The sequence below is a fragment of the Bombus flavifrons genome, unplaced genomic scaffold, assembly GCF_040668555.2.
Source record: "Bombus flavifrons isolate JBK064 unplaced genomic scaffold, iyBomFlav1_principal scaffold0053, whole genome shotgun sequence".
NCBI classification, from domain to species: domain Eukaryota; kingdom Metazoa; phylum Arthropoda; class Insecta; order Hymenoptera; family Apidae; genus Bombus; species Bombus flavifrons.
This window is the reverse complement of record NW_027184798.1, coordinates 55223-127311: the sequence shown is the minus strand read 5'-3', so window position 1 is coordinate 127311 and position 72089 is coordinate 55223. Positions and strand designations below refer to the sequence as shown.

Here is a 72089-nt window from a genome sequence, read left to right as displayed (position 1 = left end):
ATCAATAGATCCAAATGATCTCCTTGTCCTCACTCCCGGTCACTTCCTCATCGGAGACTCACCAACAAGTTTTCGAGAACGAGATTTCAGGGATACTCCGTCCAATCGTCTCTCCAACTGGCAACATCTTTAAAAGCTCAAACAACATTTCTGGCGAATCGAGAGTACCTGAACGAGTTGAATATCCGGAACAAATGGAGCAAGGGCAGTCACGGCATATGAGAAGGCACCATCGTCATTCTCAGAGAGGACAACATTCCCCCAATGCAATGGCCATTGGGCAGAATCATCAAGGTCCAAACCGGCGCAGACGGCATCATACGGACGGCTACCGTCCGAACGGCAACGAGCACCCTGGATCGGAGCATCAAGCGGATGGTACCACTACCGAGCAGATCGACGTCAGATGACTCCGAAGCATTCATTAACAGTAAGGAATTCTAGAAGAGACCCACCTCACAGCACCACATCTTATCAATTGATCGGTACCCTCTCAACGGGGGGAGTATGTTACGACACGAGGCATTCCATAGGCCGTATTCTTAACCGTCGCTCGTGGCACGACAGTGTCGCAGACGGATCGTCTCAATCATCCGACAAATATACAATGTATCGGCTAGCAGCAAACAGAGCGAGTTCCAGAACCTTCGATTCGGTCCGTTATTTTAACTACACACATAAGGTGACACGCGTGCTGATGGCGTGATCGGTGGCGTGACCCGAGCATAGTGGGGATCGCCTCCCAAAGAACACAAAGGGACCATCGAAGGTCAATCAGTATCGATTGAGAAACCGAACGGAATGCGCTAAAAGAGTCTAACGAACAAAATCCAAGTCGCATAGTCTACCAACTATATCAATAAATATTGTAAAGCCGAGTCGATTTATTACATCAAAGTAACTGTATAATCGTTCAATAACTTGTGACGTGCTTATTGTATTGTTATATATATTGTAGAATATACCATTTTTTGTTAACCTGTTAATTCAGTGTTAACCTCATTTATCTAACTCTGTTATCTTAACCGAAACAGGGGAAAGACTATTTTGCGCCGACGATTATCAAAATCGTAGCGAGAATTTACGCCTCTCGCTGACGCGCTTTCCTCGCGATCGCGTCTCTCCGCGAACGGTTGTAACAATTATATTTTTACATTACACGATCGAATAATACGAAACCGTTATCGATATATTAGATATAATATAAGTTGCCCGGAAAGTTCGTTCCGATTTTTTAAGGAATTTAATAAAATAATAATTTTTACTCCATAACGAAATTTAAAATGATAACGATAGAGGAATAATATAGGAATTTGATTTTCTACGATTTTCTATAGCAAGGAATTTTTTATTTCGCGAGAGGAAGTTGTCGGAAAGAGTTTAGGACTAATTCATAATCCAGAGAAGATAAAGTACCAAAATAAAAACTTTCGTATTTATACAAGTAAGAAAATTGAACTATATATAAAATTCCATCTATTCGATACGAGAGGTTATGGGAATTTCGTATATATTGAATTTAAAAAGCAGTCTTCCATAAAATACATGAAATACAACGCGTTGTTCACCACACCAATAATTGTCAATCACCAAACTACGAATCGGATATCAGCGAAGAGCCGAGTTTAAACTCCGCAAATCAAATTCGTTCCAACTATTTCTCTTCGCCACTAAAACGAAAACTAGTGACGACCAAAGAGAAACAAAGGAGCAAATAGAAAAAAAGGAGGAGAAACGAAAGAAGAAAAGAAACCCTTCAATCCAACAAGTCGTATCGCGTATCTCTTTGAAGAAAACTTGCAAAGAATCGGTTTACCGTTTCTTAAGGGTATGATGCATACACTTGAACTTTAATAATTTACCTTAATAATGAATAATACAATTGAGTGTTATATATTTTAAAGCAGGGCAAAGCGCATACACCCACGTCATAATTTTCACATTCAAGATGCTAGTGCTTTTCAAATTGTTCGTTTTCTATTTTCCAGCGACATTTTCAGGTTCAAAATTCTAAAATATTGTAAGAATGCGGATCGGAATGTTAAAAAGAGCATCTAATTATGGTATATTTATTTTAACGGAAAACAATAATTGATATCTGACACTTGTGTATCAAAAATATACTATATATTCTGCCTGTATATACTGTCAAAATTGTTATAAAATATTGCGAGGACAAGAAAAGTGTGAAACAAGACAAACGAAAAAGTGCGTTTAGTTCAAGCGGTGACCGAGTAAGTCTTCAGAGTCGGCGCTGCAGGTATATAAAGGGGGTCCGATTCCCGGCGGAGCCAGAGCATCATCCGTGCTAGACACGTCAACTAGGCAGCTCAGTATAGTCGAACATTAAAATTCGAAATTTTTTCGAAGATTTGTAAAACATGGAGATTTTACAACGCACAAACGATCGGTTCCGAGAAGGAGTTCCTGTCCTGGTAGTTCGAGTCGAATCACTTACCACCATGTGGGTTCGTTTGGTTGGATGTCCGAAGATAACCAAAACACTCAATTTGGAGATGATGGAACATCCCATGGAGTACTTGCCGAAGGCGAAAAGTTTAAGAGCAGGCATGCTAGTCGCCGTGCTAGTAGATTTTAAGGAAGCTAGCGCTTGGGAAAGAGCCATCCTTTTACAACGGACCATGACTGGCTACATCGTGTTTCTAATCGATTGGGGGTTAGAAAGCGAGCAATGTCTCAGTTCAATACGGCTGCTGCCACGGAATTTGGCAAAAATGGCACCGTGGGCTAGAAAAATCGTCCTGCCAGGTGTACGAGAACAACCGATCCAAGCGAAGAGACATCGAGTGGCCCAATTCACCATGTTGCGACGGACAGGGAGCCTAGTCAACATCGATCTTTCTCCGGGAGAAGCAATAACTGCAAGGTTGCTGCTGGACCGAGAGCCGGGAGAAACCGCAAGAGATATGGCAGCATACTGGCTGGAGTTGGGATACCTCGATCCCCAATAATCGATACTCTTGTCACTCTATTTTTCCTATGTATAATAATCACTGTATGTATAGTTTTGTATGAATAGTTTTGTATGTATAGTTTTGTATGTATAGTTTTGTATGTATGGTTTTGTATGTATGGTTTTGTATGTATGGTTTTTTATGTATGGTTTTGTATGTATGATTGTATGTACAGTTTTATGTGGATATTTGTATATTTCTGTATATATTTGTACTGCATTGTATATTCTTAGTCAGGACTCTTAGTGAATAAAAACTACTGAAAGATTAAAAACTTGTTAACTCTCTCTTATCCTTCCTTCCCATTCACACAAGACATACAATATTAAATTCAATGTTCAGCTGGACAAATTGTAAAGTGCAAAATAAAAAAAAAAGAATAAAGAAAGGAAAATAAAATAAAAAAAAGAATAAAAAACAAAAATAAAGCAAAATAGAATAAAAAATAAGTTAAATTTAAGATATACTTTGCAGTAATCATTTTTCAAATCAAGTACTTGTATACTCTTCTGTAGATAAATAAAAACTGCATCGAATCGCGTTTAAAAATGCATCGTACTATTTAAATCTGAAAATCTTGGAATTGAACTAATCCGCGAGCTTTTGATGTTTTTATTTTTGGCAATAAAATTAAAAATACAAAATGAAATAAATAAAGTGCAGAAATCGAACAATACCCTATTGTGTAATTACAGCTTAACATGTACAGCCTTTCCCTGTATCTTATTATTACATTCAATTGCATAATGATACCTAATTAAGAGAATTAGTTTCTTCCCTGTAGTGAATTTTCTAATAAAAATTATTTTAAAAAAAATTGTTTAATCCGTATATTTTATTTTTCACTTTTTTAGTCTTTATAGTTGTCGTCACAGTTGCCACATAAAAAAGTATTTTTTCAAATTTCACCTCTTATAAACCAACAATTATTTCCAATAGAAAATTGTCAAGTTTTTGAATTGTGCAAGCGTTTCAAATTTCTGCTTTTTACAGCTGTACGATAAATGAACGTTATTTAAGCTAAATAAAAACCGTCAAAAATATGACAACGTATTGCTATCTTTATCGACCGTGATAAATTTTAATGCACCGCGTTTTCTTTACAGACAATGAAAAATGTTTCTCTATTATTGGTGATTAACAGAAAGAACAATTTTTCTCTGAGAAGCTATTGTAATTGCGCTAATTTATGTGATTTTATAAATATTCAATGGACGCCGAGTGGCAATTCAATCTTCATTAGTGTGTCGATAATTCTTGCTAAAAATGGTTATGAGATGAAGTAATATCTCTTCGTGGATTACTCACGGAAAATTAATGATTAATGATAATTACACGACTGTACCTACTGTACGAGTAAAATCTAGCGATATTCTGTCGTTTCCCAATGATGCAAATGTACATCAATGTAATATAAATGATAAATATTTTCTCGAAATATGGGGACAAAAATATAGGAAAAAAAACAACATCATGGAACTAGCGAGAATGTGAGACAATTGAGAGATAGAGGTAAGATCAAACGAACCGACTTTCATGGTAGCCCAGTAACGTACGTAGCGGTGGATTTTAACGAAGCGGTGAGATCCGAAAAGAACGAGTTATGGAAAACGGCTATGAATGATGAAATGAAATCGCACCATGAAAATAAGACGTGGATTCTTGTAGGAAAACCAAAAGATCAGAAGGTAGTTAGTAATAGGTTGGTTTTAACCAACCAACCTTAAGGAAGGTAAAGATAAATTCGGACAACTCGGAACGATAGAAAACGCGACTTTTAATAAAAGGGTGTTCACAGAAAGAAGGCATAGATTATAAGAAAACCTTTAGTCCCGTTGCTCGGTTTAACGCAATTAGATTAATGCTGAGTATTGCAGCCAAAAATAAGCATTTAAAGCACTTAGCACCTTTTTCTTTCCCCGGACACTTAGCATTTAAATGATCCGCACTGCCACAACTGAAACGTCTTCTATAATCACTAATTGTTTGCCTCGACTGATTCCGCACTTCTGATCGTGTTCGATCACTCGCGGAGAGACGCGATCGCGAGGAAGCACGCCAACGGGAGTCGTAAATTGCCGTTACGATTAGATAATCGACGCCACGAAATGATCGATCCCCTATTTCGATTAGGATAATATAGGTGGTTTAATTGAATATGACACTGATATAATTAGTTATAAATCGCAGTTTATTCCAGCAACTTTGTAAAGAAGATAGTTGCGCTGGTGCGTATGTATAAGATAAGTAAGTGCCTGATCTACGGGTGTAAACCCGGTCAAAGGGTGTTGACTGCATGAATGATGGAAGATCAGTGAAGTTCGGTGATGATGCTGTGGCGGTGGATAGCTAAGGATGGGTGTGTCTAGCGCACGGGACCATCGGATTTGTCGGTGACGATTTTGGCTAAGAGAGTGAGGGAAATAGGCTTCGTTGTTAATTGGTTATTTGCTATGGTGGTGGGTGAGGAAGGATGCTAACCGCCCTCGAGATAAAGTCGCAAGTGGGAGGCCTCATACGTGAGAAAAATCAACTTTCCCTTGTCAAGCCGTAGTAGACAATAGTCGTTAAGAAGCGATAAAAAAAAGGACATTGGTTCGGTCTGAAGGACCTTAGCTAGCAAATTCGTGGGATTTATGACGGGTTCTTAAGACTATTGAGGGTACGCAGTACGGGTGAGCGGACATCTGGATTCCGTCTGGCCCGCGGTGTATGGCCTGGTCTAGCTAGAGGGTCGCCCGACGTAAGAGTTAAAATCCACCGGTAATTTTTCCGCTACGTACGTTACTGGGCTCCCATAAAGGTCGGTTCGTTTGATCTTACCTCTATCTCTCAATTGTCTCACATTCTCGCTAGTTCCATGAGGTTGTCTTTTCTGTCCTATATTTTTGTCCCGATATTTCGAGAAAATATTTATCATTTATATTACATTGATGTACATTTGTATCACTTGAGAAACGACAGAACATCGCTAGATTTTACTCGTACGGTAGATACAGTCGTGTAATTGTCATTAATCGTTAATTTACCGTGATTAATTCTCGAAGAGATATTACTTCATCTCATAACCATTTTTATCAAGAATTATCGACATAATAATGAAGATTGAATTGCCACTCGACGTCCATTGAATAATTATAAAAGCACATAAATTAGCGCCATTGCAACAGCTTCTCAGAGAAAAATTGTTTTTTCTGTCAATCACCAATAATAGAGAATCATTTTTCATTGTCTGTAAAGAAAACGCGCAGCATTAAAATTTATCGCGGTCGATGAAGATAGCAATACGTTGTCATATTTTTGACGGTTCTTATTTAGCTTATTTTTCTGTTTGCCTGCGCAATACTATTGAAGTTAAATAACGTTCATTTATCGTACAGCTGTAAAAAGCTGAAATTTTAAACGCATGCTCATTTCAAAAACTTGGCAATTTTCTATTGGAGATAATTGTTGGTTTATCCGAGGTGAAATTTGAAAAAATACTTTTTTATGTGGCAACTGTGACGACAACTATAAAGACTAAAAAAGTAAAAAATAAAACATACCGATTAAACAAATTTTTTTAAAAATAATTTTTATTAGAGAATTCACTACAGGGAAGAAACTAATTCTCTTAATCAGGTGTCATTATGCAATTGAATGTAATAATAAGATACAGGGAAAAGCTGTACATGTTAAGCTGTAATTACACAATAGGGTATTGTTCGATTGCTGCATTTTATTTATTTCATTTTGTATTTTTTATTTTATTGCCAAAAATAAAAACATCACAAGCTCACGGATTAGTTCAATTCCATGATTTTCAGATGTAAATGGTACGATGCATTTTTTAGACGCGATTCGATGCAGTTTTTAATTCTCTATAGATGGGTATACAAGTACTTGATTTGAAAAATGATTAGTTTAAAAGATATCTTAAATTTAACTTTTTTTCTATTTTGTTTTGTTTTATTTTTGTTCTTTTATTCTTTTTTTTTTATTTTATTTTTGTTAAGGAAATCAGAGGATTTGGAAATACAATTAACTGACTTTATTTCACACACAACAGCTATACATCTATATTACACTCTGAAGAACGTCTTGCACGCACGCTTGTCGCCAACCGACTCTTCCAGATGCTTCTTAACGACGACTGTGTTGTCTCAACTCAGACCTGGACGCCCTCTGACCCTTACACACACACTCTCATGTATAGTGTAAATGTATCATCTTCCTAACAGTTGAATTGAATACTGAAGCCTAAATATGTAAAACTGCAACTGCAAAGGATTTGGGAGTGACCAGGGTTGACATAGCAAAAACCGACTGATGCGCGCTGTCTTTGGCAGCGAGTAAGGAGCATAACGTGCATCGAATTGTCGAGATATCACCAATAGCAGTTTAGAAACGTTCAATGGAATATTGGATCCTGAATATGCAGTACTGAATTATAATTGGATTTGACCCCGACCCGAGTTGACATAATGTAAACAGGTGCAGGTGCGCTGTATTTGGCAGCAACTGTGGAGCATAACGCGCATGGATCTGTCGACATGTCTCCAATAGAAACGCATGTGCGTTCAATTGAATATATAAGGTAAAGTCTGTAAAATTCCAATTGCGCTGGATTTGGCAGGGCACAGAGATGGCATAGCAGAGACAGGCCTACGGGCACCGTATTTGGCAGCAAATGTGGAGTCTAACGCGCTTCGAATTATGGAGATATCACCATTAGCAGTGTAGAAACGTTCAATGGAATATTGGATCCTGAATATGCAGTACTGCAATAACATTGGATTTGTCCTCGACCCCAGTTGACGTAATGTAAACAGGAGCACGTGCGCTGTATTGGGCAGAAAATGTGGGGTTTAACGCGCATCGAATTGTCGACATATCTCCAATATAACCGGAGATACGTTCAATTTAATATTTAAGTTAGAATCTGCAAAATTGGAAATGCGTTGGATTTGACAGGACACAGAGTTGACATAGCACAAACCGACTGAGGGGCACTGTATTTGGTAGCAAATGTGATGTATAACGCCCATCGAATTGTCGAGATATCTGGAATAGAATCTGAGATACATTCAATTGAATATTTCAGGCAGAATCTCCAAAAGGGTAATATCGCTGTCCTTGACAGGGCCCAGAGTTGACATTGTGCAAAGTGAACGATGTGCGCTGTATTCGACAGCGAATGAGGAGTGTAACGCGCTTCGAATTGTCGACATATCACCAAAAGCATCGGAAATACGTCCAAATGGATTTTGAAGCCTGAGTATGCAGTACTGCAATAACAATGGATGTGACCTCGACCCGAATTGACATAATGTAAATAGGGGTACGTGCGCTGTATTTGGTAGCAATTGTGGGGTATACCGCGCTTCGAATTGTCGACACACCTCCAATGGAAACGGAGATACGTTCAATTGAATATTTCCGGCAGAATCTCCAAAACGACAATTTCGCTGGATTTGACAGGACGCAGATTTGATACTGCGCAAACCGTTTGATATGCGCTGTATTTAGCAGCAAATGTTGAGTAAAACGCGCATCGAATTATCGACATATCACGAATAGCAGCGGAGATACGTTTAATTAAATACTTAAGCCTACACATGCTAAACTGCAATTACATTGGATTTGACAGGACACAGAGTTAACATTGAGCAAACCGGTTTCTATACGCTGTATTTTTCAGCAAATGTGGAGTACAACGCGCTCCGAATTGTCGACATATCTCTAATGGAAATGAAGTAACGCTCAATTGAATAGGGAAGCATGAATATGCAGTACTGCAATAGCATTGGATTTGCCCTCGAACCCAGATGACATAATGTAAACAGGAGCAGGTGCAAATGTGGAATCTAGCGCGAATCGAATTGTCGACATACCACCAACAGCAGCGGAGATACGGTTAATCGAATACTGAAGTCAAAATATGCAAAACTGCAATTATTGAGATTGAGAATATAAGAATTGCAAGCATTGTTGGATGAGGATGACGCTCAAACGCAACAACAACTCGCTGATCAACTAAACGTGACACGAGAAGCCGTCTCCATACGTTTGAAAGCCATGCGAAAGATCCAGAAGGTAGGAAGCTGGGTTCCACATAAATTGAATGAAAGAAAACCGAAAAACTACTTGCGAAATGCTGCTCGCCAGATACAAAAGAAAGTCATTTCACCACCGAATTGTGACTGGCGACGAAAAGTGGATATATTTTGAGAATCCTAAGCGTAAATGTTGAGGTTATTCGATGTGTAATCAGAGAAAACTCGTGGATAAAGTGTAAGGCAGAAAATATATTTAAATATAAGTGTAATTATAAGTAAGAATACAATTTGAGCTGGTCCAGATCCGCACGCTAGCTGTGTTACCCAATAACTGAAAACCCCGAAGCCAACGTGGCCTGTCTACTGTTTATGGTCTGACTTCGTCACAGTCTTTTGTCTACGCGCTGTCGATGGCTTCAGTGCTTGAGAAACTAAAAAGACCAGATGTAGAGTTTTCTTATAAGTGGTGACCACTTCAACAATAATGTAAACTGGTGTGGGTGCGCTGTACTTGGCAGCAAATGTGGAGTATAACGCGCATCGAATTGTCGAGATATCTGGAACAGAAACTGAGATACTTTCAATAGAATATTGAATCCTGAATATGCAGAACTGGAATAACATTTTACTTGCCTCGACCCGAGTTGACATAATGTAAACAGGAGCAGGTCCGCTGTATTGGGCAGCAAATGAGGAGTATAATGCGCATCGAATTGTTGACATGCCACCAATATCAGCGGAGATACGTTTAATTGAATACTGAAGACTAAATATGCAAAACTGCAATTACAAATGTTTTGGCAGGGTCCAGGGTTGACATTGCAAAAACCGGCTGATTAGCGCTGTATTTTGCAGCGAATGAGGAGTACAGCGCGCATCGAATTTACGACATACCACCAATATCAGAGGAGATACGATTAATTGCATACTGAAGCCTAAATATCGCAAACACCCAAATACATATGTATCCCAAGTACAGAGTTGACATTGCGCAACCCGGTTGATGTGCGCTGTCTTTGGCAGCAAATGTGGAGTGTAACACACATGGCGTTGCCGAGATAGCACCAATGGCAGTGTAGAAACGTTCAATGGAATTTTCAATCCTGAACATGCAGTACTGCAATAACATTGGATTTGAACTCGACCCGAGTTGACATAATGTAAACTGGTGCAGGTCCGCTGTATTTGACAGCAAATGTGGAGTATAATGCGCATCGAATTGTCGTGATACCACCAGTAGCAGCGGAGATACGTTTAATAGAATATTTAATGCTTAATTTGCAAATCTGCAGTTGGGATGGAATTGACGGGGCCCAGAGTTGACATAGCAAAAACTGGCCGATTTGTGCCGTATTTGGCAGAAATTGTGGATTATAACGCGAGTCGAATTGTAGATATATCACCAATAGCATGCGTAGATACGTCCAAATGGAAATTGAAGCCGGAGTATGCAGAACTGCAATTATAATGTATTCGACAGGGCCCAGAGTTGACATAGTGCGAACCGGCTGATTTGCGCTGTATCTGGCAGCAAATGGGAAGTACATCTCACGTCTAATCAGCGTCCAATCTCCAATAGCAGCGGTGATACGTTGAAATGAATATTCAAGAATGTTCCTGTTACGATACATGTAGTATTCCACTTTAACGGAACGAATGTGTTGAAAGTTCTGGATCTTTGGAGCCGAGATAATGTTATAGGAACACTAAATTTACACTAACGATTCATATTAAAATAGTAATATATTTATTCCATGGACGATTCCTAATACATTCATCGATTCATACTTTCTTCCATACCCGACTCTTAACCGACTCTGAACCGACTGACTAGTTTCCAGTCATCTGTTTTTCGGGACGCAGCACACACACATACCTCCAAACATCGACACTCACATACAAGTATCTCTACTACGCATTTAACCAAGTCCAGCACAGCAATTTACACATATCTCAACAGAATGTAACGCATTACACTACACAGCGTCAATGTAAGATACATTGTCGACATTTCGTCAGAATATTGGCGCATCTGAAACAAATTGCCGTTTCAATGGAACCATTTTATTTCAAGATTTACGCTGCAGTTCTGAATCGTTTTCGCCGGACAAGACCGTTTCACGTTCTCGCAAGAGCAAGCAGTCAAATTAAGGTACATACTATCAATTAGAATCTAATACATTTTTGTGATCCAACATCGATGGGACGATTTTGCTTGGAAATTTTCGGAGGACCACGTATCCTTCCAACGGCGACCGCCGTACGAGCAGCGGATAAGCTTACTTCGCGTCTTAGGTTCCATTCACCACGTACTCTACTTCTTGATTCTTGGTTGGCAGCTTTCGTGGCTGCTGGTCCGAGAAACTCTTTCCTGACTCGCTTTCTCGTATGTCGCATGTGACGTCTTGCTCTCCGCCGTAGACACTTGTCCGATCTCCATACGTTCAACCATTTGCGCGAGACAAGCGCGGCGCTCAGCAGGGTCTGGGGATCCAATTTTCGAAGTATCAAGTGCGAAAACTCCAGTGGTAGTTCGGAAATGATATCTACCTTGCTTGGCACGAACAGACCAACGACGCGTAATAGAGATCTAGAAATCTCCATGTTGCTTCTACTGTTCTGCGAGCACGACTGACGGCTTGACTGAGAATCGAGGCATATATATGTGCTGCTCGTCACGGTGGACTGCGAGTTCCGCTTCCGGGTGAGAGAGCTGGTCAGTTCGCCCGCGTGTGCATGTATTTTCATACATATATGTCGGGTTTCCATTAGAATTAGGGTTAGGGGCGTGATACGAATCTTCGTTTGGATTACACATTGTCGATATACAATAGAGAAGACATTGACTAGTGCAAATGCGACTATTATAGAATTGGACAAGTAACCGTGGTAATTCGATACTCGAGAAACTAATGACCATGATCCTAGGTTCGATAACGAATCCGCGGTCAAAGGGATTATGGATAAACATGCTCACAAAATCTAAGTCGGACTCTTTGTTAAAACGTGGAATATCCACCGAGCGTGCAGACGCTAAGTAATTCGCTAATACGACCTCACGAGAGAATAACTTTCCGTCGCGATGATGCTGCACAGGAAAACTATGATGGGGTGTGTCTAAGGACACGAGATCCTTGGATTCGTCGAGGATAGCCTTCGTTTAGAAGGTGCGGGAAAATGGCGTTGCTGCTAATTGGTCAAACTCCATATCGGTGGTTAGAAAAAGATGCTAGCCGCTCTCGAGGGAAAGTTGATAGTGGGAGACGCCATTCGTTGAAAAATAGGTCTCTCCTATCTTCCCGTAGCTGGGACAAAGATTGTTTGTCTGTCAGGAGGTCTTTAGCCAACTAAATCTTAAGATTCATAACGGGCCCTCAGGATAGCTGAATATGTACTGCGGAGACGCATCGACATCTGGCAATCGTCTTACTCGAAGAATAGTGTCTGCGTGTGACACTATAACGCGTATGGTACTGTTGACATGTCTTCAATGGAAACGGAGATACGTTCAATTGAATATTGAAGCCTGGATATGTAGTACTGCAATAATATTGGATTTGCCTCGACCCGAGTTGACATAATGACAGGTGCAGGTGCCCTGTATTTGGCAGCAAATGTGGAGTGCACTGCGCATCGAATTGTTGTCATACCAGCAATAGCAGCGGTGATACGGTGAATTGAATACTTGAGACTAAAAATGCTAAACTACATCTACAAAGGGTTTGACAGGACACAAAGTTGACATTGCGCAAACCGGCCGACGTGGGCTGTATTTGGCAGCAAATGTGGAGTATATCGCGCATCGAATGGTCGAGATATCTGTAAGAGAGACTGTGATACGTTCAATTGAATATTTAAGACTGAATCTGCTAAACTGCAATAATGCTGCATTTGACAGGGCCTAGAGTTGACATAGAGTAAACCAAGAAAAGTACGCTGTATTTAGCAATATATTTGGAGTATAACACGCATCGTATTGTAGACATATGACCAATAGCAGTGGAACTGATAATTGAAGCATGAATATGCAAACCTGCAATAACATTGGATTTGACCCCGACCCCTGTTGACATAATGTAAACAGGAGCACGTGTGCTGTATCTGGCAGCAAATGTGGAGCATGACGCGCACCGAACTCTCGACATATCTCCAAGGGAAACGGAGGTACGTCCAATTGAATATTTCCGGCAGAATCTCCAAAACGGCAATTATGGTAGATTTGACAGGGCACAGAGTTGACATAGCACAAACAGGCTGAAGTGCGCTGTATTTGGAGCATACGTGGAGTAAAACGCGCATCGAATTGTGGACAACAATTGTGGATGACGTTACTGTGAAATAAGTTAAGCTATTAAATAATCAGACAGATAAAATTCATATTAAGCGTTATATTATATTATCGATATTCGTTCACTTACTCGTGCTAATTAAAAAATAAAATGTTCTTTTTTCTTGAGTAACACCTACATCACTGTTTGCGATATTTAAGATTCTTATTTAATGCTTATTTAGAAGTCAGGTACCTTTTTAATTCTTCTCAAGTTAAACGATTAAATTTACTCGTTATAGTTGTACCATAAAATGGCTTTATTTCTTCAATACCGCCTGCATCGCTGTACGTGATACAGTTATTAATTATGTAGCAAATAATATGATCTAATTGGCTGTAATCGCGGTTACGTATTTCTTCGTTAAATCTATCGATGTATTGGGCTATTAGCGGGAGACTTACTGATTCCTCGAGGAATGGTTTGATTCTTATAAACTAATGTTTTAAATGTTGCCAATTAATGTTTCAATTGTTATAAATTAATAGTTTAATCGTTGTTAATTATTTGCTTAAATGTTATAAATTAATAGCTTAAGTGTTATAAATTAATAGTTTGAGTGTTAGGAATTAATGGTATAAATGTAAAAATTAATAGCTTAAATGTTATGAATTTGTGACTTAGATGTTGTAAATTCATGACGTAAATGTTATAAATTAATGGCTTAAATGTTATAAATTAATAGTGCAGTCCAGTGTAGATCATCCAAAATGATCTTAGAGGCTTTTGGTGATCCAAACTGGACTGTTGCGTAGTTCTTGGCTTGGTATCGTTTTCCAAAGATTAATCGACTGATTAATTTTTGGAAAACGATGCCAATTACCAGGTCTCACCACGAGGAGGTGACTACGCACGAGACCCGCCCATGGGTTATTTAACACTACTCATCGATCTCGACATTCAACCTATTGGCAGAATGTCCAGTTTTTACACTACTTGACCATGGGCCTGCGTAAAGAAATAGTTGTTTCGTAGTCTAACTGCGAAACACATATCTCCAACGCAGCGCTAACATGAATCTTTACAAACGTAGAACAAGGCATACGTAACGCAACATCTATCTCCCACACAACGATTACATCGATCAGTACAAATATACAATAATTCGCATCCCTACTGGCAGCATTCGGTATCAAAAACACATTTATCTAACTTGGAACGAAAGGAAGAATGTGAAGCTACTGACACTGTATATACCATTTCGTGTCTTGCAGAAGGGACGTACGAGTCGCTGTACTAAACTGTTTAACGTTCTACTTTTGCGACGCTATAAGATATTGAAGATATTGAAAAGTTATATAACGTGATTGCAATAAGTTTCCCTTAAAAATGGGAAAGCAGGGAGATGCCTGATGAATCAGACGATGAAAGAAAAACCGAGGCGCGCCCGGAACAAACGAAGTCATGATCTCTCGAAAGAACTAACCAACCTACGCGAGTTACTCAGGTGCACCAGATAACTCTAAGGCTCGGCGGAAATCCTATGCATTGACCTTCGCTCGATACCTGTCATGTCGTCTGGATCTTATCACGGTCGATGGCAAAGACCGATGATACTAGTGACCCAACAAACAGGCCTGCAATTTAACACACTCCAACTGAAACAAGTGAGTACCCGGGGAGGGACCGCTGAACAGGATTACGAAGGCAAGAGGCCTCAACTGCAGAGTGGGGTCCACTCACGAGGATGGAACGCTGAACAGGATTACGATGGCATTACCCCAACTGAACAGTGGGGTCCCCCCGCCCGCGAGTTTTTCACTTAAACAGGATTACGGAGGACGTGAAATGCAGGTCTCTGCCCGAGTACCGAAGTACCAATCGGACAGTATTCCGGATCGCAGGTATCACCAGTGCGATGAAAACTCCCGTGATTCGAGGCAAACGACGGGCAGTTTTCGAGCAGTTACTAACCACAGAGGTGTGCTTGGGGCGACTTACGAATCCAAAGATTTGTCCAGTGCACGTTGACCCGCACGTACCCGGAATACGCGCGAACGAGTACGTCACGCTACGGTTTGAAAGAACTGAGCGACCGCGAACCGATATATCGTGGGAACAATTTTTTCAGTGTGGTAAGCGAGGGGATCAAGAGAGATGAAATCTTTATTTTTCGCTCCAAGATAGATAAGTATCTTTGTACAGAATGAGCTTACAATGCATTTAACAGAGGTATCTACCTTACAATTAATTAAGACTAAAACGTACGCATCCTACGATATCCCACGGTGTCCCACGGTGTCCAACGATGTCCCACGGTGTCCAACGTTGTCCCACGGTGTCCAACGATGTCCAACGGTGTTCAACGGTGTCCAACGGTGTCCAACGGTGTCCAACGGTGTCCAACGGCGTCCCACGTTGCAGTCCAGTTTAGATTATCCAAAATTCTCTTCGTGGCTTTTCGTAATCCAAACTGGACTGTATTAGCGTGGTTCTTAGCTTGGTATCGAATTATTGTGCAATGTTTTTACTTATCGATGTAGTAGTTTTCCAAGAATTAATCAACTGATTAATTTGCGAAAACGATTACATCGATCAGTACAAGCATTGTACAATAATTCGCAACCGTACTGGCAACATTCGGTATCAAAGATACATTTGTCTAACTTGGAACGAAAGAATGGAAATGAAACTATTGACACTGCATATACAATTTAGAGTCTTGCAAAAGAGACATACGACTCGTTGTACTAAACTTATAAAGATATCGGGAAGTTATATACTCCAAAGTGATCGCAATATGCTTCTTTTAAAAATGGGGAAACGGGAAGGAGCCTGAACAATCAGACAATGAAAGAAAAATCATTTGAGTATCTAGTATACATATTTAATATGCTATAAAATGTTCGTATATGTAACTGAAATGTAATTTCTGTATATTGATAAATCTGGAACAAACTCATTTTCTGGTTTCTATATGAAAGAAACAGGCATCTTTAAAACGAGAACAATTTAAAAAATGAAAAATAAACTACCAATAATGGTTAATTATAGATCAAATTACTATTGATTAAATTTTAGCAAATATAGAGGATCATTTGTATCTTTTTAATCGAAACTAGGATTACGTTGAAAACAAGAATTTTAAGTAATTGAATTTAAGCTGAATTAAAAATTGAAAAGTTCATTTGGAATAACTAAGATGAGAGAAACCCCGATTATTATAAAATCACCTGCTTTGTCTTTTAACTTTTAACTTTTAAGAATATGTCTTATAGCAGTATTTTCAGTAATAAACGTAGTAATAAGGGGCGCATTAATAAGGGGCGCTGAAAAAGAAACAAAGCAGTAGCCAGAAGGGCTACTAAAATTCAATCGTCTTCCACTCTATTGGTAAATCCGATCAACTCGCCGAGAGTGGAACTGAATATTCTTCTTTCGCAATGCTACTTTACTACTAATATTTATGAAGCAGAAAATTCTCAAAATCAAACGCGATGAGTGCTTTGTTATATCTGCAATATCAATTAATCTACCATTAAAAAAAAAAAAGAAAAGTCTGAAAATTCCCGATATTTGATACGCAACGCTAATAAGTATAAATCTACACACTCGTGTTTAAGCAATACGCAACACTAATAGCGAGAGATCGAAGTGCAACCATTTAAGAGGTTGCTGATGAACGATCACACTTGCACAGCTCTTGCAGCTGTACGTGTGATCCAGGAACAGTGTCCGACAATTGCAGTCGGAGGGTTGGGGTAGTTTGTGAACGCAACTTTACTCAACAAAACGCGATCATTCATTATCGCAACGCTAACAGGAAAAATTAGCAGAACTCGCGATGGAACAATATCGCAACGCTAACTCTTGTAGTGAATTTAATAAAAATTGCTATTTACTATATAAAAAAGCTACTTTAAATATTCTGGTACTGCTAGTTGCAATACTATAAAATTAATTGAATACTAACACTTTTATAATCTAATTTTAAACAATAGAAAACAGGAAAAATTCTAAAGATTGCAAAAGACAATCGCGATATCGTAATTCACAACTCTAAAACAAACGCGATTATCATTTTATCGCAACTCTAAAGCAAACGCGATAATCATTTTCTCGTCACACTAATAAAAAGCCGCAATGTTATTTCGCAACTCTAATACAACCCGTAATTAATTTATCGCAATATTAATAAGAAAAATCGCGAGTGGAGGGCAGACATATCGCAGTGCAACCAAGTAGGAGGTTGCCGATGAACGATCACACTTGTACAGCAGGTTGTTTAAGGGCGGGTGGGAGGGGGGGGGAGGAAAAAGCGAAACGTCGCTTCGACAATTTTCTTCTTTTTCCTATCGAACGTTTATTTAGAAAATACTGCTATTTTTTTACACTTAAAAATTATTATTGAGTTGAAAATTGTGAGATATTTCTCGATAGCGAACAAATGCTTACGAATACCGTGAATGCAATGCAATCGTTTGTAAAAATTATACTGTTCGCAATTAGAATATATACTCTGAATTTTCGTTATTAGAATACGAAATATACATTCCACTAATACATTATAGTCGCGTGTTATAAATATTGGAAAATATTTGCAAGAATTCAAAAGTTCGCCACTTAAATATACTTAAAGAATACTGCACAAACACGCGCGAAACCTTGTTTCGAGGTATTTGAATCTAACTGTTAGTAAGTTGCAAGTTTATGACGTTATAACTCAATTTGAAACAATAAGATAATACGTTAAAAATTCATTTGAAATAAGAGAATAATTTCATACATCGGGATCTTTCAAAAGAATCGATGGACTCACGTGACGCACTCATGTGCACAAAATAACTGCAAGATTCAGTGGAAAAGAAGAATAGATTTTTATATCTCGTTCCAAGTGAGATACGTATCATTGTACAGAATGGGCTCAGAATGGATCCGAAATAGTCAAGACATATCCAACGATGTCCAACGCTGTCCAAAGATGTCCAACGGTGTCCAACGATGTCCAACGGTGTCCAACGATGTCCAACGATCGTCATCGTCGATGTCGTTGCCTTCGGTTAAATTGTACTTGCTTCCTTGATTCCATGAATATGTTGTTGTGTCCTTGGTTTTGAGCAGAAATGGAAAATTACATCTTAAAATTACACTCTGTGTTACCACAGGTTTTATACGAAATAATGAAATTAGAGATTAAATACTGTATTTAAAATTAAAAAAGACCTGATGGATTCCGTTAATAAAATAAAACAAAATAAATCATTAATACACTCACTACGAATTGATGGCATTGATCTAAATCAATGAATGTAGAGTTACAAATTAATGGCTTAAATGTTATAAATCAATAGCTTAAATGTTGTAAATTAATAGGTTAAATGTTATAAATTAATAGTGTAAGTGTTAGAAATTATTTGTTTAAATGTTAGAAATTAATGGCTTAAATGTATAAAATAACAGTTCAATTATTGTAAATTAGTGGCTTAGATGTTGTACATTAACAGCTTAAATGTTATGAAATAATAGCATAAATGTTATAAATTAATAGTTTAGATATTATAAATTAATTGCTTAAGTGTTATAAATTAATAGCTTAAATGTTGTAAATTAATGTGTTAAATGTTATAAATTAATAGTTTAAATGTTAGAAATAAATAGTTTAAATGTTATAAATTAATGGCTTATATGTATAAAATATCAGTTTAAATGTTATAAATTAATAGTTTAAATGTTATAAATTAATAGTTTAGACGTTCTAAATTAATTGCTTAAATGTTATAAATTAATGGCTTAAATGTTATAAATTAATGGCTTAAATGTTATAAATTAATGGCTTAAGTGTTGTAAATTAATGGTTTAGACGTTATAAATTACTAGTTACAATGTTATTATTTGATATTTTTTCTTTATTTACCTTATATTTAAATTCTTCTTCGATGTTCACTCTCCGGAATTTCAGGCATAAAAGAGCTCGCGCGCGACTTCCGTGTTCCTTATATAACTTAACAAGGCGTCGGTTTGTTAATCAAACGGTAACGATTTTTTGACATAGCAGGAGACGGTTTTTCCATTGTAACAAAATCAAATTGAACGATTTCTTAATTTTTATCGTAAATTGGCATCTTTTACGATTTAATACGATATCCATTTTTATCATTTTAATAGTTTCTACAAACTAAGACTACATTTACGCCTCCTTGATACTAGTTTTCGACTATCAATTAGTTTGAACAAAAAGGGAAAAGAGCCTGTATTTTCGGTCTATCGCGGGAAGAAGCGCTTGCGAGAGTGCGCGTCAACGGGAGTCGTAAATTCCCGTTACGATTGCAAGAATCGACACCGCGGATAGATCGATCCCCTTATTTCGGCTAGGATAATAGGGGTGGTTGAATAAGTATAACACTGTGATCAACAGAGCTATAACTTTATGTATTTTCAACACTTTTACACTGATATGCAGTAACGTAGACGATATGCTAAGATATGACGTAGTCAAGGAACGAGTAAGAGAGGCAACCGAAGTAGCCTCGTAATCGACAGGATGAATGTTGTAGAAAAACTGTAGGTCGTTCTCGTAGGATTACAGAAGAAAGCTCGGTGTGGGTGTTCCCTTTTTATGAAGGACGTGGATTCGTTGTTCACACTTTTCGTGAGTAGAGTGAGGGCACGATCTATGATGTCCATTGGTTTAAGTCAATGTTAAAGAATGACTAGAGGGGATGAAGCCTCCTACCAATGTTGCTAGTTGATGTCTTGTTTAACGGAAAACCTGGATTTCCCGGTGATTAAACATTCGTTTTTTACTAAGTCACTACCAGCTTTCTCCGGGTTTCCTAATAGCGTGTAGTAAATCCAAGGGCCTTTCTAAACTGGCTATAAACAAAAAGCATCTCTAGGATATGGAGCTTATTCCGTAAATTGACGACATATGTCAAAACAATAGCATTAAAAGCTGTCGTTTTACGGGTTCCTTGGATTTGTTGAGGGTCGAAGGACGGTGCGTAGACCGTCGGCGGTCAAGCAGCGCCGGATGGCGTGCAGAAGTCTTGCGCGACGTAACAGAGCCTAAGGGCAGTCGATGACGTTACTGTGAAATAAATTAAGCTATTAAATAATCAGACAGATAAAATTCATATTAAGCGTTATATTATATTATCGGTATTTGTTCATTTACTCGTGCTAATTAAAAAATAAAATGTTCTTTTTTCTTGAATAACACCTACATCTCTGTTTGAAATATTTAAAATTCTTGCTGGATGCTTACTTAAAAGTCTGGTTCTTTATTAATTCCTTTCAAGTTCAACGAGTAAATTTACTCGTTATAGTAACAACGTAAAATGGCTTTTTTCTTCAATATCGCCTGCATCGATGTACGTGATACAGTTATTAATTATGTAGCGAATAATATGTACTAATTGGCTGTAATCGCGGTTAGGTACTTCTTCGTTAGATCTATCAAAGGATCTATTAGACTATATGCGAGAGACTTATTGATTCCTCGAAGAAATATCAAATTCTATGAAAATTAACTAAATGATTTTATTCAATTAGTATTCGACAATGTCCGTATTTTCGACCAGTCGCGGGGAGACGCGTTCGCGTGATATCACGTCAACGGGAGTCGTAAATAGCCGTTACGATTATAATAATCGACACCACGAGTTGATCGATCCTCTGATTTCTGTTAAGACAATAGGGGTGATTGTTTTGATATAACACCGCATTAACAGGATGTAAAATATATATGTCGGAGATGAAAGGACATCGGAGCCTTCCTTTTGGAACTTCGGGAAAATCCCTTAACACCGTAATCTAGATTCTATCATAGGCGTAATTAAACAATTGTCGTCCTTCGATCCGATTGTATTTGTTCGAGATTTGTGATAATAAGCTTGGGCTCGAGGCGACAGCCAGTCGTCGAACGTAGCCGCGGTCACGGGATGAACGCTTTGTCTAACAAAGGTATGGAGTAATTCTATAGCTCTCCTTAAAAGAAATATTTGTGGCGGCACGCGACAGTAAACATTCCAATGGTTTCTGTCCCGTGGCTCGCCACACGCAGACCCTATTCTTCGAGTAAGATGATTGCCAGATGTCGATGCGTCTCCGCAGTACATGTTCGGCTAGCCTGAGGGCCTGTCATAAATCTTAAGATTTAGTTAACTAAAGTCCTTCAGACAGACAAACAATCTTTGTCCCAGCTACGGGAAGATAGGAGAGACTTATTATATTTTTCAACGAACGGCGTCGCCCACTAGTAACTTTCCTTCGAGGGCGACTAGCATCTTTTTCTAACCATCGATATGGAGATTGACCAATTAGCAGCAACGCCAATTTCCCTCACCTTCTGAACGAAGGCTATTCACCATGAATCCAATGATCTCGTGTCCTTAGACACACCCCATCATAGTTTACCTTTGCAGCATCATCGCGACGGAAAGTCATTCTCTCGTGAGGTCGTATTAGCGAGTTACTTAGCGTCTGTACGTTCGGTGGATATTCCACGTTAGCAACTAAAACAACTAAAGGCTGCGAGCAACTGGGTAGAAATCTTGCCAATAGTTCTATTAGGCCTACGAACAGCTATTAAAGAGGACCTGAACGTGACGGCAGCCGAAATGGTTTATGGCACCGGCATACAATTGCCGGCAGAATTCTTTTTACCGACTAAGCAACAGGCCAACTCGAAATGCGCAACTCGCCTAAAAGACCGAATAGAAAAGATCAGGCCTCACCCGATTACGCAACACGACGAAAAGAGAACCTTCGTGTTCCGTGATCTCGAAACATCGCCTTACGTATTTTTGCGCCACGACGCCATCGGAGACCCCTTACAACCACCCTACTACGGACTATATAAGGTTATAGAGCGAGGAAAAAAGACCTTTACGATTAAAATAAACAACAAAAACGTAATAGTGTCCATAGACCGATTGAAACCCGCATTTTTACTAGACGATAACATTGAACACCATAGCACCGAAAAGCGTAATGTAACAACATCGCCTGGTGTCCGAAACGAACAAAGCGAAGGGGACTCAAGAGTTCATCACACTACACGCGCAGGCAGGAAAGTTCGCTTTCCCGATCGTTTCCAGGCAGGCCTTAGATAAGCTAACATTTAGATCTACCTGCGACATAGATATAAGGAAAAACGTTATCACTGGTAAGGGGGTACTGTGGCGGCACGGGCCACGGAACTTTCCGACGGCTCCGGATACAAAGCGCTACGCTGTCAAAGCGCGACACCGACGTGCCCAACGTGGGATCGATATCTTCACGCTCTTTTCGCCGAATTCTCGGAAGAGCATACACGTGCCAGCCGCGGCGGCACATTTAATGAACGCAAGCTAGTGGGGGATATCGATGGGCAACGAAGGGAAGAGTCTGTTCGATCCGGAACAAAAGGACAAGCAGTCTGTCTCGAGCCGTTAAATAATAATGTCCTCAGTGCCATTGCGTAGCAAACGCGTCGATTGAACTCTCGGTTTCAATTGTTAGTTGTTAACAGTTAATAGTTATTTGTTGACTCTTCTGTTAAATTGTTTCTTAATAAATTGTTGTTCGTTAAACATCTGAGTATTCCTTATGCACCTATCACGACATACCACCTCATACTTAACGCCATCGCTACAGACTGGCGCTGATGGCAAAACTACGTAACATTATTTACAGCGAATGAAGCAAACCGTGTACACATCTCTGAACTTTTGAACAGTTTCTTCCACTTTCTCCTATGAATGTCTTTATGCGATATCCAGGTTTCATTGAAATCAATCAACGTTATTAAAGTCGTAGATTTGGCGAAGTAAATTAAATATTTTCAATTCTTTTTTAAACTTATATGTCGGGTTTACATTGGAAATAGAGTTAGGGGCGTGAAACGAATCTTCGTTTGGATTACACATTGTCGATAAGCAATAGAGAAGAGATTGACTAGTGCAGATACGATTATCATAGAATTGGACAAGTAACCGTGGTAATTAGATACTCGAGAAACTGGTGACAATGATCCTAGGTTCAATAACGAATCCGCGGTCGACGTGATGATGGATGAACGTGCTCGCAAAATCTAAGTCGGACTCTTTGTTAAAACGTGGAATATCCACCGAGCGTACAGACGCTAAGTAAGTCGCTAATACGATCTCACGAGAGAATGACTTTTCGTCGCGATGATGCTGCAGAGGAAAACTATAATGGGGTGTGTCTAAGGACACGAGGTCATCGGATTCGTCGAGGATAGTCTTCGTTCAGAAAGTAAGGGAAATTGACGTTGCTGCTAATTGGTCAATCTCCAAATTGGTGATTAGAAAAAGATGCTAGCCGCCCTCCAGGGAAAGTTGCAAGTGGGAGACGTCGTTCGTTGAAAAATAGGTCTCCTCTATCTTCTCATAATTGAGACAAAGACTGTTTGTTTGAAGGACTTTAGTTAGCTAAATCTTAAGATTTATAACGGGCCCTCAGGCTAGCTGAAAGTGTACTGCGGAGAAGCATCGACATCTGGCAATCATCTTTTAAGGAGAGCTATAGAATTACTTTATACCTTTGTTAGGCAAAGCGTTCATCCCGTGACCGCGGCTACGTTCCGCGACTAGCTATTGCCTCGAGCCCAAGCTCATTATCACAAATCTTGAACAAATACAATCAGATCGAAAGACGACAATTGTTTAATTACGCCTATGATAGAATCTAGATTACGGTGCTAAGGGATTTTCCCGGGGTTCCAAAGGGAAGGCTCCGATGTCCTTTCATCTCCGACACGGCCATCCTGACTATCACACGTCCTCGTGTGTAACTAAAATACTGCAATTTTTTCTTTTTTTTTTTTAACATTAGACTCGACGTAACTGATATTATTTACCATTCAATTAAATGTTCCAATTAATTCGAGGGTCCATTTCGACAACGAGATTCTGTTCAGAGGTTTGACAAGCAAGGAAATGAAAGAGAACTAAAATTAGTGGCGTTATAATTTGTATCCAAAGTGCTAGTTGCATTCTGTGAGTTATCAGTCAGATCGTAACGACACGACAGATCATTTTCGATTTCGTACACGGGTGAATCTCAGTTTGTTGGATCGTGTTACGTTGGGCGTATTACGAAGGCGCAGAGTGTCCCACTGGACGTATTACGAAGGCGCAGAGTGTCCCACTTTACGTATTACGAAGACGCAGAGTGTCCCACTGGACGGGTGCACGACCACAACGTGGTATTAATGATCCTCTGAGGTCCGTGAACTTGCATCGTTATTATCACCGTCGTTGTCATCATCGTAGACGTCTAACTCAGCAGGAACGCTGCTGTCTGGCATATTCCTCAGTCTGTCATGTCTGTCCTTATATGATCTTTTGCCGTCTAACGTTTCTAAGGTGTACCTATCTCCTTCCAAAATCTCTGCTATCCTGAACGGACCCCTGAATTTCGGATCTAGCTTCGTTTGGTTTCTTTCCTCGTTTTTACGTAATACAAAATCACCAAGGTTAAACCTAACTACTTGAGCCTTATTTTTGTCGAACCTATGCTTATCGTATTTGGCACTTGCTTCTATACTTTTTATCGCCTGTCGTTTTACATGGGAGATATCTACTTCTCTTTCTTCGATGTTGTCGGGTACGGACAAGCCGTAGGGTCTCGCTGTTTTACCGATTAATAGTTCCAATGGGCTCGACTTAGTCACGCGGTTGAGGGTACAATTTAAAGCCAGTTGTGTTTCCCCGATCGCGTCTTGCCAGGACCGTCCGGTCGTTTCTATTGTTGTGAACGTATTTTTTAGCGTACCCATGATACGCTCTACCTGTCCATTGGCCCTGCTAGCACCGGTTGCTATTAAGTGGAGTTTAATATGTTTGTCTCTGCAAAAGTCTTGAAATTCTTTGCCCGTAAAACATCTTCCCTATTATCCGACAGGGGCTGCCGAATAAGAATATAGCGGACATGAGTGCTTTAATGGTATTAAGGGAGTCTATCTTACGGGTGTGGTGCAAGTATACAAACTTGCTGAAGGCGTCGACCAACACAATGACATATTCCTTCGCGTCGTTTTTACCGCTTAGTTTGCCCGTGATATCCATGTGAACCCTGTGCCAAGGTATGCTGGTCTTAGGTATGGGGTGTAGTTCGGCTTGCATTTTGCCTGAACTAGATTTAGAAACTCGACAAGCATGACAGTTCTCAACGAATTTGCGAATGTATTTCGCCATTCCTTCGAACCAGTAATACTCGTACAGTTTCTCGAGCGTTTTATCCCATCCTAAGAGCATGATTGACTGGTGTACATGGCTGATCACTGACCACCTAAAGCCTCTTGGGACAATGGGCAAGCAGAGAGTTCTGCCTCTTCTTTGTATTTTAAGGTACAGGGTGCCGGATCGTAGTTCGTAGGTGTTCGCGATGTCGTCCGCAAGCTCGTCGTTCCGCAACTTATCAACGATTTCGGAGATTTGGGGGTCGCGACGTTGCTCCGCTAAGAGATAATCGTCGGAGATTTCGGCCAGATTGATTTCCTTTTCGGCGATTTTGTCGATCGTACGGTGATCCGAGTCTACGGGGTTCCACGAAAAGAAATCGGCGTGAGCCATTCGTCTGCCTTCCCGATACATAATGTCGAAGGTGAAAGTTTGCAGGTAGGCCCACCACCTGTAAACCCTGTCGCTTAAATGTACCTTATTACTGGATGCCTTCAGGGAATTGCAATCAGTGACAACGATGAATTCTCGACCGTGTAGGTAATGGCGGAAAAGTTTGACGGCGTTTACAACCGCCAACGTCTCCAGTTCATAGGAATGGTATCTAGATTCCGCGGGGCTAGTCTTTTTACTGTAATATTCTACTACTCTATTTTGACCTTCGACCTTATGCATCAAAATAGCCCCATATCCTTCAGAACTAGCGTCGGTATGTAGTTCTATCGGGTAGTTGGGGTCGAATATCATTAACACCGGTGCTTCGGTCAGGACAGAAATTACCTTTTGCCTTATTTTTTCATGTTTATCCGTCCAAGCTATGCTTTTGTTACCGGAAGTAAGCGCGTAAAAGGGTTTCATTATCTGTGAGAATTTAGGGACGAATTTTCGGATGTAAGAGGCTAGATCTATGAATTGTCTGAGCTGTGTGACGGTCGTTGGCGCAGGTAAAGAGCTCAGGGCGTGTATTTTACCCGGGTTGGGGCGAACTTCTCCGTCACGGATTACATACCCCAAATAAAGTACCGAGGTCGTTAGAAAAGAACATTTTGAAAAGTTGAAAGAGAATCCTGCTTTTGCGAGGGTATCCAATACGGTGTTCAATCTTTCTAGGGCTTGATCTATCGAGTCGGCAATAATTAGAACGTCATCCAAGTAAACAACAACATATGAATACGCAAGGTCGCCTAAGGCATTGAGAATGGCCCTCTGAAAAACGGAAGGTGCGTTTTTCAATCCGAACGGCATGGTTAGGTACTCGTATTGTCCGTCTTGGCTTACTATCTCGCGACCAATCATAATATCGTACTTTAAATGACTATCGTCAAGGACGTGAAAAGCTATCTCCAATGTAAAATCGTTAATACGTACGACGGACAAAATCTGGGACGTACTTTTAACGCAGGTATTCCCGATTCCTTGCATTACTATTACATCAGTCATTCTCTTAGCGGAAAATTTCGAGGCTACGGATTCTTTAATTAATGAGCACTCGGCTCCGGAATCGAAGTAAAACGGAAACGACTCACCCAGATGACTCAAACTACCAATTGGCGGCTTCATCCCACAGAAGTCGACTCGGGGTTTGTTCTTGGGGCTGGATTTTCTGTCTTGTTGTTGCGGACAATCTGGTGCGATATGGCCCTCCGCCTTACACTTGAAGCAAACCAGCCCCAAGAACAAACCCCGAGTCGACTTCTGTGGGATGAAGCCGCCAGTTGGTAGTTTGAGTCATCTGGGTGAGTCGTTTCCGTTTTACTTCGATTCCGGAGCCGAGTGCTCATTAATTATTGTTATTATTGTTATTATTGTTATTATTGTTATTATTGTTATTGTTGTTGTTGTTGTTGTTGTATCGTTATAATCGTCTATATCATTGCTGTTGTTGGTCCTTTTGGTTTAATCATCATCGTGGCACGTTTCAAAGTATAATCCCAACCTCTCCAACGGAACCATGCGATACCTTCTATTAAATAACAGAAAGGAAGAATTGTCTTTTGTCATTAAACGGATAATACGAAACATGAATGGCTGGTTGTACGTGACGACATTATTTTGTAAGCAATCATACCTTGTCGAGCGGTTAAATCCTGAGGATCGTTCAAATAAAGACCGTTTAATCCTCGTCCGCACGATTTCCACCACCATCCGCCTTTTAGCATGGAAGCGCAGTTCAACGATGACCTATCGTTGTCCCTGCGTGAAATGAAATATCGTCTCGAACGAATAGTTGACTCTTATTGCGATTAATCTATCCGATATTATCCGTTCTTTAATGCTTTTTGCTCTATGCTTTCACATAACCGAAATTGTCATTTCATGCATTCTATCAAATGAAGAAATAACGTGTTACCTGTTGTACGTGGAAAACGGACTATTGTTCGAACCGTACCATGGATCGTTTAATGAGTCACCGGCATTTCCGTCGTAACCGTCAATCTCCAATTTATAATATTCTCCTTCTGAATAGATTTTGAAGTGAGAGTACTGTGCGTACCTAAACGAAAGTACATACATATATAATTTTTGTATGCGCACGGATATACGGATGTTCCGAAACGTTCTATATCTTAAATGTACAGAGAAAATCGTCTTTGAAATCCTCTCCGATCTATTCTACACAGACATTAAAACGTCCGAACTTCGCATCCAAAATCAGTTGCAATTGTAATTTTGATATTTCTTACCTTTTGTTACCTTCGAAATCTTCGAGTTCCACCCGAAGCATGTAATCTTCGTTGTTAGTTAACATGTATATGTTTTCGTTGCCAAGCCAAAACTCTCGAGCAGGATCACCAAAACCTTTTTTATAATCAGCCCAATCACGATTGAAATTTTCTCTTGGCTCGCCGAAATCGTCTCTTCTTTAAATAACCTAGGAAAAAGTGGAAATTCTTTTTCGAATTATGAGATAAAAGAAGTAGGAAGATTAAATATCTTTTACCAACGAACGCGGCTGTTTATTGTACGCACAGTTATTCTTTTTCTGTAACGACCTAAGAGTATAAGCTATCGATTCTACATTGATTCTACATTGATTCTACATTGCGAAATATACTTTTTTGGGAAAAAAACCCGTTCTATCACACTAGTTTTATCTCGATGCATGATGCACACGCGTATATACATATTATAGTATTTGGACGAATCTCTGTTTTACCGTCCAACCTCCTTCGGCGATATCCTGCTCGCAATAAACCTTGAGAAACCAATAGGTTGTTCCACGAATTTGAAGATAATAGACACCGCTATCTCTCATGCCAGCATTTAACAAATCAACACATGAATAGTCCTGTAACGTTAAACAATATGTACATGTATTATCGTGTTTGTAAGCATTGATAATATGGAATAACGCTTTCTTTTTCTTGCGTAGATTTTTCACTCTGTTACATATTACGTACATAGATTAGTAGTTTTCTCTCTTTCTACAATATTGTTATACATATTTAATGTTTCAATTATACAATCGTATTGTAAAAACTACTTTTCTCTTTCTTTCTTTTTATTTCTTCTAGAAATATGGTATAGGTTTTCAAAATTCCCATAAAGGAAGGATTAATAAAAATTTCACCGACAGGGACTTTTTACGAGCCATATTCGAACGTTTCAAAGTTGATGGTTGTACGTGATGCACATGTGTACATTATAGTGACTTTGTGTGTTATTTACGGTTTGACGAGACGAGTAATTACGAGCAACTTCAAAATGACCGTTTAAACGAAACATTCAGAATGTTAATCGATGTATTACGTAATAAATTTTTCAAATCTGAACATTTCTTTGTGTTATAGCACATACGATATGTACGTGAACGAAGGTGGGCATATACGTAGGCATGTCGTGTATTCTATAAGTGATTTAACTATACTGTATATGCACGATAAAATGCATATGTTTAAGATTCCTTCTTTCTCTCTCCAACCCCTTCCCCCTTCCCCCTCCCTACACAATCCCTCCTTTTCCGTAGTAATTGGGCCTCCCCTTGTCTACACATTCTTCACATAGAAATACAGCAGCGTTGTTGTTACGTTTACTCTCTCACCTTCTTCCGTTTCATCGCGTTCGTTCGCTTATTCGCTTACAGGGTCTTACAAGGTAACTAAACTATAGAAAAGAGAGAGGAAGAAAGAAAAAAGTATGTTTGCATAAAAGTCATGCAGTATATCGATTATTCCACTTTGGTCGGTTAAAAACCAAAGAAGAAATGAGAAAAATATAAAATACTATATAAAAACTGTTTCTAATTCGTTTGAACGGTGCCGATTACCAGTGACGTTAATTGGTACGGGTTGAGAATGCTTTTGTTGTTTATTACCTTAACATCTTTGTAATTAAGGAATGCATCGGTGGTAAAGGTGGAATTTGCTGTACTTGGTTTGTTTTTGACACTTGGAAATATAACACCACGATTTTTAGACGATGATCGCTGCGAACTCGGTGATAATGGGGGGCCTATTGAAGGATTGGCTGTCGAGTTGGAGAAATTAGTGGAACCAGCTATTTGCTTGAATTAATGAAATTATTGATCGATACGGCGTTCGACGAGGTCGAGGAAGACATGGACATCGACACAGACGAAACAATGGTAGTCGGATTGACCGGTGAAACGGTTGTTTCAACTGCAATGTCATCAGAGAGTTCAACGTATCTGTGAATCGAAAGAAATTCGTTCTACATGAAACATAATAATTAATTACATAGCAATGTAATAATGGTGTTTCGTTAGTTGAACGTAGTATATTGTCGCTACACTTTCTACATATTTATTTATTTATTTATTTACTAATATTCTTTTACATCGTTCTTTCACGCATCATATACCTATGTATAATAATATATTGGAATATTTACTAACAACAGATGCAATCAATTCGAAATACGATTCTTTCACATTACACGAAACGAAAGATTTCTTTTCATCGAACGGAACAAAGCAAACAGATAAAGATAGAAATACGTATGTACATTGTCTGTTATTATTAGAGGGAAAAGATTATTTCTCGAAAAATGGAATGGAACTGACAACGTCGTAAATGCCTTTGGTTTCTATATTATTTCGTAACATGATGTATGATAATAAAAGCAAGCGAATAAAGTATCAAAGAAGGAAAAGTAACCTATTGGAGTCGTATTCGACAAGGCGATCGATCGTGGGATCTAGCAGCAATTCCGCAGGTATTGGACACTGAGCAAGGCTAGCTACATCGTCCTCCTGCTTTCGAAGTCTATTCTCCACTCCTTCTAAATTTTCGATAATCTTATTCGTTTTCGATCTTAAATCCGCATGAATTTCACTGATCGCTCTTTCTTGTCTTTGCGTTTGTGTAAGTAATTCATCGGATTTTGGCAAGAGATCGTCCACGGAACTTTTCGTGCCAACCTGTCGAAAAAAGTATAATACCTATCTATATGGAATGCCGTCAAGTGGACATGTAAAATTGTGCATGCGGTCGTACAACGTGATTAACACGGCAGGTAAACAGTGAAATTAACAATTTAGCCACATCTTCTCAGCTTACCACGACGTTCCAGACTTCATCCATTTTCTCCGATACAGTCAACAATTGGATATATTTGTTCGACGAGTCGATCGATTTTACTCTGCCTTGGTGGTGGCGGCTCGGTAGTTGTCGTTGTTGTTGTTGTAACGTTGAACGCCGGTCGACCGTTCGTACTTCCTCTCACTAATATCGCATCGTGCACGTCACTCGTCATGTTGTAAATAGTTCCCAAACGATCGGAAGCCAAGTTTACGTGAAACTGTAACTTTCTGTCCATATTGTTTGTCGCTTGCCTTAAATTTTTTATCCCGATCGTAATGTGATTTATTACTTCATTACTCATCGCTTTAGTGATTTCGATTACGCTCATACATTGACTGGCTTTTTTTCGCTGGCTTCGGCATTTATGTCGTCATTTTGTAACAAGTTATTATCCAATTGATGTTTCAAATCGATCAATTTATTATCTATATCCGATACCTTTTGATCAAGTGACAATAATTTTTCACCAAGAGTGAAATCGGATGATGATGGATTTTCTCGCTTCTGATGGATTGCTTGTAATTTCGGACCTGTTTTGCCAAATAAATGCCAATTTATACGATAAACTTGAACAGCGAATGGCAACCGTAGAAAGAAAAGAAGAAGAAGCATCAGTAAAAAGATAAAAGTATGGAAAAGAGACAAAGAGAACGAAAAAAGGGGAGGGGGGAAATACAGGGAAAGCAGGCTTGTATACGTTTGTACATATGTAGGTATATACCTATACAATAGGTATATATAGGTAGGTACCTATAAACTACACGTAAATACAATTGTTAAGTAAACGATATAGATAAAAGAAAACCGGCTGTAAATGTAATACAATTCAAACGACAATTTGTAGTTGCGATCCATGTTTGTTCTAACCGAGTCGATCAGTCCAATATTTTTTCTTTTTTCTTTTCTTCTTCTATAGATACGTCTGTTAACGAATTTCTGTTTTTACGTATTAGCATTTTATGTACATACATACATACGTACCGCTTCTGATTTCACTGTCGTTTTTATCATCGCTCCTTTTTATCGAGTATGCAGATTCAGTTGAAGAAAATTCAATTTGATGAGAATTGAAAAGTTTTAGATCTAATGTTCGTAGCTTTGTAATAACTGCATCGGTTTTATCGATATTATCATTCACGCGTGAATCCAAAGCTTCCACTCTTCTCATCAAGTGTTCCACCGCTTTGTCCAAATTTTCAATGCGCTTTAATTTTGATTCCAAAGTCGAAACTATAACCTCGAAAACGTTAAAGAGGTATTGCTCTCTGAAAAAAAAGTACCGAAAAGTATTACGATCAAAGAATGAAATTCGTTTTAATTTCAATTAAGAAATTTTCATTTCACTGGAGTAATGCAAAAGTAAGAATGTTCATCCATTGATTCGTTACATCTTAACTATCTCAACAATTAATAGAAATTTCAAAATATGAACAAATTATCAAATTTGATTAATATTAGTTATTATAAAAAGCTACAAAATTAATTCATCTTCTTTAAATAAATTAAACGATATTGATAATCGATACATCATTGCTATAAATGAGGAAAATGTTGCTCTATCTTATATAAAATAGTATCGGATCTAAGATAAAGCTGAATCTGAAACAACTTGCACAGATGTATCCTTTCTCTCGTTACGATGTAAACTGTAATTTTACGCAATCCATAGGTAGGTCAACAGTCGTACTCTCCATGGTTATTACGGTCCTTTCGAATCTTACAAATCTGTAAACTTTATAGTGTAATGCCTAAATTTGTAGAATTTGTATGTAATTGTATGTAATGTAAAATATAACGGCATTGTTGTCATTACTTTTACCACATGTACACGACTACTGAACGATAATCAACATACTTAAATAATTAACATACATATACATTATTAAGAATTACAACATATTTTCGTAAATTTTATTATTTATTCTCTTTTCGTAACGCACACGCGATATTCGTATTCGTATTCGTGTGTGTATTCTCTGGTTTACTCTGGCTTTATTCGTCGAATAAAAATGTAATTTATAATAATAATTATATATAAATATAGTATGTAACATGCAATGATTATAGAATGTAGAATTATAGTAAAATATATACAGAAAGAAAATGACTCGCAAATATTTGCTCACTCGCTTTTACTAAATATACAGATACGATAAATATACCTTGTAAGGAGAGTAGGAAAATGTCCTAATTATTAATTATTCCAACGAGGAGATCTACGTTTACCAGTTTCAATGATTTTCAAATATATTATTGTCAGGATCATGATTTTGAACAACTTTTTCCTACGTATGTTTGGGGCCCTGCTCGGCTGTAGCTTTCGAGATATGTACATATTCGTAAAAATACCTTTGCTACCTTTTATCTTGGTATCGGTTAGGTTGCTGGCAGCTTTGTGTACCGGGCAAGATGATATTACCTATACGTATGTATGCGAGTTTATGGCTCTCGCATAGATAAAGCCAAACTTGTACTGTTTCGCGTTGCAGGATCGCTGGATAGATGATTCCTCCACAGTGAAAGTGAACAACGAAAAACGGAGAGTATTTACACCAGTTCACTGGTGGATGAATACTCCGGATGGACGCTAACATATTCTTGGCGACTGAAATAGTGAATTGTTTAAATAATATATTAGAATCTGTTACTTTTTCGCTAATATTCTAAATCTTCTAAATATTTTCATGTAAATTACAGTTTACGTTGACGTTGTACACCTGTGCTTAAAATACGGATAAATCGAAATTTTGTTCCTTTTTTTCTTCAAATTGATGAACATCTACAATTATTATTAAAATTACACATTGCACATAAGAGCAATCGGCCGAGACCCTGTAGCCTTGTAATTGAAACGCCCGCTCGTTGCAAGTTTGATAGTCCTACGTGCTATAATGAGATTATTCCTACGTAAAAATGAATTAAAAAAATTAATGACAAGTGATTAATAAGAATTATTAGTAAGGAATACTTTTTAAATCCTATTTAACTGATTTGATATGATGAGACGAAACCTTTCATGATCATAAGAATATATAATAGAATGAATAATAGAATATATAATAGAATATATAATAGAAAAGTTTGTGAAGTTATCTTATGTTTACTTTACCCTTTCCGATAATAAAAATACTTTATGATACTTATCAGCTTCTTTCGGGCAAAGTTATTTTATTTTTACAATATAAAAAGTTGAGTTATCTCTTTTAATTCTTTAGAATTACGATATTACAATCATTAATGCCAGATTCATCGAGGAGCGATAAAACAAAGTATCCTCAAAGGTCACATCCATCAAACCCAGTTGTTAGATAAACTTTATGTAAAATTTTTGATCGAGAGACCTTTACAAACACGACGATACTGCTGCTGCAGTGCGACATGCTCGACGTATCGTCGACTGATTGAAAAATGGTTCACAATTCGATCAACTGTATAGGCAGCTGAGGTTAGTATTGCTTAAATGCGATCGATGATCGACTATGTCTACTGTCGTAGTTACGATTGGCTGAATGAGAAACAAATATTTATACAAGTATGTATTTGGTGCTGACGAGATTTACTTCTGACTGATTTCTTCACATATACTTGAACGATTCTAACTGAAGAATGAAATTTAAAACGTAATTTTATTGTATTAATTTCTACTTCGTTGCAGCTATTGCCGATTCATCTACAAGTATAGTATGTACGTATGATTATACAAATTATAATAATAAACAGGTCTCGTGTTCCTAAGCCAAAAAAAATCGTTCTCTTTACTTTCCTTCTAATTATCAAATTGTCAGATTAATATTTTATACTTTATCTATATGTAAATGAAGTTGTCTATTATAAAATTCTATCATCTCAAACGTATCGCGTAATTTTAATCGCTGATATTTCTGTTGTTTCAATTATTATGCCGACATCGTTATGTAATGTTACCTTAAATAATAATAAGACCTTGTTCTTTCACGAATGCTCCTCTTAAATAAGTCTCAATAAGAATAATTGATATCATAAGCGTAATTATTATAGATATCGGTCCTTCGATTCATAGAAAACAGAAAATGTCGCTATTCTTTCAAATACAATTGTATCATATAAGGTCCATGACGTTGCAAAAAAAAAAAGAGAGAAAGAAAGGTTACAATATAAACATACATGATAGAACGCATGTTTTAATTTAATTTATTAAGCTATAACTGTATAATTGTTTTACTTGATCCACATTTTTAACCAGCTTATAACGAAAATGGGCATGAATATTATCGAAATTACTCTAGTGTAAAAGTACTCCGCAGCGAAACCAACGAATAAAAACTAACAACGACTATTGAAAGGTGGAAGCGGAATTACAACGAGCGCTTACAACGGACGACATTCCACAACTGATATCTTCCGTAAGATTGAAAGAGAAAGGTAACAAATTACGAGACGAATACCATGATGATTCTAGCGGAACGACTAATGGTAGTAGATGTAACACGTGTATACATATATGTGTCGGAGATGTAGGGATGGCGGGCCTTTCTTTTGGAATTTTGGGAAGATTCCCAATACTTTCGGTTAAACTGTTTGTTTAAGCTGTTCAATATAGTATTATAACAGTGGACTTGAGGTTGAGGTGACACTGCCGGTCACCGAACGTAGCCACGGTCTCGGGATGAACGTAAAAGTACTAATGTTGAGGGACACACGTTGTATTAACAAACAAGTCCCGAGGCGGGAGCAATAACGGCTCTACGCGAGCCTAGTAACGGTGCCTGGAATTTTGTTGATAACCCTGATCAATATGCAATTGACAAATGTGATCGTGTCAGTCTTTTATTTGTATGATCACCTTGGAGAGTTGATACACAACGTCAAACGATTAGTCTAAAAGATACCGAACGTCATAGCTAACGTCATTTCAAGAATAGCTTATAACTAAATGTTCAAAAAGTTGTCCCGTTGACCGTGGATTCGTTAAACCCGAGAACATTGTTTATTTAAGAGTGACTTTACGTTATACAGTTAAACCTTGTTTAATCAACTCCTGTACATATTACTGTAAATATAAACCTTTGAACAACTATAATGGCTAGTCCTAATGAAGAAACACAAGGCGCCCCAAGAACCAGCACCAACCCAACAAACCCGATTAACCCGACATATGTATACCCCCCCCCCCTCCGTCCATGTATCCTGACATTTACGAATTTCCTACTACGTCGGTCTACAACCTTCGTGTTATTCTTAGGCAACAGAAGCAATATTTATTAAGAACTAATATCGATAAAGTTGTTATGCGTAAAGGTAAGTAAGCGTAAACGTACATATAGTACATAAACGTACATATCATCAAACTTGTAATGAATTTGTCTCTCGTCTCTTTTCGCGTTGCAATCTATTTACATATTATGTTTATTTTTGGTAGAGTCTGACATTGATATATCTACTTCCCGATTGGTATCGATCGCTTAAGATGGATAATCATGAAGACAGTGCGATGCAGGCTTACAAATAAAATGTTTACAGTGAAACTGTTAGAAACTTACAGTTCTAGAAAACTAGATTTAAGTGATTTTTGAATACGTTTAATTTTCTTGTAAAGACTCAACATTTTGAACAATTTTTTCCTATACATGCAAGAGTCTGTCGGCCATAGTTTCCAAGATATTGCGAGCAAAAAAACTATCAACATTTTGAACAATTTTTTCCTATACATGCAAGAGTCTGTCGGCCATAGTTTCCAAGATATTGCGAGCAAAAAAACTATCGATACCATTACCGTGAGTAGTACTGCCTGTAATAATTGTACGTTCGTGGCAGTGTATGCGCTCGTATTAGTTTCCAGCGACCAGATAGAGTGACCTGACCGAAACCTGACGCTTATTCTCTGTTTATTGTGTATACCATATGATGTATACGAACGAAGGTGGGCCGAGACCGGGATACAGCTCCGTGGCCCAACTGCACATGGGAGGTTCTAAGAAATGTCTGTCTGTCTTACAATTCAATTAAAGATGAATATCATTAATGTATTGAGCTTAGCTTCTTTAAAAACCAGTCACCACGAGGAGGTCGGCAACACTTACATAAAATATTTTGTAAAATAATATCAATTATTTGAGTCATAAGTTATGACATGACAGGTATTTTTCTTGCAACCTCGAATACGCAATTGTGCATGGAACCTTTAAACTCACCCAAGACTCTTGTTCATAAACAGAAAATACACTGACACATATGCCACTACGGATGGACAACGGGGTACAAGACAGCTTTTTTACAAATATCTCTGAAAACAAAGTCGAGCTGGAGTAATATATATATTAAAGTTTTTCAAAATGTTGATTTCTACCACATATTTGAGAATCGTCGAAATTGGTAGGGTGAGCTTCTCTATAAATAATTATAAAAATTTTTTTACGCTTGCATATCAAAATATAGGTGTCAACAAGATAACATACAAGCTCGGATTTAATAAACCGATTCCGAAATAAGTCCATATTTCTTTATCGCAAACTAAAAATGTCCCGTTTCCGTGTGAAGTTGACAAATCGATTATGAAAAATGTACTTTTTCGCACATTTTACTAATTTACAATATAAAAATTGGGATTATCGTGACGCAACGAGTCTCATTTTACAGATTATTTTATTAACTCACAAAGTTCTACTGAAACTTTTTCATGTCCAACAAATAGCGTTCAAGGTATAAAACGATATGTGAAAAAAGGTTGTGTTTTTCGTTTAATCGGTATTTCTTTTATAAAGCATCAAGGGAAAATTGTTTCAAAGTCGCTTTATATAATATGCAAAAATATTTTTACTATCAATTTGTTCCTGAAAAAATATTAATTCAAATAGACTAGAAGGAAAACACTAGTGTATATGCCAGCTAATACGTTACCACATACATTAGAGAGAATATATGGTTTTTCGTATTTGTTATCTTATACTCGTACACACATACACATGTAAATCTTACGCATGAAAAAGAGAATGATGCGCGCGCGAAGGGAGATGTTGAGTTTTTCTCGTTGACTGTTCATACTATTTTAAATATCGTATTATATTATGCAATTTGAGTCTGATTGTCGAAATTGTATTGATCTTACGCGCCAAAAGTTATTTGATCTACACAAAAACCGAACTGATCGACTTATTCGAGTTAATCAAGATTAAAGATTTGCTTTTGAAAAATAAAACGTTGTAGATGCTAAAACAAAACAATTTTCTAGACAACCGAGATAATCTCGGTGTAGCTTCTGCCTACCAGTTTAATTAGACGATTAATTAATTATTAGTTGTGGTTTGTGCAGTGTCGTTAGAAGAAGGTGTATCAAATACAAGAATTAACAGACTCGTTATTGTTGACAAGTTCTTAGCGATAAATGAAATGGTAAATAAATGAAAGAAAAGATAGTTTGGCTAATATGTAATAGACACGTAAGTGGAAAGCGAGATGAGAAGGCAACCAGTATGTAATTTCTAGAAAGAAAGCAAGGTTTACAATCAACGATCCGATAAAATTCATAAAATTCTATTACATAAGTGACAAAATATTCTTTAGCAATTCCGCTACTATTATTAAGAATCAAACACCTTTCGCGTTGTTCTGCGAAATTACATAAGGGAAAGTCTAGCATGAACCCCAATAGAACGACAACACAAGGCGAGACAACACGACGACGAGGGATTTATAGCTATATACTGCAGATTGTAGATGTATGCTGCTACACGCTGCACGAATTGAGAGGATGGAAAGAGAAAGCGAAAGAGAAAGGCGAGTATAAACCTGTTTCAGTACAATAACGGAAATTCTTGGTTCAATTTCTTACGATTAAAGTCATCGGATCAAAGCATTAAACTTAAACCAATTTTATTTGAATCGGCGTTACTTTTATTACCACATTCGTTCAAAACAAATAACTCATTTTCATTTTCCTAATATTAAGTGGTACAAATTTGCTACGCAAACGAGCAAATCACAATTAAATTGTACTTGTTTCAGAATAACAAATTCCAGAAGAATTATTCGATTTTTTAACTTTTCACCGCGCAGGAAACACAGGAAAGCTGTACGGACAGACTGTCCGTTGGTCAACTACGATTAAGTGAATATGTACACACACACATATATGTTATACACTATATGCTATTCACAAAATTAAACAAGAAGAAGAAATTAGTCTTCTCGAATATTTATCATCGATCAATCTATCGAATGAACTTAAGTGATACAATGCCTGTCATTTTACTCTGTTCTCAACTTCCGATCTTTACAAAAAAAAAACAATGTTAATTAATATACTTTATTGTTTTTTATGCCAACTTACCTATTTCGTTGGGAATTGCGGCTGGGTATCGGTATCGTGTTTCCAGTGATGTTGCCTCCATTGTTACTAACGTTACGGGTATTACGTTCATCGGCAGAGGACCTGGGTAGTCTAGGACTTCCAGCAAACACGATACCCAATAAACATGTGACAAGTACTACAGCTTCTCTCATGATCGAACAATCGCAGAGAATGAAAGGAATATGAAAGATATGGGAGTGAATGTATATTTAACGGCAATGTCAATGGCGAGGAAGTATAAAAGGGAAAGGAGAAAGAAAAGAAGAAGAAAAGAAATAGAAGAAGCAGAAGAAGAAGAAGAAGGAACAGAAGAAAAAGAAAGAGAGAACGGCAGAAATAAAGAACGGAACGAAGAAAAATACGCGATTTTAAAAATTCACGTACCCACGGCACTCCCGACGAAGATCACTTAATGTTCGGTTAGTTGTTCGCATGCAAGTTCTTCTTCTTCTTCTTTTTAAGCCGAACATCCATTCATTCTCAACGCTTATATATATGTACAAAGCAATAAGTAAATTCACCAACGATAATGTTTCTAAGTGAAGATATATACGCGAGAATGTAAATGTTCTTTTCGACTGGAACAAAACCAATTTGATCGAAGCACAAATCACGAAACACTCGGCAAAGAAAACACGACTATTACAAGTTGCAACAAACAGGAAAAGATCTTTCTTTCGCCATTACCAATTTTAAATTGTTTCATAACAATTCGTTATCATAACGAATGTTCAAGGTGATCACAGCGGAGTTTATCCCGATCCTCTTCGATATAACACTTTGATCACCGTATACGCACCAAGGATAAGAGGAGATGATGAACTTAAGCGAATCCTATATTTTTCTCATTTTTCTCTTTGTAGCAAAATCATTACTTGTTCTGTTGGTTTCGCTCTACTTTTAATATTCGTTCGCCTTGATCGAAATATATACGACCGTTGTCATTGCGAACATTGACTTTCCCTTGATGAAGACACACTCACACACACACGGTAAATGAGTAATTAGTATAGTCTCTTAGAAACGACTTAAAAAAGAAAGACAAAAGACCGTATCAATTTGTTGTATTTATTTGTGCGCAACTGTTCCACAGACAAAATCAGAACCATTATTTAATTCTTTTGAATCTCGATGATTACGCGCACTTCGCACTGAATGTTGTGTATGACACCTGTTCCGTTTTCTTCCAAGTTCGATGATCTATCCGTTCTTCTCTTCTTCCTAGATATATAAGTTCGATATAAATTGAAACATAGATAAACTCTATGTCATATACGGTTGTGCATCACCCTTCCTTATTCTAATGTTTTTCACTTTATTGTTCGTACGTCTCCTGAAATAACGAGCAAAATATACAACAGTAATACGCAATTATGCGCACCGTATTTTAAATTCGATACAAACAATCAGACTGCCGACACCATAAAGCACCAACAAGTTCCCGATCGCCGCTAAATAGTAAGAGTTACTTTCACGTACATACGTGTCCGCTTTGAAAGAGTGCTTGTACCTCTCCCCACTGATCTACCGACCATTCTGTGGTCTTTTTCCGTCCTTTCCCTCTGTAAGGCTATGATCCGATCTGAAACGGTTCGATCCGTTTGAATTCGTACTGTTCCGTTTCGTTGCAACTTCTTCTTCCCCTTCCTTTGCGTTGCCCTTCTCTTTCTCACCCTACCTACCACTCTACCCCTTCTTGACTGATGTCGTGGCCAGCGTCACCAGGAGAAGTTCCTATCGCAGGAACAAGATGACGTCACTTATAAAACGAAGACATACATGTATGTGACCATACGCGAATACGACTGTCAGTCCCCATCATTGTCTTGCCCCTTCGCTTATTTGAGTGCATCTATAGTACGAGATATTCCGTCATTCTATGCTACTACTACATACACCATAAATACTGTTTTAATTCTTACTGCTGCCGTTCTTCATGCTTCCAAACTTTCAACAGTTCCAACAGCCATTTTACTCCTACTTTTGACTTTCTGACAATATCGATTACAGTTGATTGAAAAATAAACAGGAATAAACCGAACATTACCTGCGTATGATATATTAATTTGTAAATACATATCTATATCGCATCGATATCTATCTAATATTTAATATATTTGCATCTAACGTATTGATAACTTTCATTTTCTTCGTAATGATTATAAATCATCTTTTTATAAATCATTATTTATCTTTTAATTAAAATGTGTCAGAGCGCAGTTGGAACGAGGATTAAAATTACATAACTTAAACGTAAAATGAAGATTAAGGAAATAACTATTATTAAGGTGAGCTAATTCAAAGGTGAAAATTGCTTTTAAATAAGATAAATGTCGTCAGTTATTTATAGCTGAGCTTCTATCTCGTATCTATACTCTTCGTGTGAAATTACAAACAAATCAAAACATTATTTTCCGAATCTAAGAGAACTTGTGTGAAATATTTCGAGAATGTCATGATCTTACATTCTAAGAGAACGTGTCAGACTTTTCACCTTGATCGAGACGTCGATACAATTGTTGATCAAGAAACGAGAACAGGCATACTCGGTATTACTGTGAAATGTGCATTCCATGATTATCAGGGCGCATCGATGTGAAATATGCATTAAAATTCCAACGACAACGACGAGAATGAAGAAATGGAAAAGATTAAATAACGAATCTAATCAAAATCGAAAAAAAGAATGCAATACAGTAATTCGGTAAATGCGATAAAGGAAAAAGTAACAAGATACGATCGGAAAGAAGATGTACAAGAAAATTAGTAAACCGACAGACTGGCAATGAGGTAGATCGTAGTATAAGAATGAAGAGAGGAAGAAAGCAGAGGGGAAAGGGAAGAGTACATTATAAATTCAAGTATACATAGGTATCGTCATATATGTATGTATGTAGATCGGTAAAATTGTTTCACTTATCGACACAAATTAACCGGAATGCTTTGTCACGGACTGAATACAGGATAGAGCTGATACCTGTCGCTGTTTTTACGTGTCCCATGTTTGGGGGACCATGTGACCTGTGAGGCGTGATATATTCCCTATGTTAGGGCAATGTATCAATCAGATCGATCAATGTAGAAGCGCTTAAGCACGCTTGTCCAATGTAATAGGAAATACTCTAATTTTTTTGAAGTTGGTATTCAGTTGGAATTTGTGAGACACGAAGTCCCATATAATTATGTTACGTCTACTCTGTACTTAATCGATGCTATTACAATCTAATACATATCGCACGGTGCATCAAATATGAAACCTACGTACAAATAATATATGTAACAAAACATTCACAGTTCATATTTCATTTAATAATTCTAATGAGCATTCATAATCGTACATACATACAATAAGAAAAACAGAGTAAACATCTATAGAAATAGAAACAAGATTGGGATTTCATTTATTATGTCACTATAACTGTAACTGTAATCTGTACGTTCAGTATAGTATGTCAAATATACAAAATAATGACAATTTATCTCCCAACTAAATGGAACATCACGATATATAATACCTCGAATACGATCTACTAATGTCACCTTCTTCTCAATAATAAGGTCTTCGAGGATTGTTCTAAAAATAAAAGGAAGAAAAATAAACATTTGATTAGTGGTTAAGTATATGAAACATAACTTTGGTATTGCGAAATTTTTTAGATGTTTGACAAAATTACCAAAGGATTAGGCCTAAATCTGTAGGCAAGCATCATTCTCTTTCTGTAGGCATCGAATTCATCGTCGTCCCTGGATACACCATCCGGTCTTTCGGAACCTAAACCAGCACTGTCGAATCTATTGGTTGCTCTATAGAAAAATGAGAAATGTCGGTACAACATCGAAGATATTGGTATTAATAAATGAAGTAGGAAATGGTCACAGATAGATCAAATAAAATGCTAAGGAAATTCAATAATACGGTAAACTTCTATCATAAAAATAATTCACATGTATTATATGTTTATATGTGAAATTAACGCGAATATAATAAGTACAATCAGTCAGGAACTACTTACTTATTAATAGGTTCGATGCGACCATTGCCTTCGCTACCTAATCCTTGTCCTTCGCTCCAACCAAGTTTTTGTAGCATGTGAAATCCTAAAGAATTGCAAACTTCGTTAATTTGGTTGTCAAACATAACTTACTGACAAAAAGATACATATATATTTTAATATATGTAAATATATGGACGCGCAAAGAAAGGCAGGCTGCGTACCGATGTTATCTTCTTTTAGTTTGTACTCCTTGTAATCGCTAAGGTCAGGTTCCTTCCCCTGATTAACTGCGTTATATTGTTCCATAAATTTTTTAAGTTCATCCGGTGGCAAGATATCACCAATATGATGCTTTCCTTCTGCTTGGGCCGTCAATTCTTCAGCCCACATTTGAGTAGCCTCCATTTCGGCAGATTTGAGTTTGTGTTCCCAAGTACCACCTTCCGTCTCTTCGTCACTGTCGTATTCGTATTTGTGCTTACCCTGTGCTTCTAAACGTCTTACTTCTTCTCTTTTTCTTAATAAGTTTTGGTAGAGAAGATTTATCTGAATGAAGGTTAAAATAAACGGTGAGTGAGTTGGCAGAAATTACACATAGTTGAATTAACAAAGTACTAAGCTCGATCTTAATCTTAAATCTTAAATGAACGCTTGAAATAAAACAATTTTTAAATAAACAATCTTGTCACCTTGTAATGATCTTCGGCTTTTTTCCTTTGCTCTTCAGTGAGATCTAACGTCCCCAAAGTTTGTCGTGCATATTGTATCAAGGCTGGATCGTTCCTTGATATTTTAGTTAACATAGGGTTCTTTGTTTCCGTGCGTTGCACTTTTGGTGATGGAATTATAACAGCCGGTTGTCCAATTTGTCCAGGAATCGCGATACCTGGCTGTGAAAAGCCACTGCTACTTTGCTGTTTATTATGGCTGGTTAACGTGTTCATTTCTGCTACAGGCACCTTATTATCTGGATCACCCCATCGGCTACGTCTTTTTCGTTTACGTTCTTCCTTGTTGTCTTCCTTTGATCGATCTGTAGAATTGTTATCGCTCTCTCTCTCGTTTCTTTTCTGTTTAATGTACAAATAATTATAATCAATAATGGTAGATGATGACACGATGCAAAAATAAATATACATTATATATACCTTGTGGTGAAACATGCTTGTTAGAGGTAGGACCTTGATCGCTATCGTCATTATCGCTGAGAGCTTCTTCCGGACAATAGAGTTCCGCGCCGGTGTTTTTATTTTCCTTAACGGATTTTTCGATGCGAAATTTTGCCAATCCCCTGTACTGCATATAGGCTGCACTTTGCTTTTGGTGCAGAAACCTTGATTAAAACAAAACTTAAAACTTCTGACGAGTAACATAGTCTCCTAAATTAAATTCCTTTAGATTAAAAGAAACACAATAAAGAGGGAAAAAAATAAAAGAAAAAAAAAGAATAAGAAGAAAGAATAGAAGATAACAAGTGTTTTATAAGAAAACAGCTCGTATATTCGTATGTTCGTCCAATATGTCACGCCTTTGATTCGTCAATTACATTGAAGAATTTAGGTATTGTCTTTGTTTTATAAAAGAAATATTTTATAAACTAATTAGGGGAACATACTCTAACGTATGTTGTTTTACAGAGGATAAAATAGTAATTATAAATAATTGTAAATAAGAAATGAAGATAGACATTCACGTTTTGGACGCACGATATATGTATGATTAGAAAACTTATTGGTCAAATTTTAATTACAATTTCACGTATCGTTATTATCAAATATTATCGATAAGATTTCGCTATTTGATTAAAAAGGAAGTAGAGAATGGAGAAGTGATACAGACAAAGCAAGCATCGTAATACATTACACCTAGATGCTGTATCTAGTGCTTGAAATAGAGCAATGTTGTACAAAAAAGAAATAAAGAAAATGTGATATGTGCAAACGCTACACGTATAAAGACACTATAGATGGGGGACCAGAGAGGACAGTAGTTACCATAATTTAGGATCTTGGGCATTCTTCTCTCGTGCTTCTTATTCGATTTCATCCCCACAGTCAGTGACTATGCGTGCCAGCTGCTCAGCCTCTAGGGGACACACTTAGAAGCCTTTGTCAGACATGCGTAACAACGCTAAAAACTCTGGATTTTGTTTTTGTTTCTGTAGTGTAGAACACGTATTCGTCTACACGAATGATCAGCACGAATTTGCTTTTTGCAAGTTTCGTATTCGCCCACGCGTCTTGTATTCGGCGTATCGCGCTCGCGCATACGCATACACACGCACACTTACATATTCTGGACTGCGCGAACAAGTAATCCATTTTACAAGAAATAACTTGTTCTTCGTAAATATAAACATCCGGCGATACACCGAAACGAAGAAATAAATGAAAATAATCGACATATCGTACCTAGCTGTTCAGAGGCTTGTAGATCAGTCAATGGCCTCACTGGTGGTGGCACTTGTACATTAGGTGGCCCCATAGGTACCTGAGCGACTTGATTAGGAAGAGGGTAACTGGTCGACATTAAAGAAAGTGGCGGTCTGGCGTTTGGAATTAAGGAAGGGGGTGGTACATTCGGAGGTGGAATATTAAGATTGGGCGCTGGAATTGAATTCATATTCGAGGCAACATTGTGAACTGGTGGTGGAGCGGACATCATCACAGATGGTATTACATTTGGCTGTGGGACGTTTGGAACATTTGGCACGTTTGATGCATTCGGTACACTGACCACGATTGTCTGCGTAGCCGGAATCGATATTACGCTTGGTGGCATTTGTGTCATTCTCGATAATATATTAGGAGGAGGAATGTTTGGAGGTGGTAAGTTTATAGGTTGTAATGGTGTAGGAGGTGGTACACCGCATTGCTGTCCGGTTTAAGCTAAGTGTCGTCGCGTCTCAGATTGTTGGATCGTGTTACTACGTTGGGCGTATTACGAAGGCGCAGAGTGTCCCACTGGACGTATTAGGAAGACGCAGAGTGTCCCACTGGACATATTACGAAGGCGCAGAATGTCCCACTGGACGTATTACAAAGGCGCAGAATGTCCCACTGGACGTATTACAAAGGCGCAGAATGTCCCACTGGACATATTACGAAGGCGCAGAATGTCCCACTGGACATATTACGAAGGCGCAGAGCACCACACTTGATGCACAGCCGCAACGTGGTATTAATGATCCTCTGAGGTCCGTGAACTTGCATCGTTATTATCACCGTCGTTGTCATCATGTAGACGTCTAACTCAGCAGGAACGCTGCTGTCTGGCGTTTTTCTCAGTCTGTCATGTCTGTCCTTATATGATCTTTTACCGTCTAAAGTTTCTAAGGTATACCTATCTCCTTCCAAAATCTCTGCTATCCTGAATGGACCCCTGAATTTCAGGTCTAGCTTCGTTTGGTTTCTTTCCTCGTTTTTGCGTAATACAAAATCACCAAGGTTAAACCCAACTACCTTGGCTTTCGTTTTGTCGAACCTGTCTTTATCATAGCTAGCGCAAGTCTCCATGTTCTGTATCGCCTGTTGTCTTACATGGGAGATATCTACTTCTCTTTCTTTGATGTTGTCGGGTACGGGCAAGCTGTGGGGTCTCGCTGTTTTACCGATTATTAGTTCCAATGGGCTCGACTTAGTCACGCGGTTGGGTGTACAATTTAAAGCCAGTTGTGTTTCCCCGATCGCGTCTTGCCAAGACCGCCCGGTCGTTTCTATTGGTGTGAACATATTTTTTTTAGCGTACCCATAATACGCTCTACCTGTCCATTAGCTCTACTAGCACCGGTTACCATTAAGTGGAGTTTAATGTGTCTATCTTGACAAAAGTCTTAAAATTCTTTGCCCTTAAAAGATCTTCCCTGGTCCGCTATTATCCAGCGAGGACTCCCGAATAAAAATATAGTATACTGAAGTGTTTTAACGATACTAAAGGAATCTATTTTACGAGTATGATGCAGATATACGAATTTAGTAAAAACGTCGACCAAAACAATGACATATTCTTTCGAATCACTTTTACCGCTTAGTTCGCCCGCTATGTCCACGTGAACTGTATGCCAGGGTATGCTGGTCTTAGGTATAGGACGTAATTCAGCTTGTATTTTACCTGAACTTGCCTTCGAAACTTGACAAGCATGACGGTTCTCTACGAATTTACGAACATATTTTCGTCATTCCTTCGAACCAGTAATACTCGCACAGTTTCTCAAGCGTTTTATCCCAATCTAAGTGCATAATGGACTGGTGCACATGGTTAATAACGGACCACCTAAAACCTCTTGGGACAATGGGCAAGCAGGGAGTTCTGCCTTTTCTCTGTATCTTACGATGAAGGGTACCTGACCGTAATTCATACGTATTCGCGATATTTTACGTGAGCTCCTCGTTTTGCAATTTATTGACGATCTCAGAAATTTGGGGGTCGCAACGTTATCCCGCTGATAGCCAATCTTCGGAGATTTCGGTCGGATTGATTTCCTTCTCTACGACTTTGTTGATCGTACGGTGATCCAAGTCTACGGGGTTCCGCGAGAAGAAATCTACGTGGGCCTCGCGTTTACCTTCTTGATACATAATGTCAAAAGTAAAAGTTTGTAAGCAAGCCCACCACCTGTGAACACTGTCATTTAGTTTCACACCATTTCTAGATGGCTTCAAGGAATTACAATCAGTAACGACAAGAAATTCTCGATCATGTAAATAGTGGCGAAAATGTTTAACAGCGTATAACGATTGCTAAAGTCTCTAGTCCATATGAATAATACCTCGATTCCGCAGGGTTAGTTTCTTTTCTGTAATATTTCACTACCCTGTTTTTAGCTTCAACCTTATGCGTTAAAGTAACCCCATATACATCCAAACTAGCGTCAGTATGTAATCCTATCGGATAATTGGGGTCAAATATCGTTAACGCCAAAGCATCAGTCAGGACGGAAATTGCCTTTCGCCTCCTTTTTTTCGTGTTTATCTGTGAAGGCTTAGAGACGAATTTTCGGAAGTCAGAAACTAAACCTATGAACTGTCTATGCTGTGTGGCGGTCGTTGGTTCAGGTAAAGAACTCAAGGTTTGCATTCCACCCGGGTTGGGGCGGACTTCTCCGTTATGAATTACATGTCCCAAATAGAGTACCGATATGTTTAGGAAAGAGCATTTAGAAGAATTAGATGAAAATCTGGCATTTACGAGGGTATTTAATACGGTGTATGGTCTTTTTAGAGCTCGATCTATGGAGTAGGCAACAATTAGAACATCATCCAAATAAACAACAATGTACGAATGGCACGTTGGCTGCCATACGTGTTTCCAAAGGAATCTCAAGCACGATCTCTCACTTCGTTCGCTCGCAACATGAAAACCGTCAGCCGTCGTCGAATACAACGAAGAAAAGTGCGGCATAAATCATTCCGAACAAATAGTTTCTTATGCCTTCTTAGAAAAGGGATCAAATGGTACCGAAGGCTTGGTACGACTACTTCCGGGGACCTCTGTGGCAAACGCCTGGACGGTTTTAAAATTGCAGCAAGGAAGAAATTAGAATATTTAGAAAGGTATTAGTTGCAAAATTATTAGGGCTGTCTAAAAAAATGCAAAAATCCTTGTTTTAACGGAGTCAGCGCAATATCGCCGCCCGGAAGAACGATCATGAAAATAAAAGGACGTCGAGTGGACAGAACAAAGGCACAAAAGAACTTGAAGAAAACAACAACTTATTGTCCAAATCGTCCGGTGCTGTATATTTTCTAGAATTAGGATGAATAGGGATTTGGCGAAATCCGCTGGCCATGTCGGACTAGTAAAATATCTCGAATTTGCTATCTCGCGACTGGATCCGCAATAAGGAGTAAAGGATACCGATCCGCGTCCGTATTTTTTTATTTAGTTCTTGAAAATCTACTAATCATCTATCTGAACCATCGTTCGTCTTCACGTACGCGACGTACATTTACGCGAGTACGTAGGAAACCCGTAATGAATGAATCTTTGAATTTTCGAAAAGAAAGATTAATCGACTTTTATCGCTACCATGTACCTCATTGTCAACTTCATTAACATCGATCTCGTTTTCAGCGGTTTTATTACAGGCATCAATTATTTCTGTTTTATACATAGCGAGACTAGTTTGTGTAATATTGCGTCAAACCTTGGCTTGAAATGAACGAGCAATGGCGATATCATATTTTTTTAAATAACTATCAGCGAGGACATGAAAAACTTATCTCTAACCATTAACACCTGCAACGGACAAGATTTGAGATGTGCGTTTAGTACAAATATTTCTTATTCCTCGCATTACTACTGTATCAATCGTTCTTTTGCCAGAAAATCTCAAGACTACGGATTCTTTAATTAGTGAGAACTCGGCTCTGAAATCGGGGTAAAATGGGAACGACTCACCCGGATGACTTGATCCACCAGTTGGTGCTCCCACTACGTAGAAGTCGATTCGACGTTCGTTATTGAAATTATATTCAGGGCACTGCTTTGTAAGGATTTTCCTCCACAATCAAATTGGCAGCTGCGCATCATGCAGCGAAGTCGAAGCCCGCGGTTTCAGGGTTAAAACGCGGCGGCGAAAAATTGTTAGGTTCCACACTCGATTTTTGCACTAGCGACAGAATTAACTCGCGCACGATGGTCGTAAGCTCTTGCACTGTTATAACCGGCACTTATCCCACTTCTGATGTCGGGTACACATTGGAATTAGGATTAGGGGCGTGAAACGAATCGTCGTTTGGTTTACGCATTGTCGATAAGCAATAGAGAAGACATTGACTAGTGCAGATACGATTATTATGGAATTGGACAAGCAACCGTGGCAATTAGACACTCGAGAAACTAATGATCTATGATCCTAGGTTCAATAACGAATCCGCGGTCGACGGGGTGATGGATGAACGTGCCCACAAAATCTAAGTCGGACTCTTTGTTAAAACGGTGAATACCCACCGAGCGTACAGACGCTAAGTGAGTCGCTAATACGATCTCGCGAGAGAATGACTTTTCGTCGCGACGATGCTGCAGAGGAAAATTATGATGGGGTGTGTCTAAGGACACGAGATCATCGGATTCGTCGAGGATAGTCCTCGTTCAGAAAGTAAGGGAAATTAACGTTGCTGCTAATTGGTCAATCTCCATATCGGTGGTTAGAAAAGATGCCAGCCGCCCTCGAAGGAAAGTTGCTAGTGGGAGACGCCGTTCGTTGAAAGAAATAGATCTCCCCTATCTTCCCGTAGTTGGGACAAAGACTGTTTATCTGTTTGAAGGGCTTTAGGTAACTAGATCTTAGTGTTTATAACGGCCCTCGGGCTAGCTGATCACGTACTGTGGAGACACATCGACATCTGGCAATCATCTTACTCGAAGAATAGGGACTGCGTGTGGCCACGGGACAGAGACCGTTGGAATGTTTACTGTCGCGTGTCGCCAGAGATATTTCTTTTAAGGAGAGCAATAGAATTACTTCATACCTTTGTTAGGCAAAGCGTTCATCCCGTGACCGCGGCTACGTTCGGCGACTGGCTATCGCCTCGAGCCCAAGCTCATTATCACAAATCTTGAACAAATACAATCGGATCGAAAGACGACAATTGTTTAATTACGCCTATGATAGAATCTAGATTACGGTGTTAAGGGATTTTCCCGGGGTTCCAAAGGGAGGACTCCGGTGTCCTTTCATCTCCGACATATATATATATTGTTCTATATATATATATATATATATATATATATATATATATATATATATATATATATATATATATATATATATATATATATATGTCGGAGATGAAAGGGAAGCCGAAGCCGTTCCTTGGAAATTTTGGGAACATCTTCTAGTAGTCTAGCCTGGATTTTATCATAGCTGTAATTGTTCGAGGTTTGTGATATCAAGATTGGGTTCGAGGCGACAATTGGTCGCCGAACGTAGCCACGGTCACGGGATGGATGTTTTATCTAACGGAGGTCTGGAGTGGTTGTATGTGTTCTCCGAGAAATGTGGTTGTGGCGGCATGCGACCTCGAGAGCGGGCCTAGCCACGTGTGATGTTGCCTCGGAGGTGCCGATGCAATGGGACATACATTGTATTAGTAATCAAAACTCCAGGCAGAAACTGCCTAGCAACGGCGTTTGGAACTTTCTCGATGCTTCCAACGAGTGTGCCTAGCAACGGCGTTTGGAACCTTCTCGATGCTTCCAAACGGGTATAGAAAACAAAATGCAATCGTACAGGGAGAAAAATCTCCACGAGACTGGCATTCGTCTTGTGACTGCTTTGGAGAGTGACACGTCGTGTTTCTGTGCTTAAGATCAGTCTACGCTTAGTAAGGAGTCATCCCGTTGATCGTGGATTCGTTTGAACTCAAAATTATTGTTTATAACGATTATTAACTTATTGTTTGTAAATCATATTATTCATTGAACTTACTATCCGTTAAACGTATTATTCATTAGCTTTATTATTTGTTAGACTTACTAACCATTCAACTTATTATCCACTAACTTTATTATTTGTTTAATTTATTATTCGTTCAATTTATTTTCCACTAACTTCATTACTTGTTAAGTTTATTATTCACTAGACTTATTATTTGTTAATCTTTGTAATAGACTTGTGTATGCGTGAAAAATATAATCTTAGTTGTGTTAAACAATGGATAACTCACGTGAAGAATTGTCACGCGCCCAAAATTCCTATCTCACCCCGACATATATATATATATATATATATATCGGAGATGAAAGGAAAGCCGAAGCCGTTCCTTGGAAATTTTGGGAACATCTTCTAGTAGTCTAGCCTGGACTTTATCATAGCTGTAATTGTTCGAGATTTGTGATATCAAGATTGGGTTCGAGGCGACAATTGGTCGCCGAACGTAGTAGCCATTGACAGCGCGTAGACAAAAGACTGCGACGAAGTCAGACCGTAAACAGTAGACAGGCGACGTTGGCTTCGGGGTTTTCAGTTATTGGGTAACACAGCTAGCGTGCGGATCTGGACCAGCTCAAATTGTATTCTTACATATAATTACACTTATATTTAAATATATTTTCTGCGTGACAATTTATCCACGAGTTTCCTCTGATTACACATCGAATAACCTCAACAGGTTATGGTCCCAGAGCTGTAAATTGCAAGGCAGCAACGTGAAGTGAATAAATTGTTAAAGAGTTGTGCTTAGTAAAGCAAGGGATAGTTCTAAAATGGAATCAGCAATTGCGAAGATCGGTATGTTACGCGGCGAAGAAAACTGGCTGCAGTGGCGTTTTGTTATGAGTACACTTTTGGACGAAGATCACGACCTGATCAACGTGTGTGGAGGGAATCTCTGTCATCCAGGTAACAGCGCGGAGGAAGAAATCGATCGTGAAAGATTTTTGAAGGCAGATCGGTTAGCGAGAAAATTAGTCGTGACTTCAGTAGGAAAGAAACCGTTGGATCTTCTTTTATGTTGCACAACAGCACATGAAATGTGGAAAAATTTGAATACAGTATATGACAGAGTAAGAGTACAGAGTAAGTTGGAATTGATAGCGGCGAAGATGAAAGCCCTTGGGAGTGAAATTGGCGAGAAAATGCTGATAACACGCATTTTATCGGCGTTACCAAACAAATTTGACCATTTTCACAGTGCGTGGGATTCGGTGGAAGAAGGGAAGAAGACCCTAGACAGGCTTAGTACCAGGCTGATGACCGAAGAAACCAAATGGAAGGAAGACGACCAGGAAACATCGGTGGCGCTGGTAACAAAGGGTAACAATTATAAAAGGGAACAGCAGAAACAGTCAAGCAAATGTGAATACGAGAAACAAGAACCAAGCTGTTTCAATTGTGGAAAAGTTGGCCATCTAAAGAAGGATTGCTTTAGATGCTTTATATTCAAAAGGAAAGGCCACACCAGTAAAAATTGTTTTAAAAATAATAAAAGAAGCAACAGTAGAAACAACCAGGAACCTAGAAATCAAAATCGTGATCACAGCGGAATTGGTCTATTAGGAAGCACCTCAGTGATACAAGCGGCAAACCCTGATGTTTGGATAATCGACTCAGGAGCTACGGATCACATGACAGGACAACGGGAATGGATCAGCGTCTTCGAAGAATTCGATAACACTGTGCAGATAGAGATCGGCGATGGTACGTTCATGGATGCGTGCGGCAAAGGAAAAATCAAAGTAGAGACTTTTGTGGACGGCAAATGGGTGACATGTACAATGAACGATGTTCTGTACGTACCAGGTACGAAAAGAAACCTATTTTCCATTAGATCTGTTGCGAGAAGAGGCATAGATTTCTGTGGTTTATAGGAAGGGACCAATTGTATGTTTTTACAAAACCAGAAAATAATAGCAAAAGTTTCTGTTATCGGAAATTTGTATAAAATAGATATGCGAGTTATCATACCGTCAGTTTGTAATTTTATCAATAGAGCAGAGTCAAACGCGGACACATTGCAGTTATGGCACGAACGGCTATGTCATCAAAACATCGGACATGTTAAAGAGTTTTTAGAAAATTCGAATATGAAAGTCGTGGAGGATAGTAGCTTTTTCTGTGAAGGTTGCGCGTACGTGAAACGTAAGATCGAGTTTTCATGAGAAAATCAATCGTGCGACTAAACCTCGCGAAATTATTTATACGGATGTATGTGGACCTATGGAAGTCGAGTCATTAGGCAAGAAACTGTATTTTTTTACCTTTAAGGATGATTTTTCAAAATTCACAAAGATTTACTTCTTACGACATAAGTCAGAAGTAATCGAAAGATTAAAAACTTTTTGCCTAGAAGTTGAGAATCAATTCAATGATAAGATTAAATAAATTCATAGTGATGTAGGGAAAGAATTCAAAAATAAAGAAGTTAATATATCGACAATTGATGCGCTGTATACTGCACATTTATTGCCAAATACAGGGCACGTCAGCCGGGTGGCCCTTTGTCAACTCTGTGCCCTGTGAAATCATGCTTTATTGCAGTTTTTGAGATTCTGCCTGAAATATTCAATTGATCGCGTCTTTGTTTCTATTACAGATATGTCGACAATTCGATGCGCGTTCTACTCCACATTTCCAGCCAAATACCGCGCGCATCAGACGGTTTTTGCTATGTCAACTCTGTGCCGCGTCAAATTCATTATAAATGCAGTTTTGCATGTTCAGGCTTCAATATTCAATTGAACGTATCTACACTGATATTGGTGATATCTCGACAATTCGATGCGCGTTCTGCTCCACATTTGCTGCCAAATAAAGCGCATCTGTTCCTGTTTACATTATGTCAACTCGGGTCGAGGTCGAATACAATGTTGTTGCAATACTGAATATTCAAGATTCAACATTCCATTGAACGTTTCTACACTGCTATTGGTGATATCTCGACAATTCGATGCGCGTTCTGCTCCACATTTGCTGCCAAATACAGCGCACATCAACTGGTATGCGCAATGTCTTCTGTGTGTCCTGTCAAATCCAGCGTTACTGCCGTTTTGGAGATTCTGCAGGAAATATTCAATTGACGATATCTCTGTTTTCATTGGCGACATGTCGAAAATTCGATGCACGTTATACCCCACATTTCCTGCCTCATACAGTGCACATCAGCCGGCAATTCTATGTCAGCTTCGGGCCATGATATATCCAGCGTAGTTACTGTATAGAAGATACTGTCTTAAATATTCAATTGAACGTATCTCTGTTGCTATTGGTGATATGTCGAAAATTCGATGCACGATACAGTCCACACTTGCCGCCTAGTACAGCGCACGTACTCCTGTTTACACTATGTTAACTCTGGTCGAGGCCAAGTCCAATGTTATTACAGTTCTGCATATACGGACATCAATATTCAATTGAACATATCTCCGCTGCTACTGATGATATGTCGATCACTCGATACGCGTTATACACCACCTTGCTCCTGGATGCAGGACCCATCAGCCGGTTGGCACTGTGTCACCACAGGCCACCGCCAAGCTCATTGTAATTGCAATTTTGCAGATTCTGTCTTAAATATTCAATTGAACGTTTCTCCGTTTCCATGGCAGATATGTCGGCAGATTGATGCGCGTTATACTCCACATTTGCTCGAAATACAGTGCACCCGCTCCTGTTTACATTTTGTCAACTCGGGTCGAGTTCAAGTCCAATGTTATTGCAGTACAACATATTCAGGATTCAATACTCAGTTGAAAGTGTCTACACTGGTATATGTGATATCTCGACAATTCGATGCGCGTTAAACCCCAAATTTGCTGCCAAATACAGCGCCCATCGTTCAGTTTGCGCTATGCAAACTCTGGGTCCTGTCAAAAACTGCGTAATTGCACTTATGGAGATTCTGTCTGAAATATTCAATTGAATGTATCTCAGTTTGTATTCCAGAAATCTCGACGATTCTATGCGCGTTATACTCCACATTTGCTACCAAATACAGCGCACATGAACCGGTTTGCGCAATGTCAACCCTGGTTCCTGCCAAGTAAATGGTAATTGCAGTTTAGCATATGTAGGCTTCAGTATTCAATGAAACGTATCTCCGCTGCTATTGGTGGTATGTCGACAATTCAATGCGCGTTATACTACACATTTGCTGCTAAATACAGATCAACCATTCCTGTTTACATTATGTGAACTCGTGACGAGGACAGATCCAATGCCTTTGCAGTTCTGCGTATTCGGGCTTGAATATTCATTTGAATGTATCTCGGCTGCTATTGCTGACATGTCGACAATTCGATGAGCGTGATACTCCACATATGCTGCCAAATAAAGCTGCACCTGTCTATATTATATCAACTCGAGCTGTCGTCAAATCCAATGTTATTGCAGTTCTGCATATTCAGGCTTCAATATTCTATTGAACGTTTCCATCTCCGTTTCCATTGGAGATATGTCGACAATCTGATCCGCTTTCTACTCCACATTTGTTGCCAAATACAGCGCGCATCAGCCGGTTTTTGCTATGTCAACCCAGGTCCCTGCCAAAACCTTTGTAATTGCAGTTTTGTACATTTAGGCTTATGTATTCAACTGACCGTATCTCAGTTTTTATTCCAGATATCTCGACAATTGGAAAATAGTTCAATGGAAAATTGAATTCTGAATACGCAGTACTGTAATAATTGGACTTGATCTCGACTCGAGTTGGCATAATGCAAACAGGAGCAGATGCGCTGTATTTGACAGCAAATGAGGAGTATAACGCTCATCGAATTGTCGATATGGCACCAATAGCAGCGGAGATACGTTCAATTGAATATTTATGGTGGAATCTCCAATACGGCAATTACGCTGTATTTGACAGGTCACAGAGATGACACAGCAAAAACCGGCTGACGAGCGCTGTATTTGGCAGCAAATATGGAGTATAACGCTCATCGAATTGTCCAGGTACCTGGAATAGAAACTGAGATACGTTCAATTGAATATTTCAGGCTGAATCTCCAAAACTGCAACAACGCTGTATTTGACAAGGCCCATAGTTAGCGTTGCGCAAACCGAACTATGTGCGCTGTATTTGGCAGCAAACGTGGAGTTTAACGCACATCGAACTGCCGAGGTATCTGGAATAGAAACTGAGATACGTTCAACTGAATACTTAAGACAGAATCTACATTCCTGCAATAACGTTTTATTTGGCAGGGCACTGAGTTGACATAGCGCAAACCGGCTGATGGGCGCTGCATTCGGCTGCAATTGTGGAGTGTAATGTGCATCCAATTGCCCACATATCAACAATACCAGCTGCGATACGTTCAATTGAATATTTAAGACAGTATCTGCTATATATATGTCGGAGAAGGATTAGAATTATGGGCGTTCGATGAACATTTACTCACATTATCATAACGGATGTAGCTAAGGTTTATTGGTACAAATGTGGACACTACATGGGGCTATGAGTTATAGCGCGATAGGATGGTCGAGATGATAGTAACCACGGATTCAGGTCCGATAACGAATCCACTGTCCACGGGAGGACGTGTATCAACGTAATACACGATTCGAGTAACTCAATCAGTAATTCGTACAATGACTAACTAACTCTCTACTTCTCTAGCTCTCGATCAAAATGAAACCGCTCTTATACACTCCTGTCCCCACTTCTCGGGTCAATCTTTGTTCTTAATGAGGGCCATATAATCATTCCATAACTTTGTCAGGTACACGCCCTCCCGTGACCGTGGCTAAGTCTAGTGACCCGCTATGTCACTTCGAGCCCGAACCCATCGTCATAAAGGCCAGATTGAAACATTAGAACTATTTCTTACTTTTATTACTTAAGTGTAGCTATAGTAAATGTCTGGACTAGGGTATTGGGGGTTTTCCCAACATTCCAGCCGGAAAATCCCGATGTTCTTTCATCTCCGACATATAATATAGTATTGTGATGTATATAATGTCGCTGGAGTTGTCAGGGCCTGGAGTTGACATAGAGAATACCGGCTGATGTGCGCTATATTTGGCTGCAAATGTGGAATATAACGCGCATCGAATTGTCGACATATCACCAATAGCAGCGGAGATACGTTCAACTGAATATTGAAGCCTGAATATGCAGTACTGCAAAAACATTGGATTTGACCCCGACCCGAGTTGATATAATGTAAACGGGAGTAGGTGCGCTGTATTGGGCAGCAAATGTTGAGTATAACGGGCATCGAATTGTCGTCAGATCTACATTGGGAACGGAGATACGTTCAATTGAATATTTCAGGCAGTATCTGCAAAATTGCAATAACGCGCTATTTGATAGGGCCCAGATTTGACATAGCGTGAATGAGCTGATGCACGCTGTTTTATTGCAGCAAATTTGAGGTATAAAGCGCTTCGAATTGACGACATATCTCGAATAGGTACGGAGATAGGATCAATTGAATATTTATTGTAGAATCTGCATAATTGCAATTGCGCTGGATTTCGCAGAGCACAGAGTTGACACAGCACAAACCGGCTGAAGGGCGCGATATTTTGTAGCGAATGAGCAGTATAACGCGCACCAAGTTGTCGACATACCACCAATAGCAGCTGAGGTGCGTTTAATTGAATATTGAATGCTGAATATGCAGTACTGCAATAAGATTGCATTTGTCCTGGTCTCGAGTTGACATAATGTAAAGAGGAGCAGGTGCGCTGCTTTTGGCAACAAATGTGGAGCATAACGCGCATCGAATTGTCGAGATATCTGGAATGGAAACTGAGATACGTTCAATCGAATACTTCAGGCAGAATCTGAACAGGCTGAAAACAGTAATTACAATGTATTTAACATGTTGTTGTATTTAACATAACCGGTTGATGAGCGCCGTATTTGGCAGCAAATGTGGCATGTAACGCGCTCCGAATTGTCGACATATCTCCAATAGCACCGGAGATACATTTTATTGAATACATAAGCATAAATATGCAAACCTGGAAATACAAAGAATTTGGCACGGAACAGGGTTGACATAGCGAAAACCGGCTGATCCGCGCTGTATTTGGGAGCAAATTTGGAGTAGAATGCGCATCGAATTGCCGTGATATCAGCAATAGCAGCCGAGATACATTCAAATGAATATTCAAGCCTGAATAGGCAGATCTGTAATATCATTGGATTTGACATTGAACATAGTTGACATAGCGTAAACAGGAGCACGTGCGCTGCATTTGGCAGCAAGTGAGGAGTATAACGAGCATCGAATTGTCGACATACCACCAATAGGAGCGGAGATACGTTTAATTGAATACTGAAGCCTATATGTGCTAAACTGCAATTACCAAGGATTTGTCAGGACACAGAGTTGACATAACGTAAACCGGCCGAAGGGCTCTGTATTTGGCAGTGAATGAGGAGTACAACGCGCACCGAATTGTCGTCATACCACCAGCAGCAGCGGATATACCTTTAATTGAATGCTGCATCCTAAATATGTAAAACTGGAAGTACACTGGATTTGGCAGGATACACAGTTGACACTGCGCAAACCTGTTGATGTGCACACTATTTGGCAGGAAATGTTGGGTATAACGCGAACCGAATTATCGACATATCAACAATAGCAGCGGAGGTACGTCTAATTGAATACTTAAGCCTAAATATTGCAAAACGGCAACTTCGGTTTATTTCTCCCCGTCCAGGGGTGACATAACGAACACAGGAGTGCGTGCGCAGGTGTTAGGCAGGAAATGTTTAGAATAACGCGCATCGAATTGCCGACATACCACCAATAGCAACGGAGATACATTTAATTGAATACTTAAGCATAAATATACAAAATTGCAATTACGCTGGATTTGACAGGACACAGAATTGACTTGGGGAAAACGGGCAGCTGTGCTCTGCATTTGGCAGCAAATAAGGAGTATAACGTGCGTTGAATTGTCGAGGTATCTGGCATAGAAACTGAGATGCGTTCAATTGAATATTTCAGGCAGAATCTCATAACTGCAATAACGCTGTATATGACAGGTCCCACAGTTGACATACCGCAAACCGAACTATGTGCGCTGTATTTAGCAGCAAATGTGGGGTACAACGCGCATCGAATTGCGGACATATCACCAATAGCAGCGGAGATACGTTCAATTGAATACTTAAACCTGAATATGCAAAGCTGTAATTACAAGGGATTTGACAAGGACCAGCGTTGACATAATGTGAACAGGAGCAGGTGCGCTGTATTGGGCAGCAAGTGTGGAGTAGAGCGCGCATCGAAATTTCTACATATCTCCAATGGAAACGGAGATACGTTTAATTGAATACTTAAGACAGAATCTGCTAAACTGCAATTAAGCTGGATATAACAGGGCCCAGAATTGAAATAGCGTAAACCAAGTGAAGTATGCTGTATTTGGCAGGAAATGTGGAGTATGACGGGCATCGAATTTTCGACATATCTCCAATGGGAATGGAGATACGTGCAACTGAATATTTCAGGCAGAATCTCCAATAGGGCAAATACCCCGGTTTGACAGGACACAGAGTTGACTTAGGGTAAACGGACTGATGTGCGCTTCATTTGGCAGCAAATGTGGAGCATGACGCGCATCGAATGGTCAAGATATGTGTAATAGAAACCCTGATACGTTCAATTGAATATTTAAGACTGAATCTGCAAAGTTGCAAATACGCTGGATTAAACAGGCCACAGAGTTCACTTATGTAGGACGGGCTGATGTACGCTGTATTTGGCAGCAAATGTGGAGTATAACGCACATCGAATTGTCGACATACCTCTGATAGTAGCGGAAATACGTTTAATTGAATACTGAAGCCTAAATATGCTAAACTGCAATTACAAACGATTTGGCAGGGTCCAGAGATGGCATTGCGAATACCGGCTGATACGAGCTGTATTTGGCAGCAAATGTGGAGTATAACGCGCATCGAATTGTCGAGATATCTGGAACAGAAACTGAGATACTTTCAATAGAATATTGAATCCTGAATATGCAGAACTGGAATAACATTTTACTTGCCGCGACCCGAGTTGACATAATGTAAACAGGAGCAGGTCCGCTGTATTGGGCAGCAAATGAGGAGTATAATGCGCATCGAATTGTTGACATGCCACCAATATCAGCGGAGATACGTTTAATTGAATACTGAAGCCTAAATATGCAAAACTGCAATTACAAATGTTTTGGCAGGGACCAGGGTTGACATTGCAAAAACCGGCTGATTGGCGCTGTATTTTGCTGCGAATGAGGAGTACAGCGCGCATCGAATTTACGACATACCACCAATATCAGAGGAGATACGATTAATTGCATACTGAAGCCTAAATATCGCAAACACCCAAATACATATGTATCCCAAGTACAGAGTTGACATTGCGCAACCCGGTTGATGTGCGCTGTCTTTGGCAGCAAATGTGGAGTATAACACACATGGCGTTGTCGAGATAGCACCAATGGCAGTGTAGAAACGTTCAATGGAATTTTCGATCCTGAATATGCAGTACTGCAATAACATTGGATTTGAACTCGACCCGAGTTGACATAATGTAAACTGGTGCTGGTCCGCTGTATTTGACAGCAAATGTGGAGTATAATGCGCATCGAATTGTCGTGATACCACCAGTAGCAGCGGAGATACGTTTAATAGAATATTTAATGCTTAATTTGCAAATCTGCAGTTGGGATGGAATTGACGGGGCCCAGAGTTGACATAGCAAAAACGGGCCGATTTGTGCCGTATTTGGCAGAAATTGTGGATTATAACGCGAGTCGAATTGTAGATATATCACCAATAGCATGCGTAGATACGTCCAAATGGAAATTGAAGCCGGAGTATGCAGAACTGCAATTATAATGTATTCGACAGGGCCCAGAGTTGACATAGTGCGAACCGGCTGATTTGCGCTGTATCTGGCAGCAAATGGGAAGTACATCTCACGTCTAATCAGCGTCCAATCTCCAATAGCAGCGGTGATACGTTGAAATGAATATTCAAGAATGTTCCTGTTACGATACATGTAGTATTCCACTTTAACGGAACGAATGTGTTGAAAGTTCTGGATCTTTGGAGCCGAGATAATGTTATAGGAACACTAAATTTACACTAACGATTCATATTAAAATAGTAATATATTTATTCCATGGACGATTCCTAATACATTCATCGATTCATACTTTCTTCCATACCCGACTCTTAACCGACTCTGTACCGACTGACTAGTTTCCAGTCATCTGTTTTTCGGGACGCAGCACACACACATACCTCCAAACATCGACACTCACATACAAGTATCTCTACTACGCATTTAACCAAGTCCAGCACAGCAATTTACACATATCTCAACAGAATGTAACGCATTACACTACACAGCGTCAATGTAAGATACATTGTCGACATTTCGTCAGAATATTGGCGCATCTGAAACAAATTGCCGTTTCAATGGAACCATTTTATTTCAAGATTTACGCTGCAGTTCTGAATCGTTTTCGCCGGACAAGACCGTTTCACGTTCTCGCAAGAGCAAGCAGTCAAATTAAGGTACATACTATCAATTAGAATCTAATACATTTTTGTGATCCAACATCGATGGGACGATTTAGCTTGGAAATTTTCGGAGGGCCACGTATCCTTCCAACGGCGACCGCCGTACGAGCAGCGGATAAGCTTACTTCGCGTCTTAGGTTCCATTCACCACGTACTCTACTTCTTGATTCTTGGTTGGCAGCTTTCGTGGCTGCTGGTCCGAGAAACTCTTTCCTGACTCGCTTTCTCGTATGTCGCATGTGACGTCTTGCTCTCCGCCGTAGACACTTGTCCGATCTCCATACGTTCAACCATTTGCGCGAGACAAGCGCGGCGCTCAGCAGGGTCTGGGGATCCAATTTTCGAAGTATCAAGTGCGAAAACTCCAGTGGTAGTTCGGAAATGATATCTACCTTGCTTGGCACGAACAGACCAACGTCGCGTAATAGAGATCTAGAAATCTCCATGTTGCTTCTACTGTTCCGCGAGCACTACTGACGGCTTGACTGAGAATCGAGGCATATATATGTGCTGCTCGTCACGGTGGACTGCGAGTTCCACTTCCGGGTGAGAGAGCTGGTCAGTTCGCCCGCGTGTGCATGTATTTTCATACATATATGTCGGGTTTCCATTAGAATTAGGGTTAGGGGCGTGATACGAATCTTCGTTTGGATTACACATTGTCGATATACAATAGAGAAGACATTGACTAGTGCAAATGCGACTATTATAGAATTGGACAAGTAACCGTGGTAATTCGATACTCGAGAAACTAATGACCATGATCCTAGGTTCGATAACGAATCCGTGGTCAACGGGATTATGGATAAACATGCTCACAAAATCTAAGTCGGACTCTTTGTTAAAACGTGGAATATCCACCGAGCGTGCAGACGCTAAGTAATTCGCTAATACGACCTCACGAGAGAATAACTTTCCGTCGCGATGATGCTGCACAGGAAAACTATGATGGGGTGTGTCTAAGGACACGAGATCCTTGGATTCGTCGAGGATAGCCTTCGTTTAGAAGGTGCGGGAAAATGGCGTTGCTGCTAATTGGTCAAACTCCATATCGGTGGTTAGAAAAAGATGCTAGCCGCTCTCGAGGGAAAGTTGATAGTGGGAGACGCCATTCGTTGAAAAATAGGTCTCTCCTATCTTCCCGTAGCTGGGACAAAGATTGTTTGTCTGTCAGGAGGTCTTTAGCCAACTAAATCTTAAGATTCATAACGGGCCCTCAGGATAGCTGAATATGTACTGCGGAGACGCATCCACATCTGGCAATCATCTTACTCGAAGAATAGTGTCTGCGTGTGACACTATAACGCGTATGGTACTGTTGACATGTCTTCAATGGAAACGGAGATACGTTCAATTGAATATTGAAGCCTGGATATGTAGTACTGCAATAATATTGGATTTGCCTCGACCCGAGTTGACATAATGACAGGTGCAGTTGCCCTGTATTTGGCAGCAAATGCAGAGTGCACTGCGCATCGAATTGTTGTCATACCAGCAATAGCAGCGGTGATACGGTGAATTGAATACTTGAGACTAAAAATGCTAAACTACATCTACAAAGGGTTTGACAGGACACAAAGTTGACATTGCGCAAACCGGCCGACGTGCGCTGTATTTGGCAGCAAATGTGGAGTATATCGCGCATCGAATGGTCGAGATATCTGTAAGAGAGACTGTGATACGTTCAATTGAATATTTAAGACTGAATCTGCTAAACTGCAATAATGCTGCATTTGACAGGGCCTAGAGTTGACATAGAGTAAACCAAGAAAAGTACGCTGTATTTAGCAATATATTTGGAGTATAACACGCATCGTATTGTAGACATATGACCAATAGCAGTGGAACTGATAATTGAAGCATGAATATGCAAACCTGCAATAACATTGGATTTGACCCCGACCCCTGTTGACATAATGTAAACAGGAGCACGTGTGCTGTATCTGGCAGCAAATGTGGAGCATGACGCGCACCGAACTCTCGACATATCTCCAAGGGAAACGGAGGTACGTCCAATTGAATATTTCCGGCAGAATCTCCAAAACGGCAATTATGGTAGATTTGACAGGGCACAGAGTTGACATAGCACAAACAGGCTGAAGTGCGCTGTATTTGGAGCATACGTGGAGTAAAACGCGCATCGAATTGTGGACAACAATTGTGGATGACGTTACTGTGAAATAAGTTAAGCTATTAAATAATCAGACAGATAAAATTCATATAAAGCGTTATATTATATTATCGATATTCGTTCATTTACTCGTGCTAATTAAGAAATAAAATGTTCTTTTTTCTTGAGTAACACCTGCATCACTGTTTGCGATATTTAAGATTCTTATTTAATGCTTATTTAGAAGTCAGGTACCTTTTTAATTCTTCTCAAGTTAAACGATTAAATTTACTCGTTATAGTTGTACCATAAAATGGCTTTATTTCTTCAATACCGCCTGCATCGCTGTACGTGATACAGTTATTAATTATGTAGCAAATAATATGATCTAATTGGCTGTAATCGCGGTTACGTATTTCTTCGTTAAATCTATCGATGTATTGGGCTATTAGCGGGAGACTTACTGATTCCTCGAGGAATGGTTTGATTCTTATAAACTAATGTTTTAAATGTTGCCAATTAATGTTTCAATTGTTATAAATTAATAGTTTAATCGCTGTTAATTATTTGCTTAAATGTTATAAATTAATAGCTTAAGTGTTATAAATTAATAGTTTGAGTGTTAGGAATTAATGGTATAAATGTAAAAATTAATACCTTAAATGTATGAATTTGTGACTTAGATGTTGTAAATTCATGACGTAAATGTTGTAAATTAATGGCTTAAATGTTATAAATTAATAGTGCAGTCCAGTGTAGATCATCCAAAATGATCTTAGAGGCTTTTGGTGATCCAAACTGGACTGTTGCGTAGTTCTTGGCTTGGTATCGTTTTCCAAAGATTAATCGACTGATTAATTTTTGGAAAACGATGCCAATTACCAGGTCTCACCACGAGGAGGTGACTACGCACGAGACCCGCCCATGAGTTATTTAACACTACACATCGATCTCGACATTCAACCTATTGGCAGAATGTCCAGTTTTTACACTACTTGACCATGGGCCTGCGTAAAGAAATAGTTGTTTCGTAGTCTAACTGCGAAACACATATCTCCAACGCAGCGCTAACATGAATCGTTACAAACGTAGAACAAGGCATACGTAACGCAACATCTATCTCCCACACAACGATTACATCGATCAGTACAAATATACAATAATTCGCATCCCTACTGGCAGCATTCGGTATCAAAAACACATTTATCTAACTTGGAACGAAAGGAAGAATGTGAAGCTACTGACACTGTATATACCATTTCGTGTCTTGCAGAAGGGACGTACGAGTCGCTGTACTAAACTGTTTAACGTTCTACTTTTGCGACGCTATAAGATATTGAAGATATTGAAAAGTTATATAACGTGATTGCAATAAGTTTCCCTTAAAAATGGGAAAGCAGGGAGATGCCTGATGAATCAGACGATGAAAGAAAAACCGAGGCGCGCCCGGAACAAACGAAGTCATGATCTCTCGAAAGAACTAACCAACCTACGCGAGTTACTCAGGTGCACCAGATAACTGTAAGGCTCGGCGGAAATCCTATGCATTGACCTTCGCTCGATACCTGTCATGTCGTCTGGATCTTATCACGGTCGATGGCAAAGACCGATGATACTAGTGACCCAACAAACAGGCCTGCAATTTAACACACTCCAACTGAAACAAGTGAGTACCCGGGGAGGGACCGCTGAACAGGATTACGAAGGCAAGAGGCCTCAACTGCAGAGTGGGGTCCACTCACGAGGATGGACCGCTGAACAGGATTACGATGGCATTACCCCAACTGAACAGTGGGGTCCCCCCGCCCGCGAGTTTTTCACTTAAACAGGATTACGGAGGACGTGAAATGCAGGTCTCTGCCCGAGTACCGAAGTACCAATCGGACAGTATTCCGGATCGCAGGTATCACCAGTGCGATGAAAACTCCCGTGATTCGAGGCAAACGACGGGCAGTTTTCGAGCAGTTACTAACCACAGAGGTGTGCTTGGGGCGACTTACGAATCCAAAGATTTGTCCAGTGCACGTTGACCCGCACGTACCTGGAATACGCGCGAACGAGTACGTCACGCTACGGTTTGAAAGTACTGAGCGACCGCGAACCGATATATCGTGGGAACAATTTTTTCAGTGTGGTAAGCGAGGGGATCAAGAGAGATGAAATCTTTATTTTTCGCTCCAAGATAGATAAGTATCTTTGTACAGAATGAGCTTACAATGCACTTAACAGAGGTATCTACCTTACAATTAATTAAGACTAAAACGTACGCATCCTACGATATCCCACGGTGTCCCACGGTGTCCAACGATGTCCCACGGTGTCCAACGTATGTACGTCAACGTTCGTGTCCAACGATGTCCAACGGTGTTCAACGGTGTCCAACGGTGTCCAACGGCCACGGTCCAACGGCGTCCCACGTTGCAGTCCAGTTTAGATTATCCAAAATTCTCTTCGTGGCTTTTCGTAATCCAAACTGGACTGTATTAGCGTGGTTCTTAGCTTGGTATCGAATTATTGTGCAATGTTTTTACTTATCGATGTAGTAGTTTTCCAAGAATTAATCAACTGATTAATTTGCGAAAACGATTACATCGATCAGTACAAGCATTGTACAATAATTCACAACCGTACTGGCAACATTCGGTATCAAAGATACATTTGTCTAACTTGGAACGAAAGAATGGAAATGAAACTATTGACACTGCATATACAATTTAGAGTCTTGCAAAAGAGACATACGACTCGTTGTACTAAACTTATAAAGATATCGGGAAGTTATATACTCCAAAGTGATCGCAATATGCTTCTTTTAAAAATGGGGAAACGGGAAGGAGCCTGAACAATCAGACAATGAAAGAAAAATCATTTGAGTATCTAGTATACATATTTAATATGCTATAAAATGTTCGTATATGTAACTGAAATGTAATTTCTGTATATTGATAAATCTGGAACAAACTCATTTTCTGGTTTCTATATGAAAGAAACAGGCATCTTTAAAACGAGAACAATTTAAAAAATGAAAAATAAACTACCAATAATGGTTAATTATAGATCAAATTACTATTGATTAAATTTTAGCAAATATAGAGGATCATTTGTATCTTTTTAATCGAAACTAGGATTACGTTGAAAACAAGAATTTTAAGTAATTGAATTTAAGCTGAATTAAAAATTGAAAAGTTCATTTGGAATAACTAAGATGAGAGAAACCCCGATTATTATAAAATCACCTGCTTTGTCTTTTAACTTTTAACTTTTAAGAATATGTCTTATAGCAGTATTTTCAGTAATAAACGTAGTAATAAGGGGCGCATTAATAAGGGGCGCTGAAAAAGAAACAAAGCAGTAGCCAGAAGGGCTACTAAAATTCAATCGTCTTCCACTCTATTGGTAAATCCGATCAACTCGCCGAGAGTGGAACTGAATATTCTTCTTTCGCAATGCTACTTTACTACTAATATTTATGAAGCAGAAAATTCTCAAAATCAAACGCGATGAGTGCTTTGTTATATCTGCAATATCAATTAATCTACCATTAAAAAAAAAAAAAAGAAAAGTCTGAAAATTCCCGATATTTGATACGCAACGCTAATAAGTATAAATCTACACACTCGTGTTTAAGCAATACGCAACACTAATAGCGAGAGATCGAAGTGCAACCATTTAAGAGGTTGCTGATGAACGATCACACTTGCACAGCTCTTGCAGCTGTACGTGTGATCCAGGAACAGTGTCCGACAATTGCAGTCGGAGGGTTGGGGTAGTTTGTGAACGCAACTTTACTCAACAAAACGCGATCATTCATTATCGCAACGCTAACAGGAAAAATTAGCAGAACTCGCGATGGAACAATATCGCAACGCTAACTCTTGTAGTGAATTTAATAAAAATTGCTATTTACTATATAAAAAAGCTACTTTAAATATTCTGGTACTGCTACTTGCAATACTATAAAATTAATTGAATACTAACACTTTTATAATCTAATTTTAAACAATAGAAAACAGGAAAAATTCTAAAGATTGCAAAAGACAATCGCGATATCGTAATTCACAACTCTAAAACAAACGCGATTATCATTTTATCGCAACTCTAAAGCAAACGCGATAATCATTTTCTCGTCACACTAATAAAAAGCCGCAATGTTATTTCGCAACTCTAATACAACCCGTAATTAATTTATCGCAATATTAATAAGAAAAATCGCGAGTGGAGGGCAGACATATCGCAGTGCAACCAAGTAGGAGGTTGCCGATGAACGATCACACTTGTACAGCAGGTTGTTTAAGGGCGGGTGGGAGGGGGGGGGGTGAGGAAAAAGCGAAACGTCGCTTCGACGATTTTCTTCTTTTTCCTATCGAACGTTTATTTAGAAAATACTGCTATTTTTTTACACTTAAAAATTATTATTGAGTTGAAAATTGTGAGATATTTCTCGATAGCGAACAAATGCTTACGAATACCGTGAATGCAATGCAATCGTTTGTAAAAATTATACTGTTCGCAATTAGAATATATACTCTGAATTTTCGTTATTAGAATACGAAATATACATTCCACTAATACATTATAGTCGCGTGTTATAAATATTGGAAAATATTTGCAAGAATTCAAAAGTTCGCCACTTAAATATACTTAAAGAATACTGCACAAACACGCGCGAAACCTTGTTTCGAGGTATTTGAATCTAACTGTTAGTAAGTTGCAAGTTTATGACGTTATAACTCAATTTGAAACAATAAGATAATACGTTAAAAATTCATTTGAAATAAGAGAATAATTTCATACATCGGGATCTTTCAAAAGAATCGATGGACTCACGTGACGCACTCATGTGCACAAAATAACTGCAAGATTCAGTGGAAAAGAAGAATAGATTTTTATATCTCGTTCCAAGTGAGATACGTATCATTGTACAGAATGGGCTCAGAATGGATCCGAAATAGTCAAGACATATCCAACGATGTCCAACGCTGTCCAAAGATGTCCAACGGTGTCCAACGATGTCCAACGGTGTCCAACGATGTCCAACGATCGTCATCGTCGATGTCGTTGCCTTCGGTTAAATTGTACTTGCTTCCTTGATTCCATGAATATGTTGTTGTGTCCTTGGTTTTGAGCAGAAATGGAAAATTACATCTTAAAATTACACTCTGTGTTACCACAGGTTTTATACGAAATAATGAAATTAGAGATTAAATACTGTATTTAAAATTAAAAAAGACCTGATGGATTCCGTTAATAAAATAAAACAAAATAAATCATTAATACACTCACTACGAATTGATGGCATTGATCTAAATCAATGAATGTAGAGTTACAAATTAATGGCTTAAATGTTATAAATCAATAGCTTAAATGTTGTAAATTAATAGGTTAAATGTTATAAATTAATAGTGTAAGTGTTAGAAATTATTTGTTTAAATGTTAGAAATTAATGGCTTAAATGTATAAAATAACAGTTCAATTATTGTAAATTAGTGGCTTAGATGTTGTACATTAACAGCTTAAATGTTATGAAATAATAGCATAAATGTTATAAATTAATAGTTTAGATATTATAAATTAATTGCTTAAGTGTTATAAATTAATAGCTTAAATGTTGTAAATTAATGTGTTAAATGTTATAAATTAATAGTTTAAATGTTAGAAATAAATAGTTTAAATGTTATAAATTAATGGCTTATATGTATAAAATATCAGTTTAAATGTTATAAATTAATAGTTTAAATGTTATAAATTAATAGTATAGACGTTCTAAATTAATTGCTTAAATGTTATAAATTAATGGCTTAAATGTTATAAATTAATGGCTTAAATGTTATAAATTAATGGCTTAAGTGTTGTAAATTAATGGTTTAGACGTTATAAATTACTAGTTACAATGTTATTATTTGATATTTTTCTTTATTTACCTTATATTTAAATTCTTCTTCGATGTTCACTCTCCGGAATTTCAGGCATAAAAGAGCTCGCGCGCGACTTCCGTGTTCCTTATATAACTTAACAAGGCGTCGGTTTGTTAATCAAACGGTAACGATTTTTTGACATAGCAGGAGACGGTTTTTCCATTGTAACAAAATCAAATTGAACGATTTCTTAATTTTTATCGTAAATTGGCATCTTTTACGATTTAATACGATATCCATTTTTATCATTTTAATAGTTTCTACAAACTAAGACTACATTCACGCCTCCTTGATACTAGTTTTCGACTATCAATTAGTTTGAACAAAAAGGGAAAAGAGCCTGTATTTTCGGTCTATCGCGGGAAGAAGCGCTTGCGAGAGTGCGCGTCAACGGGAGTCGTAAATTCCCGTTACGATTGCAAGAATCGACACCGCGGATAGATCGATCCCCTTATTTCGGCTAGGATAATAGGGGTGGTTGAATAAGTATAACACTGTGATTAACAGAGCTATAACTTTATATATTTTCAACACTTTTACACTGATATGCTGTAACGTAGACGATATGCTAAGATATGACGTAGTCAAGGAACGAGTAAGAGAGGCAACCGAAGTAGCCTCGTAATCGACAGGATGAATGTTGTAGAAAAACTGTAGGTCGTTCTCGTAGGATTACAGAAGAAAGCTCGGTGTGGGTGTTCCCTTTTTATGAAGGACGTGGATTCGTTGTTCACACTTTTCGTGAGTAGAGTGAGGGCACGATCTATGATGTCCATTGGTTTAAGTCAATGTTAAAGAATGACTAGAGGGGATGAAGCCTCCTACCAATGTTGCTAGTTGATGTCTTGTTTAACGGAAAACCTGGATTTCCCGGTGATTAAACATTCGTTTTTTACTAAGTCACTACCAGCTTTCTCCGGGTTTCCTAATAGCGTGTAGTAAATCCAAGGGCCTTTCTAAACTGGCTATAAACAAAAAGCATCTCTAGGATATGGAGCTTATTCCGTAAATTGACGACATATGTCAAAACAATAGCATTAAAAGCTGTCGTTTTACGGGTTCCTTGGATTTGTTGAGGGTCGAAGGACGGTGCGTAGACCGTCGGCGGTCAAGCAGCGCCGGATGGCGTGCAGAAGTCTTGCGCGACGTAACAGAGCCTAAGGGCAGTCGATGACATTACTGTGAAATAAATTAAGCTATTAAATAATCAGACAGATAAAATTCATATTAAGCGTTATATTATATTATCGGTATTTGTTCATTTACTCGTGCTAATTAAAAAATAAAATGTTCTTTTTTCTTGAATAACACCTACATCTCTGTTTGAAATATTTAAAATTCTTGCTGGATGCTTACTTAAAAGTCTGGTTCTTTATTAATTCCTTTCAAGTTGAACGAGTAAATTTACTCGTTATAGTAACAACATAAAATGGCTTTTTTCTTCAATATCGCCTGCATCGATGTACGTGATACAGTTATCAATTATGTAGCGAATAATATGTACTAATTGGCTGTAATCGCGGTTAGGTACTTCTTCGTTAGATCTATCAAAGGATCTATTAGACTATATGCGAGAGACTTATTGATTCCTCGAAGAAATATCAAATTCTATGAAAATTAACTAAATGATTTTATTCAATTAGTATTCGACAATGTCCGTATTTTCGACCAGTCGCGGGGAGACGCGTTCGCGTGATATCACGTCAACGGGAGTCGTAAATAGCCGTTACGATTATAATAATCGACAC

General features: G+C 38.7%; 2 pseudogenes; both read right to left on the bottom strand.

Annotated features, from left to right (window-relative positions):
• Positions 1-27295: 27295 nt before the first annotated feature.
• On the bottom strand, positions 27296-40063 carry LOC138189461 (angiopoietin-2-like; annotated as a pseudogene).
• A 2650-nt stretch (positions 40064-42713) lies between these two features.
• Positions 42714-48406, bottom strand: LOC138189463 (SURP and G-patch domain-containing protein 1-like; annotated as a pseudogene).
• Between the last annotated feature and the right edge of the window lie 23683 nt (positions 48407-72089).